We start from the raw sequence: 72,089 nt of genomic DNA on the forward strand, positions 1-72,089 counted from the left end.
TGCTGATTGCAACTCCCTCCTTTCTTATTTCTCCACTACCATGTACTATATTTTCTCTCTCCTTTCACTCTGACTCTGCTGTAGGGTTGCTGAGTGGTGCAGCAGACAGATCCCTGGTCCTGGGGCCAAGAAGCCCTGGGCCCCCATACGACCCCTTAGGCCCAGAATCCACCTGGCCCTATGGTCCTGGGCAGGCCATCCAATCCCAGCCCCTTGCAAGAAGTAAGAAAGAAAATGTGTTATATCTGGCCACTCTCCCCCCATGGTCCATCCTCTCCTCTTTTATTCACATCCCCACCCCTTCCCTCTGCTTCCCCCTCCTTCTTACTCCAGATGTCTATACCCCATTGAGTATATATGCTGTTTCCTCTTCTAGCCATCTCTGATGAGAGCAAAGTTTCCCTCATTCCCCCTTGCCTCCCCACTTCCATATCATTGCAATAGCTCATTGTAATAAAAAAAATCTTATATGAAATATCTTGGCCTATTCCCCCTCTCCTTTTTCTTTCTCCCATTATATTTCCCTTTTTTTCTATTGACTCCATTTTTACACCATATTTTATCTTCGAATTCAGCTTTCTCCTGTGCTTCAACTATAAAAGCTCCCTCTACCTGTTCTGTTAACTGAGGAGGTTCATATGAGTATTATCAGTGTCATTTTTCTATGCAGGAACACATGCAGTTCATCCTCATTAAGTCCCTCATATTTCCCCGCACTCCTCCAATCTCTATGCTTCACCCAAGTCCTGTATCTGAAGATCAAACCTTCTGTTCAGCTCTGGCCATTCCAAAAGGAACATTTGAAATTCCCCTGGTTCATTGAAAGTGTGTCTTTTTCCCTGGAAGAGGACATTCAGTCTTGCTGGGTAGTTCATTCTTGGCTGCATTCTAAGCTCTTTTGCCTTCCGGTATATTATATTCCAAGCCCTATGAGCTTCCAATGTAGTTGCTGCTAAGTCCTGTGTGATCCTGACTGCAGCTCCATGATATTTGAACTGTGTCCTTCTGGCTGCTTGTAATATTTTCTCTTTGACTTGGGAGTTCTGGAACTTGGCTATAATATTCCTAGGGGTTGTTTTTTTGGGATTTCTTTCTCGGGGGGATCGGTGGATTCTCTCCATTTCTATTTTGCCCTCTGCTTCTAGTATATCAGGGCAATTTTCCTGTAGTAATTCTTTGAAAATGATGCCAAGGCTCTTTTCCTGATCATGACTTTCAGGTATTCCAATAATTTTCAAATTATCTTTCCTAAGTCTGTTTTCCATATCAGTTGTTTTTTCAATGAGATATTTCACATTTTCTTCTAATTTTTCATTTTTTTGGTTTTGAAGTATTGATTCCTGATTTCTGGGAAATTCATCAGTCTCCCTGAATTCTATTCTTTGTCTGAAGGATTTGTTCTCCTCAGAGAGTTTTCTTATTTCTTTTTCCATCTGGCCAATTTTGCTTTTTAAAGCATTCTTCTCCTCAATAACTTTTTGAACTGTCTTATCCATTTGACCTAAGTAGGTTTTTAACATGCTGTTTTCTTCAGCTTTTTTTTGGATTTCCTTGACTAAGCTGCTGACTTCATTTTCATGTTTTTCCTGCATCTCTCTCCTTTCTTTTCCTAGTTTTTCTTCTAACTCCCACATTTGATTTTCATAGTTTTTTTTGAGCTATGTCATAGCCTGAGCCCAATTTCTGTTTTTCTTGGAGTCTTTAGATGCAGGAGCTTGTGCTTCCTCATCTTCAGACTGACTATTTTGATCCTTCTTGGGCTCATATGCAAAATATTTCTCAATGGTCTTCCTCTTGTTTCTTGGCTTGCTCATTTTCCCAGCCCCGGCCTGGTTTTGGGGTGCTTCCTGAGCTTTTGGGACACTCCCACAAGGGTCTCAGTGTGTGAGGCTCTTTCCTCCCTCCTGGCCTGTGAATGACCATAAGCGCCTCCCTCTGCCATGGGGCTGAGGTGGGGAGGCCCTGTTGTTCTATGGGGGCCTAGACTGCGATCAGGATCTGAATGTGGTCAGAACCCCAGAGTCCTGTTCCAGGGGCAGAGGACAGAGCTCTGCAGTCTCTCTTCACTCCCCTCCCTTAGCTCAATGGGCTCATGCCCTGGGGGCTCCTGCTTACCAGCTCCCCCTGCTTGTGTTTCTGGATCAGGGCTGTGCTGGCCAAGCTGCTGGCTGTGTGCCCTGAGGGCTGGGCTCCACGGGCTCACTCTGGCAGAGGTCCCCCGCTGTTCCCCCACTTTGTGCCCAGAGCTCCCCGGGGTGCAGCTCAGGAGACTCCCCCGCTGCTGTGAGCTGTGGCTCCCAGTGCCCTGGGGCTGCCTCCGGGAGGCTGAGGTTCTTTCGCTCTGGCGGGCCACCCCTCTGGCGGGCCACCCCTCCGACCCCAGGGAGCAGAGCCTTTCTGCTCTTTTCCAGGTTACCTTGAGTAGGAGAACTGCCTCACTGGGTCCCTTTATGGCTTCTGTCTCTCAAAAGTTTAGAGTTCTTAGTTTCAGAGTTTTATCAGAGAGCGCCTAAGACTGGATTCCTTCTTGTTGCCATCTTGGCTCCGCCCCTTGATTTGTCAAATTTATAAGAATATCAGTCATTCCTCAATTGATAAATTGTTTTTTAGGGTTTTTTTTTGCAAGGAAAATGGGGTTAAGTGGCTTGCCCAAGGCCACACAGCTAGGTAATTATTAAGTGTCTGAGACCTGATTTGAACCCAGGTACTCCTGACTTCAAGGCTGGTGCTTTATCTACTATGCCACCTAGCCACCCCCCTCAATTGACAAATTGTCAGATGGTATAAACAGGCAATTTTCAGAAGAAGAAATCAAGGTTATCTATATTTATGTAAAATGCTCTAAATAACTATTCATTAGAGAAATGAAATTTAAAGTGGCTTGGAGATACTTCTGAAAATGTATCACATTGACTATTATGATAGAATAGAAAAGTGACAAATGTTGAAAGAGCTGTGGGAAAATTGGGACTCTGATGATGCGCTGTTGGTGAAGTTGTGCACTAATCCAGCTATTCTGGAGAACAATTTGAAACTTTTCTCAAAGAGCTCTAAAATTCTATTCATCCTTTGACCTCTACTAGGTATGTATCCCTAAGAGATTTTAAAAAATGCCTATATGTATACAAATCTTTATAGCAGCTCCTTTTGTGGTGGCAAAGAATTGGAAATTGAGGAAATATCCATCAACTGGGGAATGACTGAACAAATTGTGGGATATGATTGTGATGGAATATTATTGTATTATAAGGAATGATGAGCAGGATGTTTTCAGAAAAAACCTGGAAAAGCTTACATGAACTGATGCTAAGTGAAATGAGCAGAACCATGAGGACATTGTATGCAGTAATAGCAATCTTGTATGATGATCAACAGTGAATAATTTAATTATTTTCAGCAATTCAATGTTTCAATAGAATTTTGCAGGACATATGATGAAAAATGCTATCTACCTCCAGAGAAAGAATTGATGGAGTCTGAATTCAGACTAAAATAGTCTTTTAAAAAGCTTTATTTTTCTTGGATTTATTTAGTTGGTCTTTGTTTTATTTCACAACATAACTAATATGGAAATGTGTTTTGCATATTGCATATTGTAAGCAATCAAATTGCTTGATTGGTTCTTGTCCTTTGTTATTGAAGAAGACCAACATGAGACAAATTACAGTGTGTCCTACTGTGACTGATCAGGCCAATATCATCTCTGAATGCTCTACCACAAGTTGTGCACAAATAGTCCATGTGAACACCTGGAGTGGATACTCTAAATTTATGTTTTCCATGTTTCCTTTGAGTTTCTTTAATTCTACCTTCCTCATAGAATGCAGCATCCTCATTGATGAGAACATGCCAGAGATGGTGGTCCTGTGCCAGTGTCTCCCATGCTGTACAATCAATTCTAATGTTCTTCAGGTAGATCCTCAGGGTATCTCAGTATCTCTTCTTCTGACAAATTGCTTATAGTCTCAGGGAAGGAGTAGGGGAAGGAAGGAGGAATGGAGAGAAATTGGATTTCAAAATTTTAAAGAATGAATATAAAAATTGCTTTTCCATATAACTGGAAAAACAAAATGTTAAAACAAAAGTAGGTACAAAATAGAAAACTAATTATAGATTTAAAGGTGGAAGAATCTTAGAGATTGTCTAGAGATTGTCTACCTTATTTTACAGATAATGAACCTAAGACTTGGAAAAAATAAGTTACACTGGTGGCAAAACTCAGGGATTTTTCTCTAAATATAATACTTTTTCCTTTGTACCAAATAGCCTAAAGGAATTGTTATTCAGCCATCATTTATGAAGTCTCTATTTTGTGCCAGGCCTTCTGCTATTGATTGGAGTTGAAAAGATAAAGTAATTTCTGTTCTTAAGAAATTTACATTCTTTTGGGAGAAACAACAGACATATTGTGAAAAGACCAATGTTACCTAGATAGCATTTTCCTCCCCTGCCCCAGTCTTACTACTGATTGGTCTGAACTTCCCTGACATAACTTCATAGTCTGGGGAGCCACATGTAATCTCTGCATCCTAGACAAACAGGTAGCCAGGTGCATTTTTACATGGAGAAGAGATGGGGATGGTGAGGGTGGGAATGGGACACCAAACCTAAACCAAGAGGGTACTTACTCTTAAAATACATATAAATACAAAATAAATAGTTTGGGAGAGAGGGCACTGCAATTGGGAAGCAGACCTAGAAAAGACTTTATGTAGAAGATGAATCTTTCTTTTTTTTTTTTTTTTTAGGTTTTTGCAAGGCAAATGGGGTTAAGTGGCTTGCCCAAGGCCACACAGCTAGGTAATTATTAAGTGTCTGAGACAGGACTTGAACCCAGGTACTCCTGACTCCAAGGCCGGTGCTTTATCCACTGCGCCACCTAGCCACCCCTAGAAGATGAGTCTTGAAGGAAGTATAGGATTCTAGAGTGCAGAGACAAGGAGGGATTGTTTATTAGGAAGGGGGCCAGTTAGTGCAAAATCAAACCCATAACATCTGATCAGATCATCAAGCAAGATCAAAAAGAGAAGAGAGAAGGTCAGAGTTTGGGGAATCAACTGTAATTAGCTGATATGATCTAGATGAAAGATCAGCAAAGGAGATTAAGAAAGAACATTCAAATAGGCATAAGAACCAGGAGACTTCAATCTCATGAAAACAGGAGAGGAGAAAGTATCTGAGAGGAGAAGGAAGTCAAGAGTGTCAAATAACACAGAGGAGTTAATAAGAATGAAAAATTTTGAAGACAATTAAACTTTTCAGTTGCCTTTATAAATAACTTAAAAACCGTCTTTCAGTTGAATGATGAAGTCAAAAGTTAGATAACATAGATTTTAGAAGCAAGTGAGATGAGAAGAATTGGAGGCACCAAATGCCTTTTTCAAGTTTAGACAGGAAGAAGAGGAGAGAAATGGGATGATAGCCAGAGGGAAGGGGAAGGATCCTGAGAGTTTTTTTTTTTTTAAGGAAGGTAGAGACATGGTCATAGTTATAGGCAGCAGAGAAGGAAAAGACTGAAGATGAGAGAGAGAGAGAGAGGGAGAGAGAGATTAATCTGCTGGAGAAAATAGGAGGAAATTGTGTCAAAGATAGAGAGGTTGGATTTGGCAAGGAGAAAAACTACCTATTTATCCAAAACAAGACTGAAGGAAGGGAAAAAGGAAGGTAACTTGAATAATATGAGATGGTGTGGGAGAGGGAAGGGGAAGCTCTCAGTAAATGGCTTTTTTCCCCTTTGGTTTACCAATTCCTCATATGAAAGAATTGGAGGCAGGTGGGAGGGAGTGCTGTGGAAGGTTTGAGGAGAGATGAGAATGTTTAAAACAGTCTGTGTGGAGAGTAAGATAGTGAACTGAATAGGAAGGAATAAAACATCTGCCTTACATGTTTTCATTAACTCAGTGACGGTACAATTGAGATTAGATACCAAATTTGTAGTGGAATCCTACACTGTAGTATTATAATCCTCTTTCAATAATATCATATCAAATACCATCAGCAATACTAACAGAGAAAGATAACTAATACTAACGATAATGTGAAAAATGTCTGTAAGCTACAGTACTTTGAAAACTACAAAGTGGTATGTAAATCTTTAGTATAATTACCATATCTGAAGTCTCTAAAAGCTTTTATTTAGTGAGAAAATTGAGACAAAAACCTTTTTAGTAAGAGTTAGAAAGAGATTGAGGCTTAGGAACTAGATTAATAACATATGCTAACAGAAACTTTATGAAATAGATTACACTAAATTTCTCAGGAAGGATGAATAGGAATCTCTGCTAAATCTTGACACATATAGGATTGCTCTTGGCATCAATTTATTGACTCAAAGGAAAGTGAGGGGAAGACAGTGAATTTTCCCATAGACTGGCTCATGATGGTACACTCAACTATCAAGCATCATGATGCTGCCCGAGATGCCTATTAGTATTTTCTGCCTCAGGTTTATAAGAATAGCTTTTCAACCAACGAGGTGGCAAATTAATGTGAATAGGGGAGAAAATCTTCTTAGGGAAGAAATCTGTTATTGCTCTTTTTTAAAATCAGTAACTTATGATCACTTGCACATTTCTAAATTAATTTATAAAAATTAAATATTAAATAAAAATTAATTTATAACAAAATCCCAGTGATGAATGTCTAACTAGACAGTTTAGAAAAGCCAAAATAATATCTTAGTGATATAAAGTAAATACAAAAAATCCAATTCACGTGCTTGTCATGGCATCAACTCCGTGATGTCGTGGTCTTCTTTGAGAATGAAAGACCAACATTATTATTTCTGGATGAGTGATTCAGAAGTGAGATGAGACTGCATGTATTCAGAAGTTTAGCTTAAATTTGGCCTCAGACACTAGTTATGTGACCCTAGGCAAATCACTTAACCTCTGTTTGCTTCTGTTGCCTCATCTGTAAAGTGGGGATAATAAGAGCACTTAACTCTCAGGGTTGTTTGAGCAGCCATGTGGTATAGTGGATAGAACACTGGGCTTGAAATCAGGAAGACTCATCTTCTTGAGTTCAAATCCTGCTTCAGAGACTTACTAGCTATATCACTCTGGACAAGTCACTTAATTCAGTTTGTCTTAGTTTCCTCATCTGTAAAATGAACTGGAGAAGGAAAGGCAAGCCACTCTAGTATCTTTGCCCAGAAAACCCCAAATGGAGTCACAAAGAATTTGAAATAACTGAAATTGATTTAACAATAAAAGCCCTGGTTTGTTGTGAGGATCAAATGATCAAATATTTTTAAAGTGCACATTGTCTGCAACATAGTAGGTGCTATTTTAGGAGCTATTTTGTTCATTAAGCAGATAAGTGTCACAGTGGGTAGCATACTGAACTTAGAAGCCTTGAGTTCAAATTTTGCTTCAGGCCACTGTTTAGGTTTTTTTTTTTTTTTTTTTTTTTTTTTTTTGTAAGGCAAACAGGGTTAAGTGGCTTGCTCAAGGACACATAGCTAGGTAATTATTAAGTGTCTGAGACCGGATTTGAACCCAGGTACTCCTGACTCCAGGGCCTGTGCTTTATCCATTATGTCACCTAGCCGCCCCTCAGGCCACAGTTTAAAGGTGTGACCTAGGTGCTTAACATCTCACCTATAAAATAGGGATTACATCACTTACCTCACCAGGTTGTTGTAAGGATCATACATAAGTACTTGCATATCTTTAAGAACTATTAAATGCCAGTGATTATTTGATTGTTGAGCAGAAAAATCAACATTGTAGGTCAGCCATCTCTAGGTGGTTTGGCATTTTTCTTGAGAGTGGTTTGCACATTATCACGGATACCTGATACTTAGTTGTACCTAGTTTCCTTTGGTGCGCTTTGCTGCTCTGCCAGGAGAGTGATTATTGTTAAATCCACATTAATACTTCCAAGGTAGTACTTGCAAACTTTGTATGAAAGGTAACTATCAGTCATTGTCAGAAGAAAAATGCCTAATTTCTAACTTCAGTGGATTTATGATCTTCTGCATCAGGACAGTTTGCAATCCATCCATATCCTCAACCTATGAGACTTTTGTCTATTGTCCTCCTAAAAGTCTTCCTTACAGGACTCTCCTAATGTGCTATGGTAGGTCTTCTAAATTTCTTGGTGTCACATTCAATAACAATGGAGTAAAATGACTATCCATTGAATATCCTTTGCTCTATGACCAAACAATATCCTTTCTCATTCCTATATTTCTCTAATGATCTTCTTTATGTGACTTTTCTTATTTACTTTTCCAATTACATGTAAATATAATTTTCTACATTCATTTTTGTAAAGATTTCTCCCTTCCATTCTTCCCTCCCCCCGCCCTAAGATCCCAAGTAATCTGATATAGGTTATGTGTGTATAATTAATTGTGTTACACATATTTCCATGTTAGAGAAACCACAAGAATGAAAAACAAAATAACAATTTTTAAAAGGGGAAGATAATATGCTTTCATCTGCATTCACATTCCATATTTCTTTCTCTAGATATGGATGGCATTTTCCATTGCAGGTCTAGAATTTTCTTTGGTTGCTGTATTACTGAGAAGAACTAAATCTATTACAGTTGATCATCACACAATTGAGGTATACAATATTCTCCTGGTTCTGCTCACTTCACTCAGAAGCAATTCATGTAAGTCTTTCCAGGTTTTTCTGCTCAGTCTGCTCATCATTTCAATAATATTCCATTATATTCATGTGTCACAACTTGTTCAGTCATTTCCCAATTGATGACATTCCCTCAATTTCCAATTCTTTGTCTATGTGACTTTTCTTGAATAATTCATTCATTGGGAATGTGTTATGGTTTGCTCCCTTGCCCTTTGGGTTTCAACTTTAATTCTTTAGAAATTGGTGTTCTGTGCCTCCCAACCAAATATACTATAATACCAGAAAAACACATGGTAAAGGATCTCAGACTCGATAAGTGTTGGAAATTCTCTCTTCCATTCTCTATCTTTTAACTGTAACTTCTTAAAGAAGCCATCTTCATTAAATGTCCTTACTTCCTTTCCTCTCACTCTCTTCTCAGTCCTCTTCACTCTGACTTCTAACCCCATTGATCAACTCAATAGCTCTCTCCAAAACTGCCATTGATATTCTAAGAGCCAAATCTTATTAGTGGCCTTTCCTCTGTATTTGACACTGAATACTCCTTTCTGGGCTTTCATAACAGTGCCTACTATTAGTTTTCCTCCTATCTGTCTGATCATTCCTCATTCTACTTTATTGGATCTTCACTTATGACATACTCACTAATTGTTGATGTCCCTCAAAATATTATTAACAACTCTTTTTGTGGTGGCAAGAAATTGGAAATTGAAAGAATGTCCATTGGTTGGGAAATGACTGAATAAGTTATAAAAGATATGTGAATATAATTGAATACTATTGTGCTATAAGAAATGATGACCAGATGGATCTCAGGAAAAATCTGGAGAGATTTATATGAATTGATCTTGAGTGAAGTGAATAGAGCCAGGAGAACATTATATACAGTAACAGTAATAACGTGCTATAACCACAGTGACTTAACTCTTCTCAGCAATACAATGATCCAAGACAATTCCAAAAGACTTAGTCTCAAAGAGAAAGAACTTATGAAGTCTGAATGCAGATCAAAGCATGCTAATTTTCATTTTTTGTAGCTTTTTTTCTTTTGTTCTGCTTCTTTCATTCTATGACTAATGTGGAAATATATTTCTATGATTGCACATGCACAATCTATATAAGATTGCTTCCATATTTGGAACTCAAAATCTTATAAAAATGAATGTTAAAAACAATCTTTACATAAAATTGAAAAGAACAAAAAAGATATAAGTTCTTTGAAGACAGGTTTTAGTCTCCTCCAGGTTGGTCTGTATATGCTACATGAAGTGGTCCATTACCACTAAGATGCTACTTCAGAAACAAGAAGTCTATGTTCACCTGTGTAGCAAAGTAGAAAGTGTTAGACTTGGAGTCAAGAAGATCTGAGTTTCAAATCCTGGGCAATTCATTTAATCTATTTTAGTCTCAGTTTCCTTATATTTAAAATAATAATATTATAATAACATTTTAAAATTCTAACATCATTGATAAAACAATTATAATAATGATTAATTATGATCAATCATAATTATATTGTTAATTATATTATAATGAGTATTAATATAATAACAATTCCCTATTTATTACAGAGCCTAGGACATACTACAGTAATTACTCATTAAAAGCATGTTGATTGATTGACTGATCTATGACTTCTGTGACCCTAGGCTCATAGAGATAAATTGACTTTTGCCTCATAACAAGATCAAAGACAGGATTTGACCCTAGGTCTTCTTGACTCTGAGAATAGACATCTACTCTTTCATGCTTCTTCTTAACTAAGGAATAAAGATATACATACATATGTGTGTGTGTGTGTAACAGATAGGACATTGTTCTAAGGAAAAGCCTTGAGTTATTAAAAGCTCTATACAATTTTCTTTTTTTAAGTAATATTTTTCCAATTAAATGTAAAAACAATTTTAACATTTGTTTTTTTAAATTTTGACTTTCAAATTCTCTCTCTTGCTCCCCTTACTATTCCCTGATACAGCAAACAATTTGATATAGTTATACATGCATAAAAATGGAAAACATATTTCCATTTTAATCATGTACAAATTTTCTAAAGATAGTCATGCCTCTGACACATACCTGCTATGTGATTCTGGATAAATGATATAGTCTCTGAGCTTATATAACTTTCTTAGATAATAAGTTGAAGAACATTTGCTGATATCTGTGTTGTTGGAGGGAGTCTCCTTATTGGTAGTTTCCTACAATAATGAAGTTACATATCTGATTGAAAAAAGAAAACACTCCCAAACTTCTGTAGGAAATGATAGTCTGTGTAGATATCAAATCTTTTAACTAGTTCCCATTTTTAGTGTCAATAGTTTGTTTAAATGGTAGTTTTGCCTCAAATGGGTACTCTTACTTAGCATTTTTATTTTTTCTTCCAGTTTGGTAAAGATTTTAGTCTTTGTTCTATCAAACTGATGATGTGACTGAACCAAACAGCTGAATTGGAAATTACTTTCACATTTTATAACCATAATTTCCTATTGATTATACTTGATTTTTCTGTGCAATGTTGTTAGTAACTCATCCTTATTCTAGTACCCTTCCAAATATGTTTTTTTTTTAGTTTTTTTTTTTTTGCAAGGCAATGGGGTTAAGTGGCTTGCCCAAGGCCACACAGCTAAGTAATTATTAAGTGTCTGAGACTGGATTTGAGCTCAGGTACTCCTGACTCCGGGGCTGATGCTCTATCCACTGCGCTACCTAGGCACCCCCAAATATTTTTTTTAGGTTTTTGCAAGGCAAACGGGGTTAAGTGGCTTGCTCAAGACCACACAACTAGGTAATCATTAAGTGTCTGAGACCAGATTTGAACCCAGGCACTCCTGACTCCAGGGCCAGTGCTTTATTCTCTACACCACCTAGCCACTCCCCCCCCCCAAAATATTATTTGAAGAAAGTATTCATGATATATAATCTTGAGACTTTGGTTTAATAGTAATTGCTGATATTTATTTAGCACTTTGTGGTTTTCAGAATACTTTACATGTATTTCCTTTGACTCTTTCAACAGATAAACTGAGATTTGTTTATGTTTCTTGTTCTTACTCCTGAACCATGTAATTCAAAATATATTTCACTTTCCTCCTCTATGTCCATCTCTGCACTGAGACTGACAAAAATTAAAGTATCTTGAGGATCTTATCAAGGTTTTTTTAAAGAATTTCTCTACCACCTTGTCCTCTATAATTAATGTTGGTATAAAAGACTATTCTTTTCATGATGATCTCTCATTAAAAATGAGTTTTATTGATATATTTTGATTTTTTACATCATCAGAATTTCTTCCCGTGTTCCATTTCTTTTCTCCTTCAAGCAAACCATCCTATATTAAAAATAAAATTTTTAAAGGGAAAAAAAGAAAAAGAAAAAAAAGAAAAAATTAGCAAAACTGATTAATATATCAAAAATGTCCAAATATATGTGCAATATACTGCACCTGTGGACATCCCACCTCTGCAAAGGATTTAAGTGCAAAGGAGGTATCTTCTTATTTCTATCCTTTGAGCCAAACTTGTTTTTTGTAAATTTTCAACTTTCACTTTTGATTATTTTATGTTTATTCTTTCTTTTTAATTGGATTACATTAATTCTTTTTTTCATTTCACTGTATCTTTGTTGTCACTGTGGGTGTTCTTTTCCTTCTTTTTATTTCAGTATGCAACAGTTCATATATTCTTCCCTTGTTTCTTTGTTTTAATCACATTTATCGTTTCTTACAGCACATTTACATTCATGTACTAAAATTTGTTTTGCTATTTCTCAACCATTGAACATCTACTTTATTTCCAATTCTTTGAAAATTTAGCCTATTATTATTATTATTTCTTCTTCTCCTTCTGCACCACTCCCTGGATCTTTTTCTTTTGTCACATTAGCATACAGAACATAAGTATCAATAGAGAATCATGGTTTTTTAGACAAATCTACTAAGGTTTTATGTTATAGGGTCTGCAGAGATGTTGCTGCTGTGTGATCCTGGTCAGTTCCCTTCCAGGATTGTAACCATATCAACTATATGGCACTTGTCATCCCCAGGACTTACATCAATCAGTCATAAAGTACACAGGGTCACCAACTTTTAAGCTTCCATTTTTTCCACTGAAATATACATCCCAAAGAGTGGGGATGATTTGTATATATGCTTCTTAGCTGGATCAGAGAGGTGGTAGCTTTTCACTGCTTCCAGGGGCTCTTTTCTAGTAATAATTCCAGTGTCTGGGTCCACTGTTGTCACAATACATCTGGGGCAAGCCAAAATCTTGTTCATTTCTACACTCCTAATTAGAATTTCATCCCAGGTATACTCCTCAAAAGCACTGCAACCAGTCACCACAATATTTGGTCTAAATTGTTCCATTTTAATTTTCTTCTTGTCTAGTATTAAGATCCAACAGGGAAGCTTCTGAGAGCATCATGATGGGACTGCAGTCATGATAAACCAGGTAATTCTGAATAAAGGGTTTGAAAATTTCCTTTGACTTTCTTCTCATCATGTGGGACTCAAACTGAACCAGTCGAAATGTTTTTGTTTTTTAAGAAGTTGGCAATCCACTGAACTACTTCATCTCCACAGTCTCTACCCTGAATGTCAACACCAAATATCCTGCAATTCCAAATAGCATTGGTAGAGGGTAGTTTTTTAGGTACAACGAGTTCTTTCATATCTGGATATTGAAGGTGGTCATTGTCATTGGACCAGTGTAACCCTACAAAACAAAACCCTCTTACTCCATGTTATGGAGACCAGCACCAGATGAGGCTCCTGCCTTGCAGTGACCATCTTTCTTAATCACCAGTCAAAACCTGTCCCTCAGGTGATGACTGCATAGGCCTATCTCTATGTATTCTTCCTCATTCATAATCACTCCCTTGCAGGACTTGATGGGTAGACCTGGACTCTGCCAAGGTGCTCACTCTGCTGCAGTTACCAAGGCCCCTCTGTTCCAGGCAGCAGCCCCCAGAGCCGAGGTGGTGGCCAGGTCCAACATGGCCACCCTGACCAAAATGGCCCTGGACTGCCAATCTCTGTAAGTACTAAACATGAACATATAGTATTATCAAATCCCATGAATGGTATCTCTTAAAACCAAGTGTGGCATGGCAAAGATGCAGTTTCCTGTTGTCTTCTGGTTTCATTAATATAGAGAATGCTAAGACTAATGATTTTGTCACTCTAGTTACTTGGTCACTTGTTGATTACTGGACCTTACATTTAGCGAACAACTATTAAATTAATGTTTATATATTGTCTAAAAACTGTGATTCTTAAAAACCCTTGCCTTTTTTTTTTGTTTCTCTAATACCAACACTACAGAAACAGAAGGGAACCACACTTGACTAGGATCATTTTATATTTTCTTTTATTTCATGGATTGCATGGTTCTACCTTTTCCCTCCTTTGATAAAGTTTTCATTGAATTATTTGAATGGGGCAAATGAGGGAGAGAATTCTGGAGAAACTACCTAAACATTGGTAACTGTCCCTTCCACAAATTCAGCCTTCTGCCTTTCTGACATTATTCATTTTTCTCCTGGATTTTCCTTGTAGATGGAATATTTGATAGGATTAAGATAACTGAAGCAATGAGAGTCTCCTTCATCCCTCCCATTCCTAGTCAAAGATGTCACCATTGTTTGAGGGAGGATTTTCTTGCTACATATGATTCTATAGCAAGAGGGTTTTGTTGTAGGGTTGCACTGGTCCAAAGATGCTGTTGCAGGTTGGAAGTTCTTAGAGGATAATCTTGTCTTAATACAGCTCTCAGCAGGTGTGAGCCTGTGACAAACCTTGCCCCTCAGGCTCTTGTCAGAGACAAGACTTCACCTTTCATTTAAGAATAAATAGAAATGAAAGGAGAAAACCAACTCAGCAACAATTATTGTTTATTTTAGTTTGTTTGTATGATTTATTTAAATTCTTGAAATCACTCACTGACTTAGCTATCTTTTGTCACCCAGGTGTTTTCTTACTTATACACATACCTGAGATTTTTATGCTTACTAGAGAAAAAACAGCATTGTTAAGAAACCTCCCTTTATTACCAGATTTTGAAACAGCAAAATAAAAGCAAAGGGCATAATTAAAAAAAAACAAGCACAGCAATGGTACACGGAAATACAATTAAATCTTCTAAAGCAACCCATTTAAAATAGGTTTTTAATTTCCATTTCTCTTTTCAAAAATTAATTAAAATCTTAATTTTCTATTTGTCCTAAATAGTGGTATCAGTCTCTTCCTCCAGGACTTCCATTCCAGGAGACATGTGATTCATTTGCCCCTTCAACTGGCAGATATAGATTGAACCACATTTACAAATGCAATACTGATGGGGCAGTACAAAAATGCATAGGAAAAGTTCCCTGATCTTAAGAAATTTATGGTTTCATCTAGGACAGGTTGTCCAAAATGTGGTCTGCAGTGCAATTTTATGTGGCTGACCTGTGGGTTTACTAAATGCTTTAGTAAATGAAGTTCTCACTAAAATGGCAAATCAAAATATATTATCTATTCTTTCAATAAAAACTTTTAAAAGTAAAGTTGGACAGCCCAGATCTAGGACATAATACATATAGATCTGAGAAGTTCAATTAAAATATAAAGAGGGTGCCAAATGAGTGGGAGAAACAACAGCAGATATAAGAGTTCAAAGACAAAAGAAATTATTGAGAACTGACCAGGAGAGTTTCCCTGAAGAGGGATTATTTATTTAGAGAGGAACAGGGAGGTCATTCCAATTGAGGAGCTCCCAGTAGGGAATTCGTACATTGAGAAACACTTCACCCTTCACCTTTACAGAGTAAGACCTTGGATTTTTTTTTTTAGATTTTTGCAAGGCAAATGGGGTTAAGTGGCTTGCCCAAGGCCACACAGCTAGGTAATTATTAAGTGTCTGAGATTGCATTTGAACCCAGGTACTCCTGACTCCAAGGCTGGTGCTTTATCCACTAGGACATCTAGCTGTCCCCGAGACCTTGTATTTTCAAATGGATTCATTATCACTAAGATGCTACTTCAGGAATAAAAAAATCGTGTGTTGAGGAAGGTGGCAAAGAGGATAGTGTTTGACTTGAAGTCAGGAAGACCTAAGTTACAAATCCTGCTTCAGACACTTGCTAACTCTGATCCTGGGAAATTCATTTAATGATTTTCCTCACTTTATCTATAAAATGAGCATAATGTCATCATCTGCTTTAAAGACTTGTAAGGATGAGGAATGCTTCACAAATCTAAAAGTACATATACACAGTGTATATACATGCTTATACAAAGTGACACAAAGTATCACTTTGAAGGTCTCAAGAAATTTGGAATTCTCATTAATGCAATAATCAGGGACAATTTGGGGCTGTCTGCAAAGGAGAATACCATCTGTATCCAGAGAAAGAACTGTGGAGTTTGAACAAAGATCAAGGACTATTACCTTTAATTTAGAGGGAAAAAACCTGATATCTTATTGTCTGATCTTGCTATCTCTTATACTTTATGTGTCTTCCTTAAGGATATGATTTCTCTCTCATCACATTCAATTTGGATCAATGTATCCCATGGAAACAATGTAAAGACTGGCAAATTGCCTTCTGTGGGGGGGGGGGAAGTAAGATTAGGGGAAATTATAAAACTCAAAATGAATAAAATCTTTATAATTAAAAGAAATTTGGAATTGGTTATGCAACATGGGAGACACTGGCAGAAGATTGTCCAGCATGGCATGCCTTCATCAGTGCACTATGCTTCATGAGAAGGCAGAATTGAAGTTCCTAGGAAATGTGAGATTCGTAAGTTTAGAGCACCCACACCAGGTGTTCATATAGATTATTTGTGTCCGACCTGTGGTAGAGTATCCCAAGCTCATCAGTTTGATCAGTCACAGTCAGACACACCGTGACTTATCTCTAATATGGTGATGTCATTTTAGTCTTCTCTGATAATGAAGCACACACACACACACACACACACATATAATTTGTGAAAGAGGGAGCTTCCCCCATATGAGGAGATGTCCTCATTGAATTTTGACATGTTGGAAATAAATGTGTTAACTTTCCCAGAGTTTGTCTTGATCAAGAACAAGTTACCAGACGTTTTGTCCTTAAGAAAGAGAAAGACGAAATTAGCTTAACAAGCATACTATTGATATTTCTCCAAGTTGAGAATTGTGCTGACCTGTGTGGCAGGGTTCAGCTAGAGAGTTAGACTGCCTTAGATGGAGGACTACTGGGTTGTCCAATCAAAGAGGAAACGGCCCCCAGGGTAGGATGGGGGGCAGGGGAAGGTGGAGGGCAAAACAAATTATATTGAAGGGCTCTTGATGAGATGAAGAAGGCAAATCTTTCTTCTTTTTCAATTAAGGGAGCAGCACCTTTTTCAAGTGCAAAGTTGACTTGATTAAAGAAGTCTTTCCTTTGTAACTAATCAAGTTTGCCCAAACCCAAACTCTATTCATAAAGACCCAGAAATATAATTATTTAGAAGAGCAAAATTCCCTATTACAACACACAAATATCTATCTCTAAAATTCTATTCTCTCTCTCTCTCTCTCTCTCTCTCTCTCTCTCTCTCTCTCTCTCCCCCTCCGTTTCTGTCTGTCTGTTTCTCTCTCTCTCTGTCTATTTATATACCCTTCAAATTTGGCCTAGTAGAACCTGTTCTTTATTCAATTAATCACTCAGCAAGCATTTAAAAACTGCTTATTATGTGCCAAGTGGGATTCAAAGACAGATGGTACCCTCAAAGAGTTTTGCATTCAATGGGTTCATGAACAGTCAGACAGGACTGAAACAACTGAACAACAGTGAAACACATTTATCAAAATATTTTTTAAAAAAGTTCATTGATCTCAGGTACCAAAAGTTTGGGGCAGCTAAGTGCTGCGGTGTATAGAGTACTGGACCGGAGTCGGAAAGAGCTAAGTTCAGATTTGACATCTGAAACTAGATGTGTGAAAATCACTTAACTCTGTTTACCACAATTTACTCATTGATAAAATGATTTGGAGAAAATTCCCAACAACAAAATTTCAAGTTGGATACATCTGAAACACCTAAACAATGGCAACAAATATATCCCTATATAACAAATACCATATGCAACAACAAAGGAGGCAGGTTAGTGACTTATTAAAAATTATCTTATCTTGACCACTTATTATGCATGTACCCTTTCAAGATGGTGCAGTTGGATTGATTTCAGGCCATACAGCTAAAGCATTCATATAAAGCTAAATATAGATGTCCTTTTTCTCCACTAATAAGAGAATATGTGAATCTCAATAATAAATAGTATAGATTGTATTCTCTGAATTTGGGCTTTATCTTTGTGTTTTTTTTCTTCTCCTAAACATTATTTCTTTTTTTTTTTAGTGATAATGATGATGATGATGATGATAGCTAACATTTGACTACATGCTTTTCAAATATCCTATTTGATTCTCTCAACAACTCTAGAAGGTAGGTGCTATTATTATACTCATTTTATAGCTGAGGAAACTGAGATAAGTGACTTGCCCAGGGTCACTCAGCTAGTGAGTGTTTGAGGTCAGATTTGAACAAGGTCTTCCTTTCTCCAGGCCTATCACCCTTTCTCTTACATCATCTAGTAGCCTCAATTTCAATTACTTTAGGAAACTTTCTCTTCAAATCTGTTATACATTTATCAATCACTAAGTGACACTATTTCGTACATATTTCATTTAGATTTTATAGAGACAATAAAAATTTGAGAATTAAATTTGAGTTTTGAAAATTTTATATAATTACTCATAGCTATTTCAAATTTTTTAAACAAGTTGAAGTCTTTTTTTTGGAAGCCAGATTATATTTTATTTACTAAAGGAAATGCTGTTGAGCAACATAACAGGAATATTCCTCTTCCTGATTTCAAATCTGACCTCAGACACTTACTAGCTATGTGAGCCTAGACAAATCACTTTAATCTGTTTGCCTTAGTTTTCTCCTGGAAAATGATTTGTAGAAGGAAATGACAAACCTCTCTAGTATCTTTGTTAAGAAAATTTCAAATGTAATCATGAATAACTGGACATGCCTGAACAATAACAAAATTTTCACAAAATGTTGTTTAATTTTGACTTTATACACTGTATTCAAAAGTAGCAAAAAATTGTGATAGAACAATTCATCAGTCTTGATCGACTGATAGTGATAGAAGCAGTTCACATACTTATGATCAGATATGTGTAAATTAGAATTTTATTTCATTTATCTAGTATACTAGTATACTAGTATACTAGTATACTAGTATACTATACAATCTAGTATACTAGATTGAATTTGTGTGTCATTTATTGTTAGTTGGAGCGAATACACTTAGTTTCAGTTTTGTGGATTTTGATTTGAACCCTATTGTCAACAAAGAAGTGAATATATTAATGATAGAATTTTATTCATAAATATTCAATTACTTTGATCATTGATTTGGGTCTCTCTGAGAATTTCTTACATATTTCTTTTGAGAAAATTTTAGCATAGATTATTATTTTAAAGATTTTACAGAAAGCAAGTATTGGTGAAAAGATGCTTAAGTTTACTTGGTTGTTTTTCCCCATTATTTCATACTTTTTTTCCCATTTCATTTGCACATTTTTCCTTCTTTCAGCTATATAGGGTATTGATCCATGAATGCATTCAATGTTCCTAGACATGTCAAGTATAACCTCTCTTTCAAATTTTACATTCTTTTTTGTTGTATCCTAAATCATACTGGATACTGAAGTTTGCTGAGTTTGACTGTATTGTGCCTATTTGGTGGTGGTGGTGGGAGTTCCACTTCCATCACTGATAGGGTTAGATTACTAGAGTTACACTTTGAACATCACATCTTGGGTAAATATCCTGTCTCCTTCTAGCAGGAGATAGTCCTTTTCTTTGGGATCAAGCTGCTCTGAGGATCTATACCTCTTAACCAGAGACTATGAACCCCCCACAAATAGGCTCTTCTTTGTCAGTCAGGAAATGATCATCTCAAAGCAAGGGCATTTATTGAACAATAGTAAAAAACATTTCTCCTATAAACTTGGGGGGGGTGTTAAATCTCCCACAATTATGCATTAATGGGAAGAATGATCTTCTTAGTAGAGAGTTGTACATGTTAGAAACAAAAATGGCCTGGGAAACTTATCCCCAAAGCAATGCACAACCTTTCCCTTCTTGAGGTATTCTTATGTAGCTGGTGTAGTTTTCATCTAATAAGGGGGATATTGATCAGGAAACTTCTGGTCAATTGATTTTTCCCTAACCCAGTTGATGACATTAAAGAAAGTTGGGAATAGGAACAGAGGCAGAAAGGAAGAATGTCTTAAAGGAAGTCCAAGAACTTCCTAGCTATGGTGCACTCAACCAAACTCCCTGTACCTGTTTCCCTCCATAATTAATCCCCAGCACCCAGAACTGGTTCTTTTCTCACCTGCCAGAGCTCATATTTCTCAGAGCCAGTTCAAGACTTGACGACCCTGTGGGGAGTCTGTTTTGCTTTATAAATGGCACCTGGTGGTAGGGCCCTCTCTTGGCCAGCCAGTAGATAGATGATTTCCAATTCATCAGTCTTCTCTGAAGACTTTCTTTATAACTCTTTAAAGAGGAACAGAGGATAGACTTCCTTTAAGACTCATCTATCTTTTTTTAGAAAGATTTTATTTATTTTTGAGTTTTACAATTTTTCCCCCATTCTTGCTTCCCTCCCCCACCCCCACAGAAAGCATTCTATTAGTCTTTACATTGGTTTCATGTTGTGCATTGATCTCAGTTGAATGTGATGACAGAGAAATCATATCCTTAAGGAAGAAAAATAAAGTATGAGATAGTAAAATTACATAATAATATAATGGTTTTTTCCTAATTTTTGTCTTTGGTCTTTGTTCAAAGTCCATAATTCTTTCTCTGGATACAGCTGGTATTCTCCATTGCACATAGCCCAAAATTGTCTCTGGGATGAGCAAGTCCATCAAGGTTGATCATCACCCCCATGTTGCTGTTAGGGTTACAATGTTTTTCTGGTTCTGCTCATCTCACTCAGCATCAGTTCATGCAAATCCTTCCATGCTTCCCTGAATTCCCATCCCTCCTGGTTTCTAATAGAACAATAGTGTTCCATGACATACATATGTCACAATTTGTTAAGCCATTCTCCAATTGAAGGGACATTCTCTTAATTTCCATTTTTTTGCCACCACAAACAGGGCTGCTATTAATATTTTTGTACAAGTGAAGTTTTTACCCTTTTTCATAATCTCTTCAGGGTATAGACCCAGTAGTGGTTTTGCTGGGTCAAAGGGTACACACATTTTTGTTGCCCTTTGGGCATAACCCCAGATTGCTCTTCAGAAAGGTTGAATGAGTTCACAGTTCCACCAACAATGTATTAGTGTCCCAGACTTCCCGCATTCCTTCCAACACTGATCATTGTCCTTTCTGGTCATATTGGCCAGTCTGAGAGGTGTGAGGTGGTATCTCAGAGAAGCTTTAATTTGCATTTCTCTAATAAGTAATGATTTGGAGTAATTTTTCATATGACTATGGATTGCTTTGATTTTCTCAGCTGTAAATTGCCTTTGCATATCCTTTGATATTTGTCAATTGGGGAATGGCTTGTTTTTTTGAAAATTTGACTAAGTTCTCTGTATATTTTAGAAATGAGTCCTTTGTCAGAAATACTAATTGCAAAAATTTTTCCAAATTTACTACATGTCTTTTGATCTTGGTTATAGTGGTCTTGTCTGTGCAGAAGCTTTTTAATTTAATGTAACCAAAATTATCTAGTTTGTTTTTAATGATGTTCTCTATCTCTTCCCTGGTCATAAACTGTTTCCCTTTCCATAGATCTGACAGGTAAACTACTCCTTGATCTTCTAGTTTGCTTAGAATATTGTTTTTTATGTCTAAATCCTGTATCCATTTGGATCTTATCTTGGTATAGGGTGTGAGGTGTTGAAGATTCATCTATCTTTTTGTATTTTTATCTGCCCTTACTTTCTTTTCTTTTCTTTTTAATAGCCCTTAGGACATAGTTTCAAATTGCTCAATAGAATGGTTGAATTAATTCACAACTCCACCAACAGTTCATTAATATCTCATTTTCCCTATATCTCCTCCATTTGTCATTTTCCTTTTCTGTCCTATTAACTAGTCTATTTGATATAAGATAGTACCTCAGAATTGTTTTTATTTCTCCAATCAATAGTGAGTTAGCACCATTTTTAATAAGGCTATAGATAATATTGGTAACCTCATCTGAAAACTGTTCATATTCTTTGATCATTCATCAATTTTCCTTCCTTTTTAAATTTTTTTCAACTGGGTTGGGGGAAAATCAATTGATTAGGGGTTTCCTGATAAACTCCCTCCTCCCCTCAAACCACTTACTGCCTCCGTGATTGTGACCAAGAAACTTTATCTTTTTGATTCTTTCTCTGTAAAATATGATAGTAGATCCTGCCAGATCTAGTCCTATCCTAGGTCACAGCCTCAGTTGGCTTCAGTTTTCTTATTTATAAAGTGAGGGGTTGAACTAAGCATCCTCTAAGCTTTCATTTGGCTCTGTAATTCTATGTTAGTACCTTGCTCATAGTTGTTATTGTTGTTATGTTATGATCCATTCTTCATGACTCCATTTTGGAGTCTTCTTGGTAAAGATATTGAGCGATTTGACATTTTCTTCTTCAACTCATTTTACAGTGGAGGAAACTGAGGCACATAGTGTTAAGTGGCTAGCCCAGGGTCTAGTCCACAGTTAGTAAGTGTCTGAAGCTAGATTTGAACTCAGGAAGTTGAGTCTTCCAGACTCCAGACACAGTGCTACATAGCTGTCCTTTGCACATAGTAGCTATTCAGTAAGTACTTGCTGAATGAATTTGAAAATTCTATTCAATCAACCAGAAATAATATGCCAGGTGAAACATTCATCATGACTTTTGTTTGTGCCTGTATTGTGATGTGGATATAAAGTTTCTGTGATGCCAGGAGAGACTATTGCTCTTTCTGGGCCTCTGTGAAAGTATGGTGTAACACTCTCTCTCTCTAGGGCTGTAACTCCTTTTCCTGAAATCTGGTTTTACAGAGATTTGTATTTTAGTTGCAGTGTTGCATGATATGTTGGGGGTTATACATTATGGTGGGAGTAGAGGAAGAATCATGAAGACTGATTAGATATTTTCCAAATGAAACTGCTCATTATGTATATTCCTCACTCTCTGAGAGTACTTTTAACTTAATCAAGAAAGGATAGTATTATAGAGTAAGGGTTTCCTGCCTGTTTTGATAAATTGCTATAATAGCAGATTTGGTTTCCTTGAAGGGGAGTTTTAAATTCTGTCAATCTACAAGGGGAAAAAAATACATCTACTTGCATTGACAAAATATGTTCAATAATATTAAGTATAGACATGTGTGTATGTGTACACATTTACATATGTAAATGTCTGGTTCTTTTTTAATCATAGTTTTCCCAGCACTGTGGCAGATAGAAACAACTAAGAACAACTGAGTAGTCAAATGTGATTTTCTTATTAATGAAATCATAGGTCTGGACCCCAATTTCCTCTCCTATGAAAATATTATTTGCATTATAGCAGAGCTGCTAATTGAGGGGAAGGTTTTTAAGATCAAATATAGAAAATTTTATTAAAACTAGATGCCATCAAAATCTTTTTTTTTTTCCTTCTCAAGTCTCCTATGTGTTTCTCCGCATAGTCCCCCTCAGTTGAGGGCCTCACCTCATCCTTTATTGGGAAAATAGAGGCCATTTTTATGAGCTACTCTTCTTTCTTCATCTTTTATCTTTTACATTATCCTCTACATGCTTTTTCTTTACTCCAATCTTTAATGAAGAGGTGGTCCTTTTCTCACCAAGACCAAATTCTTTCTCTACATGTCCTCTATCACATGCCCTTCTTTTTCCTCCTATAGACTGCCTCTGTCATCCTTCCTGCTCTACCTCCCCATGCCATCTTTAATCCCTCCTCTACCGACTCCTTCCCTGATGCTCAAAAACAGATCTTACTTTACTCTCTGAAATCTCTTGTTTTAAATATTTCCTTATTTGTCCCCACTATTTTTTGAATTCTGTCATTCTTGGATTCTCTTTTCAAAGTCCTGGGAAAAATTAGTCAATACTAGCACTTCCACTTTTTTCTCATTCATTTACTTTTCAAAGTTTTGCAGTCTAGTTTCCAGCCTCACCATTCAACTGAAACTCCTCTTTCTAAATGGACTTCTTAGTAGTAAAATCATTTCTCAAACTCTCTGCAGCCTTTGGACTTGTTGACTTCCCTTTCATTTAGCTCGGTTTGTTGACATTGCTCTCTTTTACTTCCTTGCCTGCATCTCTGAACACTCTCATTTTCCTTTGCTATTATATCATCCTTCATCTTGAGGATGATGACAATGATAATTTGAGAAAGTAAATGTACTTTAAAATTCTGTATTGGACTCTTCTTTATATTCTTTCTCTCTTAGTGACTTCATCAGTTCCCATGAGTTTAATCATCATCTCTGCAAGTGATCTCATTCTAACATAGGTTATTTCCATAGCTTCTTAATTAGTCTCATTGACTCAAATATCCTCCCTCTCCAATCCTAAAACAATATACCCAAAGCACAGGTCTGATCCTGTCATTCTTCCACTCCAGAAGTCTTGGTCGCTTCTTATTATCTTTAGGATAACATATAAATTCATTTATTTGTCATTTCAAACACTTCAGAGAATGACTTCAACCGATCTTTCTACGTTTATTATATATTTATTACTTCTTTTCCTGTCTAGGCTCAGCAAAGATGGATTTGATCTTCTTCATGTATCTTCTATCTCTCATCTTGATGTCTTTCCACACACTGTCTTTATCTCTACATCTCAGAATCTCTGACTTTTTAAAAAAGTTCAAACCAAGGGACAGCTAGGTGGCACAGTGGATACAGGGGACCTGAGTTCAAATTGGATCTCACACACTTAGTAATTGTCTAGCTGTGGGACCTTGGGCAAGTCACCTAACTCCATTGCCTTCTAAAAACAAACAAACAAAAAACAAATTCAAACCAAGTGGCACTTCCTATGTAAGGTTTTTCTTGATCTCCTTCCTATTCCACAAAAAGTATCCTGTGTCTTTCTACCAAAGTAACATTTATTTGGAATTTCTCCATAGATATATGCTTCCCCTTTTAGAATGTAAGTGCTTTGAGGGCAAGAACTAATTTGATTTCTTAAAAATCCCTAATGTCTAGCACATGGTTCTTATTAAATGCTTATTTATTTATAAATTAATTGAGATTTTAATAGATAGGTCATTAGTCTCTTGATTGGAAAATTGGAATGTTTGCTTGGTATAGTCTAACAGACTTTTTTGTGAAAGTAATGGGAATGAAGTGACTCAAATTCCATTTCTTGTACAGTTAATATATCATCAAATGATCCTACATGGGGCAGATTTCTATTCCCTAGTTTTCTCATCTTTAAAATGGGAATAAAAACAGATATCTACGTTTCTAGTGATGATATCTAGGAAATATTGTGTGATTAAGTTCAGTCATCTAAATCCAAAAGAAGTGGAATGAGGTAATTTATATTCTTATGTTTCATTCTCTTTTCTCTAGTCTTGAGAGTGGTTATAGCTTAGTTCTTAAGAGTTAGGGATGGGGGTTCTGCCCTTGTTTTGCCGCAAGCTATGGTTATCACTAAACCTCCCTAAGGGAAACCGTGGATTCTGTGAACACCATAGGAATCTGTAGCAGGCACTTCTCATAGAAGGAGCAGATATGGTTTCTAGTCCTAAGCTCTCTTTGAGCTTGGGGTAGTTCAGTTTGACTGGTGTCAAATGAATGAAATAAATCATTTGAAATAAAGTTTGAAAGGATTTTAAAACTGGAAGGGACCTTGGACCTCATCTAATTGGAGCAAGATGAGATTCCATTTTTGTTTGTTTGGGTCTAATGAGCCTTGGTGTAGAGACTTCTTTCCTTGATAAGATTGGGTAACTCTCTAAGGATTTTTTAACATTAGAGGGTGGGGGTGGGGTGGGGAGGGGTCACTGAGCACTTCAGTAACTTGCTGATGGTTTTATAGTTAGTAAGAAGAGGAAGAAGTGCTTGAAGCCAGGACTTCTCCCCTTCAAGGACATCCTGCTAACTAATAGTGCCTTCCTGGAATGTGACAAATACTCAGAGATCAGAGAGAATGGAAACCCTCCCTAAAGAATGATTGAATTGAGATATGGTAATTTTTACTTTATTTTCCTTCAGAATTTGATAAAAATAATGATTTGTCTCAAAAGCATTTTTAGTAATAAAAATCCAAATGGCAGCAGTTAATTAAGAATGTTAATTGCTTTGAACTACATTGTGGAAATAAATAGGTTTTCATTTGTTTTGCTTTTAAGTTTCCCTAAAGCTTATTAATTATTCATTCTTTCTTTTGGTTGCCATTTATATGTATTATTTCAAATATCATTTTAGTGGATCATTCACTTTTTGGGGAAGGAGAAAATCTTCCTCCTCTTTCTGGATTCTTTAAGTTTATGATGTTTATCCTTCATTCTTTTTTTTTTTGGGGGGGATAAATATGCAGAACAAAGCCTACTAGATTTTATTTCTCTTGCTCCTGACAATTTAGTTCTGAAAATTAGTAATTGGCTGTAGTGAACTGTACTCTGAGAAGTTATTTAAACCAACTTTGGGACATTACAGAATACATCTTGCTGCATTAGAAAGATTAAAGTTTTATTACAAATATTTATAGAAACAATCACCAACTCCCCAGAAATATTATCCTCAGTAGAAATGTAAATGTTTATCCTTTATTCTTGAAGAAGATCATGACATTAGGGAAGTGAAGCTATGACAAGCATGTGAATAGGAATTGAGTGAGGGGTGCTGTGCTAAGTCACCAGCCTCACTTTCTCCTCCAGAGCCATCTGGGTCCAGTGGCCAGATAGGAATCAAGATGACTGAAGATGGCCCTGGATGTGAGGCAATCCGGGTTAAATGACTTGCCTAAGATCACATAGCTAGTAAGTGTCTGAGGATGGATTTGAACTCCTGCCCTCCTGACTCCAAGGCCAGTGCTCTATCTACTGCACAGGAAACATACTTTCCTGATTCTCCAGGTGGTAATGTCTAGCCATCCCTAGGGGCTAATGCATAGTATTCTGTTGTATACCTCTACTGTATTTATCATGTCCCAAATATAATACTTGTCTATGTATTGCTAAATCCTTCTATGAGACAATAAGGACCAAGAATACAGGGCTTTAACTAAATTTAACATAGCTCCTATATCTTTACACAGTAATGGCTTAAGAGATGTTTAAGTTCAATTATATTATCCTCTATGGCTGGAGGTCAGGAAATTGTACTTTGAAGCTTCATTTCTTCCCATGTGGTCTAGTAGTTCAACATATATTTCTTCCTTTATCCCAACTAGCATGCATTTTTGACCTAATTCTAGAAGAAATTATCAAGAAGGTAAAATTTGCCATCAGTGATACTATTTACTTATTTGGATGCCTCCAACAGAGGCAGTTAACTGGTACAGAGAATAGAATGATAGATCTAGAGTTCAGGTCAGGTAGGCCTGAATTCAAATCCAACCCACTAGATGTGTGACCCTGAAAAATTCACTTAACCTTTGTCTGCCTCACTTTCCACAATTGTATAATGAGGATAAAAATAGAGCTTACCTTACAGGACTGTTGTGAGAATCAAATGAAATAGTATTTGCAAAATGCTTATAGCACAGTGCCTGTAGCTTTCCCCAAACACATGGAGTTTTCAGTCCTTTAGGTTCCATCTTGGTCTTCTATTACATCTTTGTATTTGGTTCTTCTTTCACCTTCCATGATTAATAAAAATATACCTAGACTTACCTGCTTGAAGCCATAGAGAATAGAATGCCTCTGACCACTATTTATAGCCCCTATGTAGAATGTTAGCAGGTGAAGAGTTGATGGCTGTCTGCCACATCTGAGCAGAAGATGTCAAGACAGGACAAGGAAACATAAAGGTAGAGAAGACATATGCTGAAAAAAAGGAAATCATTGATTCATTTATACAACTTCCCAGGAAAGAAAGATAATACATATGTTAATTGAGACCTCCTAGGCAATGAATGAGTCATCAATGATGGGAAGGGACAAGGTGGAAGTGGGCTTTAAAAAGTTGGATTAATACTGAGAAGGGATCTCTCTCTACTGTATTTTTCTCTGGGTTTGGTTGAGTTGAAAAGTTCCTCTCAGATTAGAGGAATGAAAGGAGTGACTGGGAAGGAGTAGCCATGGCCAAAGAGAAGAGGGGAGTGAATTGGCAATCCTGCTCGTCAGCCCAGTAGATGTGTGTGTGTCTCTGTGTGTGTGTGTGTGTGTGTGTGTGTGTGTGTGTGTGTGTGTTTGTGTGTGTGTGTGCTTATACTTAGTTGTCAAGTCTGTAAGACACACTTTTGTACATTTATAAATACACAGAATTATAGAATTTTAGAGATGGAAAGCATTTAGTCCAATCATTTTATTTAATTATGCTATATATTTTTTGTTAGGGCATCTGTGTGTTTTTGCTTAAAATTAGAATTAGAGAGGAAGAATTTTCTGTAAGCACTCTGAATTAATTTAGTTCAAGCTGTTTTCTCTTTGCACTCCCAAGTTACTTAAAGTGCTTGAATGTTTTACTACCACCTTTTCACAGAGTCCCACTGGCACACTCCATAGCCATCACCCCAGGAAAGGTTTCAAGCTATTTGAGGCAATTCTGAAAATTCAGCAAATCAGAAAATGATAGCTGATTTCATAGTTTTCACAAGTACATTTTATATAGAGAGATGGAAAGCTACTTGAACAGCTCATTAATGCTGATTTGAGGATTCTGTTAAGTGACCAGGCTAATGGAAAGACATATCAGATGGGTTGTCTTACAAAAATTAATGTGGATTTCAGTGGGTTTTCTGAAGATACCTTTGTATACTACTGAAGGGAAGCATGGGGTTCACAAGTGGGAAGAGATATTTCAGTTTGGGATGCTCCTTTCTCAACTACTGACTTCTCTGTTTTCCTTTACGTTCTATCAAAATCCTATTTTTTAATAGGAAGTCTTTCTCAAACCCTCTTAATCCTAGTGCCTTTATCCTATTATTTATTATTTGTATTGCTTATAGCTTGCTTTATATATATTCATTTGCCTGTTGTCTCCCCCATTAAATTTGAACGCTTCTTGTAAATTGTAAGCTCCTTGAGGGCAAGGATTGTCTTTTGCCTCTTGTATCTTCAGAGTTTAGCACAATCATAATTAATTAATTTTTAATTACAATATTAATTAATGACAAATTAATTATTTGTATATGCAATTTTTATAGACAATTAATACAAATTAATTAATTTTAATTGCAATAAACATTAATTAATGTTTATTGATTGATCATCAAGTAGTTGTGTTGCCTATCACTTGGGGATCTTAAAGAATAGATGACCATTCATGAAGAATGTGATAAAGGGGATTCAAATTCCGATAGTATTCCCAAATTGGAAATTAAGGGCATGCCCATTTCTTGGGGAAATAGTTGAACAAATATGAATGTGATTACTGCACCATAAGAAAGGGTGAAATGGACAGTGTCAGAAAAAAACTGGGAAGACTTTTATGGATTAATGCAGAGTGAAGAGAGCAGAACAGGAACACATTTATACAATGATAGTGGCATTACAAAGAAAAATAATTTTAAAAGATTTTGGAATTCTGATCAATGCAAAGATAAACTACAATGCCAGAGAAGTGAAAGTGAAATTTGCTACCATTTTCTACCAGGGACATATTAGGATCAAAGTACAGAATGAGACACCTACTTTTCTATGTGACCAGTGTAAGAATTTGTTGCACCATACACATTTATTTTGATTTTTTAAAAAATTATACAATTGGAAGAGAGGGGAAGTAGGAGGGTCAAATAAGTATGTGGAAATAAGCAAATAAAATGCTGTCTAATGCCAAAAAAAAAATTGGTCTATATGTCCACCAAAATTCTTTACTTGAGAGTTGGGATTGTTAGGGACAAATAGGTGGTGCAGCCAATAGAGTACCAGCCCTGGAGTCAGTAGGACCTTGGGCAAATCATTTGAGAGAGTTGAGATTGTTTCATTCTTTTTTTTTCTCAGGGCCTAGCAGTGTTTGCCACATGCTAGGTGTGCTTAATCAATGTTGGTGGATTAAAAAAAAAATGGAAGCATGATCAGCTTAGCTATATTTTTTCAGGGAGGGAGAATAAATTGGTGTTTCATTCCTCAACTGTCTGTATACCTGACTCTGGATTTTACCACTTCAACTCAGCTTACCTTTTTATCCAAATAACTCTCCTCAGCCCCTAGGGTTTTCTCACCATGGAACATCCCACTGATGCAGAGAACCATGGGCATGAAGAATATTGAAATCAACTGGAAACAAATTTTGTAAATCTTTTCTTTACATTGTTAAAAAATCCTCACTCTTCCTTTATCACTGTTAAAACACTCAGTCTTTACCAACCTTGGCCACATTCTCCTCGGTAAGGGGCAGCTAAGGTTGCGAAGGTGCTTACTTCTGAGAGGTCACTCACACTGGAATCCAAGACCCTTCAACCCCTCCCCCAAAGGCAAACTCTCCTATGTGGGAACTGGGCAACTCCCAAATCACCACCTCTTCCCACGGACCCTGAGGGAGAATTTAAGGAGAACTCGGGCTCTCTCTTTTTTCCTAACAGCAATCCACATGGCTTTTCTCTTCTTACCTTCTCTTTTAGTTTCTTTTGTGTTGTAACTTCTTTTAATAAATCTCTATTTTCTTTTTACACCGGCATTCCTGGGTCAAAGAGTGATTCTTCACAGGCGGAAAACTGAACACCAGACAGCACCACCACCATACTGGTTCCCTCCTCCCACTACAGAGTTCCTTAGGTTGAGAAACTCCATTGTGAGGACTGATTGTTTCCCCTCCAGATGTGCTTCTGACCTTCCAGTATTGTTACCATAGATAATACCTATCTCCCCACCCCCCTTCTTTCACTCCAACAACTCTGATTCATATGTTTTATTTCTCCATTAAAAAAGTAAACTTTGTGAGGTTAGGAACTGCCTTTCCTCTTTATATTTCTAACACTTAATACAGTATCCAGGACCTAGAAAACACTTAATAAATAGGTTGCCTGTCTGTTCCATGGAGGCTGCTATAGCTATTCTAAAGGGAGGAGGGGGATCATTGAACTAAACAATTAAAACATATCATGGTGCCTGAAAATAATTGAGTTGGTCTTGGTGATCTTTGGTTCTCATCTGCTTCTAGGATCTTACATATTTTTGTGGCACTGTTCCCACTCTTGATTTATGTTTCAGGTTTTGGTTTTGGGCTTGTCTTGGCACAATTAGGGAAACAGTTGTCCAGAACTTCTTTTAAATTTTATCTGCTTCCTGACAAACTGTTTTCTATCATCAGACTTCCTCCAATATTGATATTTATTCTTTGCTATTGATTCAGTCTGGGTTCCATTCTGAAATCCTGCATCCACTGAAAGCTTTTTCTCTCTACTCCAGATGCATGCATCTAATGCTTCAGTGCTTTGGGTTAGGAAATTGTTTTGTCTGGGGATGCTGAAAGCTTTTCTATTTGCAGATTGAAACTAGGTTGCCAAGGAAAGAAGGGAGAGACATAGTGGTTCAGTGCATGAGGTGTTGAGATTGGAGTCCAGACATGGGGGTTTTAATCCTAGTGGGTTTTTTTCTTTTTGGACTGGCTTTGTAGTAGAGAGCTCATCGTTTGTTGGGGCAAAAGGTCTGGGTTAAAAACTTACCTCTGATGCTATTACTAAAATGACCTTAAACTTTACTATTTTCAGCTTCCTCATCTTAAAAGAGGAGATGGTCCTGGGAAGGCTTAGGTATTCCTTTCAAGATACAGATCTATGATCCTTTAAACATTTACTCCCTTACTTATCTGCAAAATTATTTATCTCCCCTCAATTTCTTTCATGAAAGTTTTTGTGAATTGTGCCTTAGTGTAAGAGGCAGCAGTGACCTAATAGATAGAATTCTAGGTTCAAAGTAGGCATGACCCGGGGTTCTACTGTTATCAGATGTTACTAGCTGAGCAGCCTTTCAACTTGAATTTGCTCCTTTGTTCAAAAGGTGTAGGGACAGTGAGGTGGCGTAGTAGACAGGGTGCTGGGTTCATAGTCAGGGAGACTTATCTTCTGAGTCCAAAGAGGACTTCAGATATTTGCTGTGTGACCCTGAGCAATTCATTTAATCCTGTTTGCCTCTGCCTCAAATGGCATCATGAAGAGTTGGACATGACTGAAAAATAACAACAAAAATGGGGATAATGATGTCTGTCATATTTAAGTTACCCAGTTGTTATCAGTACCTGAGACACTTGCCCTTGGAAAAATGACCATACTCTGGTCACTTTGGAGGACACAAAAACTCTGTGTATAGGGCCCAGATCGAGGGCAGTAGGTGGTGCAGTAGTTAGAGCACTGGCCTTGGAGTCAAGGCGGACAAGAGTTTGAATTTGACCTCAGACACAACACTAACTAGCTGTATGACCTTGGGCAAGTCACTTAACCCTGACTGCCCAGTATGCGGGGTCATTTCCAGTCACCCTGATTCACATCTGGCCACTGGATCCAGATGGTTCTGGAGGAGAAAGTGAGGCTAGTCACTTAGTATAGCACCCCTCACTCAAATCCAATTCAACTGCTTGTCATGACATCACCTCCCTGACGTATGGGTCTTCTTCGAAAATGAAGGACAAACACTATAGGGCCCAGACCTATCTGCATTTGAATGACCACTGTTATATGGGGATCAAATACACTAAGCTGAGTAGAGCATTTTATAAACCTTGTATCACAAATTCCTGCAGTCGTGTAGCTGTGTTCAATTTTCTGCTGTGAAGAATCACTCTTTGACCCTGAAAAGCAGGTGTAAAAAGAAAATAGAGATTTATTAAAAGAAGTTACAACACAAAAGAAAGTTATAGGAAAGTTAAGTAGAGATTAAGGAAAAACCACATGTATTGCTAATTAATCTTGGCAGGCCAGCTGCCAGCCTTAGCAGAAGGCTGGAAAGGAAGAGGGGCCTAGTCCCTCCCAAAATCTCCCCCTCAAGGTCCACAGAAAGAGGTGGTGACCTGGGAGTGACCCACATTGGAGAGTTTGCCTTTTGGGAGGGTCGAAGGATCTCAGATTCCAGTTATGGGTGGTCTCAGATGTTTCCAGCACCTGTGCAACCTAGCTGCCCCTTACCAAAAGAGACCATGACTTAGGTTAAAGAAGGTCAGGACAGAATATTTTAACACAGGGATAATGGAAGAAGGGAGATTTTTTTTAAACAGTGTAAACAAAAGATTTACAAAATTTGTTTCCAATTGATTTCAATATTTCCCATGCCCATGGTTCTCTGCATCAGTAGGAGATCAGGAAGTTACATGGAATTTTACCTATCTTCCTGGAATTTTATAGTTGAATAGATTTAAAAAGTGAGGAGGACTTCAAATTGAATCAAGACTTTAGCTTTTATTTATGTATTTTTTAGTATTTTATTTTTCCTTAATAAAAATAATTTGTAACATTCATTTTTAAAAGTTTGAGTTCCAAACTCCTTTCCTTCCCTCCTGATCCTCCCCCTCACTGAGAAGGCAAACAATTTAATGTATGCTATACAGATATAGTCGTGCAAAATATTTCTATAATAATCTATCATCTATCTATCTATCTATCTTTTGAAATTCTTACTATTCTAAGTTTGGAATCAGGAAGATTCATCTTCCTAAGTCCCACATTTCAGTATCTCTACCAAGGACACCCCAAAGAGAATCATGTAGAGTCAGACACAGAAAGAGACTGAACACATTCATTTAAGCAACAACCATTATCTCAGATATAAACCAAAGTAGATTGTTGGGTATTTGAGAAATGCACTGCATTGAGCAGGGATGTATATGAGATGCTTAGTCGATTTGAGTTTTGAAAATATGAATCCACTGGTGTCTCTTTCAGGTCATATTTGGTTAAAGTCCTATCTCTGACACATTTAGGCTTGTGTAACAAGTCTGCTCCAATTTTACCTTCTGCAAGAAGCCCCTAATGTTGTCTTTCCTCTGTGGATTAATTTCAGTGCATGTTGCATATGGACAGATCTTGTCTCTGCATGCTTGTTGCTTGCATGTTGTTTCCTCAAATAGGCCATGAGCTTCTTTGACAGCAGGAACTGTCTTTTGCTTTTCTTTAGACCCCAGTCTTAACCAAGTGCTTGGTATACAATAGGCACTTAATCAGTGCTCACTGATTGATTTCTGAACAAATCACTCCAATTCTCACAAATCCTGGCAACTCTAAGATAATAAATTACAAAGGAATTGCTGATCTGCATAAGTAGAGGAAATTTCTAAATCAGGGATGTCCCTCTACAGTCCCAGAGTGAAATAAGAGGTTAAAGCACCCTCACAAAATCTACTGTCTATTTCCTTTTGGAGCAAGTTGGGGAATTGTCATAAGTTCAGACTTATGTGGGTTAACTGTTACTTTCAGGGTCAGTGGCTAAAAAAAGATTGAAAATTCAGAAAATTTAGCTTCTTTCTGTTAGTACATTCATTTTTTCTTTTTTTCTTTTTGCTTTAAAATGTGGATTTGCAGTTCTCTCTTCATATCATTTGGTCTCTTCACAAAGAGAAATGGACCATCTTAATAGAGGATTTGTTACTCTTTCTTAGAGGTCTCCAAGCAAAGGTTGGATAACCATTTGTTGGTTATGTTATAATTGGAATTACTTTTGGAAATAAGTTGAGCACAATGTTTACCAAAATCCCTTCTCCCACTGCAGTTCTGTGATTCAGTTGCGCATTTACAGATAATGGCATTAAGTGAGTCACACATTGTCATTGGTTGCTTTCCCTGGAAAATTAGCATTAACAAGGTCTGTCTTATAAATAAAAGCCTGGTGTAAAAACTTGTCCCAGAGTTACATGAAAATAAAGTATGGAGCAGTAAAATGCTAGGGAGAACCCAAGCTATTTTTTTTCCTTTATATTATTGTATAGAACTCTAATGAGTTGGAGTAATTGGCTCTTTGGAAACCACAGAATTGAGGGAGACAAACTCCTATCATAAACTATTTGATAACCAGGGGCTGAAATCACTTTACTTATTCTTTAATATTCAATGGACTACTACCCAGGTTGTCTCTCTCTTGTGTCTCTTGTCTCTCTTGTCTTTGCAATACATGCAAAGTGTGACTTCTTTTCTACTCACATTTTAAAAAAAATATCTTTAATATAACTTCATGTATGTAAGTCACAGTTGATAATATGCTGGAATCTTCAGCTGAGTTATAATTAGCATGAGACAATCATAACTTTGCCTCAGGATTTGAACAATGACATAGTCTCTGGGAAACATTTCCTATCCTTCCTTACTTAACCCCTTGGTAGAGGTGATCCTTTTCTGGGATCCATTTCCTTCCTTTCTCTGCCCTGCCTCTTTCCCAAGAGATCATCCTCATGCCTAAATTAGATGCTTCTCTCTTGCAACTTAGAAAACGTTTGCATCTTTAGGTAGACTTCTTTCCCCTATTGACTGGTCCCAGATAACTTCATAAGAGAGAGACTGGTGACTTAGCACAGCACCTCCTCATTTAAATCCAGTTCATTTATATGTCAAGTCACCTCCCTGATAATCTTTTTTGAGAATGAAGGAAAAACATAATCCATGTGAAACTATCCCTGCCTTTCCAACTTAACCACCACTTATTCCAGGTACAAAAATTGCTATTTAGGAGTCCAACTTACAGAGAGGGGCAGGAAGATCACAGGGCTCTCCTAATTCCTAACTGTACCCCTGTCTATGTTGCTTATCTAAGTGTAAAGCATAGGTAAGAATTGGCATACAAGGAAAGTAGGAGGAGGGAGAAGTTTTCTCTAAAGGGCTCCCACACTCCTCCATTTCCATTGTTCAATTCAGTCCTCCCACACAACTTGTTATATAGTTGGAGCTTCTGGGAGACAAATTAGTTAAATCTAATTCAAGCTAGGTGAGTTTACATTGGAGTCTGGAACAGAAAGTCCTTTCATATGAAAATTCTTACATAAAAATTCCACTCAGTAAAGCAAAATTAAAATATTTGCAGCTCCTTAGTGAAACAGGGTAAATTTATTCCATAGGGTCATAAAGTTGTGAGCTATATAATGGAGGAAATTGTTGATTCACAAGTTCAGCTAATCTGACCATATCAGCACAGAACAATTATTTTAACTATTCATTATGATTGGTTCCCATTGTAAGCCCACACATTTCATTTTATATATTTAAAAATATTATTCTGAGAAGGAATTCATTGGCTTTACTAGATTGTCAAAGAGATCCATAACAAAAAGCTGACTGAAATTTTCCAGGTTATATGGCGTGAAGAAGTTAAATCCCAAGAATTCAAGGATGCCTCCATAGTCCACTTCTATAAAGATAAAGGGAACAGGTTGTCCTGTGACAATCACAGGGGTATTTCTCTTTTAGTCATTGCTGGTAAGATTCTTGCCAGGGTCCTTATCAATAGTCTGATCCTTCACCTGGAAGATGGTTACCTTCCTGAAAGCCAGTGTGACTTCAGAAAGGGTCAGGGAATAATCAATATAGTTAGTGTTTGCTGCCTAACAACTCCAGGAAAAATGCCAGGAACAAAACAGAGATCTGTATACAACATTTGTAGATCTGACCAAGGCTTTTGATACCATCATTCATGAGGGTTTATGGAAAATTATGTCAAAATTTGGTTGCCCAGAGAAGTTCATCAGTATTGTACATCAGTTTCATGATGACTTGCATGTCTGGGTTCTGGATAGTAGATGATGCTCTCAAGATTTCCCACTCACTAATGGAATGAAACAAGGATGTGTCCTTGCTCCTGTACTTTTTAGCATGATGTTATTAAACGCCTCCACTGAGGATGAACATGGCCTCAAGATCAACTACTGCACTGATGGCAAAGTTTTCAACTTGGAAAGGCTACCAACCAAGACCAAAGTGGAGGGAGTGTTGGTGCGCAATCTTCCATTTGCAGATGACTGTGCCCTCATTGCAGCTTCTGAAGCTGAGATGCAACAAAGCATGAATCACTTCTCTGCTGTTTGTGATAATTTTGGTCTAACAATTAACACCAAGAAAACACAGGCTCCATCAGCCAGCATCACATCATCCATATGTGGAACCATCCATCACAGTAAATGAAGAAGTTCTGAGTACTGTGAACAAGTTCACTTACCTTGGCAGTGTCCTTTCCAGAGAGGTTCACATTGACAATGAGGATGACACTCACATTGCCAGAGCTAGCTCAGTATTTGGGTGGTTCTGAAAGAAAGTGTGGAGAGAAGAGGTATTAGACTGACTACCAAACTGAAGGACTACAAAGCTGTTGTGCTGACTTCTTTGTTATGTGCCCATGAAACCTGGACAGTCTACCAGCGCCATATCAGAGAACTGCATCACTTCTACTTAAGTTGTCTTAGGAAGATTCTGAAAATCACCTCGCAGTAGAAGACACCAGACACTAAGGTCCTTTCTCGAGCTAAATGTCTAGCATTCCAAGATTACTATAAACAGTGCAACTATGATGGGTTGGACATGATAGAATGCCAGAAGTACACTTGTCATAAAGACTGTTTTATGGAGAACTCACACAGGGAAAGTGCTCACAAGGGGGTCAGAAGAAATGATATTGAGACACCCTGAAGTCTCATTGTGTAGCATGGGAGACATTGGCACAGGACTGCCCAGTATGGTGTGCCCTCATCAGTGAGGGTGCTGCACTCTATGAGGAAGGCAGAATTGAAGCAGTTCAAAGGAAATGTGATACACATAAGTTTAGAGTAAACACCCCAGGTGTTCACATGGACTATTTGTGCCCAACCTGTGGTAGAGCATTCTGAGCTCATATTGGTCTGATCAGCCACAATCAGACACACTAATTTGTCTCAGACATAGTGATGTCATTTTGGCCTTCTTTGATAATGAAAGACAAGAACCAATAAACACACATTTACATATGTATGTGTATACACATACATACACAAACATACAATGAGAGGGAAAGAAGAAAAAAAGAGTGCAAAAGATAGATACTTGTATAGTATCCTATATATATATATATATATATATATATAATGTATATATGGTACTCTTTCTTCTTTTTTAATACACATAGTGTATTTACATCTATATTATAAAGTACAGTTTAAATATACATGCACAGAAAGAAGAAAAATATGAGAAAACAGAGAATGTGAGAGAATATGTGTGTACACAAACATATGCACAAAATGTATGAGAAGTAGTATAGTACATATATTATATTTGTATACTCTATGATCTTCATATAACTACAAATTATAGATATAAAAATTATATATATTTACATATATGCATATATAACATATACAGTACATAAAGAAGAAGGAAGGGAAGGAGGAAGAGGAAGGCAGAATTGATCCTGTTTGAAGGAAACCTAAGATAAGTAAGTTTAAAGTAACCATTTCAGATGTTTACATGGGCTATTTTTGCCAGATCTATGTGTGGTAGAGCATTCTGATCTCATATTGGTCTGATCAACCACAGTTAGACACACTGTAATTCATCTCCAATATGGTGACGTCATTTTGATCTTCAAATACAATGGGCAAAAACCATCACCTTAACTCTCTATGTTCAATGCCAGCATGTCTTGATATAATGTAGGACCACAGTAGAGTTGAATTTTCTTTCTTCTTTATAAAATCACAGAAGACTGCTCTCTGTAAGGTTAGAGAGTGGATGGAAAATTTAAAATCTTACATTATTTTTCATTCCTTTGTATTGAGTGATACATGACCCTGTTGATATCCAGCTTCCATTTCTCAGGACTTACCATACTGATGCTTGACAGTGTGCATACTCAATTGACTTAGTTTACTCAAGATCAGAACTCTTGAGTTCAAGTCTTAGCCTCTGCTTGCTGGGGTTACAACCAGGCTGGTTATTCTTCAGTCTTCTCTGAAGGCATTACTATCTTACTGCCTTTTTTTTTAGTCACAATTTTTATTCCAGAAGATGGCCAGCTTCATTTATTTTGCATAGGTTGTTGATAGAAATCTATTGTAATGTGTAGGTAGGTACTGTATATACCTCCAATACCCTTTTCTGGTCTACTCTAATTCTTTAGAGATTGGGATGTTCAAAGGTACACAACTATATAGCATCACTTGGAGACTATGTAAATTTTTTTGTAGTCTGTATATTTATATTTGGGCAAGAGCATACACACATATGTGTGTATTCAAGGATGGAACTTGAGGTAATTCAAAGTACTACTTAATTTTGTGAATGCATTTCAAACTATTTTTTTTTCTACTATTAAATTCTGAGCCCAAATCAATGTCCATCTACTGCACTTGTTCAGGAAAGACATATTACTATGCTAATTCAATCAGCTATCCAATTGCATGCTACAGTTTGGGCAATAGATTTTTCCTATTCATTTTGTTTTTCATGTACACGTTGTTAGACAAAATTCTTCTAAGTAATCATGCATGCCATTGAAGAGGTCTTGTGATATTCTGGGACTTGAGGAAATGAGTACAATTTTATTTCTAAACAGGAATAGCTAGAAAACCTCATTATCTCTAGGGAATTTCTCTTCTGTTTGTATCCTCCTATTCTATGCCTTGCTTAACATTATTAATCAGAGAGTCATGGAACAATGACATTTCAAGAGTTGCATTTTTAAATATTCAGATAGCTGATAGTCACTCATGTGAATTTGTTCAGTAAAATGGATCTGGGACTGGGGCATTACTATGCTAATCATAGTGGTTTGTGCATTTTCTGTTGTGCAGCATTGCTGAGTAAGTGCTGAGCTGGTTGATTTTGGGGTTAGAGATTTTCGAAGCTTTGACTTGCTGTCAAAGACTATGTTGATTTATGGATGTACTCAATGAAAAATTAGCTCTGAGCTCCCACCCACTGGCCTTCTTGAACATACTGTAGTTCAGTAAGTCCTACTTGTGATTTTAGCATAATTAAGTTGACTTTCCACAGAAAAAAAGAAATATGCTTGGATACAGAGTACAGTTGTTTTTGTTTCAATCAAAAAATCAAAAGGCAAATAAGCGATTCATGATGTATAATATTAAATGATAAACAAGTAGTTGCATATCTTCTGTTGTCTTACACCCTAGGATCTAAGACATAGGCTAGGACTTCACTCATATGTTCTAGGAAATGTTCAATTTGAATTCTGCCTTGTGTGACAAAAGAGTATAAAAAATGTTTATTTTTTAAAAACATTATGAACTTAAACACCAGCACAAATGAAAATCTCAATATACAAAGAAAAAACAGAAAAATATAATTGTGAATTTGTCATGTAGAGATTAAATAATAGTTTTCATAGTAAGTTTGATTCTTACATCTAGAAGGAAATCAATTATCAGTTGGAGATGCAGAAATTTCAGACTTAGGATTTCAGTTTGGCCTGGGACATGGAACTCATTTGGGGTGAACTGGAAATAGGTGCAGTCCTAAGTACTTTAAAGCTTATATCTATATCTGTATGTATGTATGTATATATGTATGTATCATCTATCTATCTATCTATCTATATGTATGTATATATATATATCTTATATCTCATTTGATCCTCACAAGACCCCTTTGACTACCTCCTTGATTAGCATGTAACCTTGATTAGCATGTAACAGAGTTGGGCAAATGGGCTCAGTATGATATCCTTGATATATGCCTTGATATCCTTCTCTGACTTTGACCTGAATTCAGAATCCTCCTTCACAGTTGCATCACATCATTTTCTGTGATCATCTCCTCTCTTAGTATCTACTCACTGTCCCTGTGGCATGGTGCAGCAGAGAAGGTGGAGCAACTATATGATGAGACAAGTATATAATTATAAAATGGTCTAGTGTGATTTTAATATTTGTGCAAAAGACTCCTTGTTAGAAGGGAGTATCTAAGGCTATGCTTTGCTATTTTTTCAAATACTTTTTTATAATCAGGCAACAATTGCAGCAAGTACAGTATTTTCTTTGAAACTTTCAATCAATTAAATGATAATGAAGTTGCTTTGTAGAATCATTTGCACAAATCTGTTACTTTCTCAAAATTTTAATTATAATGTTTGTATAGATGATTATCATAAAGATCTTATTCAGATGAGAAAGCAAGTGAATTTTTGATCAGTATTTTTTGATGCCCTCTTTCACTTTTTTGATATTGTTAATTTTTTTTATTCTTTTGGATTAGTTTCTCTCTCCAAGATGTCTGCTAAAATCCTGCCTCAATGCTTTAAAGATTGTTGCCTTGGAATTGATTTCCTCAGATTGTACTTGATTTAGTTAAGTCACTTTTCCTAATTTCATTTTCTTTATTGGTGTTTATATTTCTTCACTTAGTACAACAGATTGAAGGGCTAGAGTTCAAGTAAGGTAGTCTCATTGTCACCAAGAAGAGCTCATCATAGGAGTAAAAATCTTTTCTGTTTCCCAACCTGTTTGTTTACCCAAGGTATGTGCTGCTTGTGGACTGTGCCTTCCACTTTCCTTTGTTTGTCTCTGCTCAGAGCTTTCTCAACATTTGAAAGGAAAAAAAAAGATCAATAGTCTATTTTGAGTGAATTGCCTTACTAATCTTTTATCAGCTATAATCATTAGGATAAGAAATAACTGTGATTTAGAGTAAAGCATAGCCCTGGGTTAAAAAACAAACAAGCAAAAAAACAATGTGTAATCAAACTATGATGCAGTCTCAGGGAAATTCCTGTGTTAGTTAATCTTAGAAGTGTAACTAAATCATAACGTGTGTATCTTAAGTATGTGGTCACAATAATCATACATTTGTATTACTCTTCATATTAAAAGGATAAAATAAGTAAGTCCTGTAAAAGGGCTGATAAAGACACCAAAAGGCTAATTGAGACATCATTCAAAGAACAAAGTTAGAATGTCACAAAATTCATACAATATGACCTGCAAAATGCCGTCTTGTATGAATCAGTTTCTAGAGGTGTTTGCTGTTTCATACATTAATCAAGAGACATATAAATAGATGTGAATTTTGTTGGGATCTCATGTACTGGGTGGACTGTAGTCTCCATCTTTGCTTCTCTTAATAGAAGTTAATTTCTTTGCCCAGAGAAGCTTCCCATTTCTTTTTTTACAGATTCTGGCAATGGAGAACTGGATGGACTTAGAGCTACTTTTCTTTGGCTTTCTTTATCATCATTCCTTCTCATGTATTTTTAGAGCTTTATGGGAATGTTCGTGGGAACTCTGAGCTCCATTGAGTCTGACCTAGTTTATACACCAAGTTTTTAACAAGTTTGTTTTCACTTCAGCATTGAGATTAATGGAGTGAAATTGATTATGTTTTTCCACAATCATTTTCCATAATGTTTTGCAAATTGTATTCTAAAGCAGAGTCTTTTCATTTGGTAAAGAGCTTAAATGTTTGCTGGCTAATGCAAATTTCTGGATTCTTTTGGCCCTCTTATGGACAACTATATGGCATTTATGAAACTTTTCTAGAAATGTAAAATCAAAGTTGTTATCCTTTTTTTAAATCCATTTCCGTTTTTTTGGTGTCACTAGACTATTTAAATAGATCAGTTTAAAGTATTTGAAATTGCATGCAATTATCTTTTCTTACCTTTTCTTTTCATTTGATTTTGATTTCAACATTTGTATTTGCTTCAACTTCTTTCATATGATTGATTCTAAAATGACTTGAACTGCAATGGCCCCTGGTCTGCTTCCTGTTAAAGGAGCCAGTTTAATTTTTTTTTTGGTGGATATTTAACCCTTACCATATCTAGTATCTTCCAACTCTTTTCATGAAGAACTTTTTAATGATTATTGATATAAGCTTTCTTTATAGACTCTAAGATATTGTCTTTTGTTTCTTAAATGTGAAACTTTTCCCCCCAATATACTTTTCATTATCCTTTCCTCTATCCACATTTGCATTGGAACATCAAAGTGTAAATTCTCTTGACTTGGAGATCTGGTCAAATTCTTCATAGAATTTCTTTCCTTTTTATCACGTAAAATAGATTTTAATACATGAACTAGAATTATTTTGATGATGACCTTTTTGTTTAGATTAATCATGAAAATCTCAATATACAAAGAAAAAAATAGAAAAGAAAATAATTGTGAATTTGTTATGCAGAGATTAAATAATAGTTTCCATACTAAGTTTGATTCTTATTATCTTATTATTCTATCTTTATTCATCATGAATACAATACAGTTGATTATGACTATAGTAAAGTGCTTAGGCTGCTATGAATCCATGTTTTTTATTGTTTTGGAGCCTATGATGAAGCCAACACCACCAAATTATTAGATCCATAGATTAATTAGATTTTTGTATCAAAGGAGAGTTTATGAGTCATTCTTTCACTTAGCTGCAAATTGTCTTTTGTCTTCAAGTTTTGTTTGTTGAGAGAATGCCAGTTTCGATGTGATTTAGATATCCATTTGGTCATTGAACAAAGATTTAAAATGTCAATTAAGTTAAATATTTTTAGATTATTAAAAGAAAAGCCACTGTGATTATTAACCCTCTCTTCCTTTTCTTCCCCTCCACCATAAATGAGAAGGTAGAAGAAGGTTAAACACAAGTATTGTCCATTTTGAATTTTCTTTAGTTCGTGGACAGTCACCATCTCCTGGCTAACCTGTTGGTGATGATTCAGCCTTTAACTCACATGAAAATATCTTTTGGTAACATGCTGGAGCCTATGTACATTTTCTATGTGTCTTTTTATTGTGCTTCAAATGATCTATGATTTTGGTTATTCTAAGCTAATTATGGTCTATAATTTTCATCATATAGCATTATTATTATTGTTAAAGATCTGAATAGTGAAATCTATTTGTGATCTCATTAATATGAGAACACTTCCAAATCATGAAATATTTGAAGATCATTGATTTTTTATAAAGATGGACTTTACAGTAACCTAGTGCTTGATAAACCGAAAGATCTCAGCTATGTGACAAAAAATTGTCAAGAAAACTGGAAAGTAGTCTGGCAGAAACTAGGCAAAGATCAGCAACTCACAATACATAACAAAATAAGTTCAGACTGTATGCATGATTTGGACATAAAAGATGATATCATAGGTAAATCAGGGGAACATAGGGAAACTACCTGTCAGATCTATGGATAAGGGAAGATTTTATGAACAAGCAAGAGTTAGAGAAGACATGGGAATCAAAATTAATTACTGGGTTATACTAAATTTAAAAAGTTTACAGAAACAAAATCAAGGTAGTCAAAATTAGAAGAAAAATCAAGTAAATGGGAAAAATTTTATAGCAAATTTTTCTGATCAAGGTTTCATTTCTCAAATACATAGGAACCTGAGTCAGATTTATAAAAATAAGTGACATTCCTCAGTTTTCACAAGATGTGACTCATTTTATAATTCTTTGGACATAGTTCCAAATTGTTCTGCAGAATGATAAAACCAGATCATACCTCCACTGCAATGCATCTATGTTCCTATTTTTTCTACATTCCCTCTATTTGTCATTTTCATTTTCTATAATGTTAACCAATCTGATAGGTATGAGATAGCATCTCCAAATTGTTTTGATTTTTCATTTCTCTAATGATCAGTATTTAGAACATTTTTCATATCACTTTGATAGATTTGATTTCTTCCAAAAACTCCTCCTTCCTTCCTTCCTTCCTTCCTTCCTTCCTTCCTTCCTTCCTTCCTTCCTTCCTTCCTTCCTTCCTTCCTTTCTTCCTTCCTTTTTCTTTTTCTTCCTCCAACATTACTAATGTGGAAATGTTTTGCATGATTTCATATGTATAATAGGTATTATGTTTCTTAAGGTTTCTCAGAAATTGGGGGAGAGGGAGAGAATTTGTAACCAAAAATAAAAATTAAAAATTAAAAAAGATGAACTTTTTGCAGCATAAACATACTTGAATCATTGAAAGTATTATTCAGTTTTTGGAAAAAAATGATCCAATCTTCACTATCCTTTTTCTTTAGTTCTGGATACCACTTATTGTCCATCTCCAACATCAGTCTAAGAGAATCTAATTCAATGAGTCGTCTTCCAGTTTCATCTGAAAATGTATTTGGGATGATCCTGTTCAATTGGGGTTTCATGCCATATTTCTGTCGTATTATTTTTCTCTCAACTGCTTGTTAGTATTTTATGAGAAATTATTGCATATAATCATCTACCATCCTCCATAAAATTGATCTCAACAATATCATTGGGCAAGAAGTATGACTGGAAAAGTAGGAAAAGTCAGTCATGGGATAACCAAAGAATGAATGGAACAATCTATTGGAATCTACACAAAATAAGAGATATAGAGGAAGGCTTTCAGCAAAAAGGGTGTGAAAAGTGATCTTGTTTTGGTGTGTCCTCTGAGGTTCCTTTGCTGAGATTCTATAATTCTGAATTCTTCTATTCCTTTAACTTTAGCTCTCATTGCTTCTCTTTTTTCAAGATTTATCAAATTTTCTCTCACTAGGACCAATCTTTGATTTCAAATCTCCTTCACAATTTACTTTTATTATTTATGTTGCTTATATTCTAGTCATGGTGGCCTATTTCTGATCTCTTTACATGAGATTGCCTCTTACAACTTCGTGCCTTTGATGTGTCCCCATTGCCTCCATCTGCCCCTTTGAGATTCCCTAGCCTCCTTCAAGTACCAGTTTCAGTATTACTTCCTTCAAAGGCTTTTTTCTGATCCTTCAGCTGCTTGAATCTTCCCCTCACAAATTACTTTGCATATTTTTTTGCATTTACAAACTGTGCTTATGTAGTTTCCCTTAAATAGAATGTAAATTCCTTAAACAGGTCAGGGTATAGTGGCTAGAGTACTGAATTCAGCTAAGAAGACCTGAGTCAAATCCAGCCTCAGATAGTGTCTAATTATGTGACCCTTCAATTTACTTATCCTTTCTCAATCTCAGTTGCAAAATGGAGATAGCTGTGGTGAGGATTAAATGAGATAACTTGTGTAAAGTGCTATATAAATGTTGTTTTATCATTAGAAGCAATGGCAGCTTTACTTTTTTATCATTTGTTCTTACTACTATTTCCAAATCATGCTACTTACATTCCTACCATCATTTCCTTCTCTGTTTGAATCTTGGACTCTGTTCCTGGGATGCAGGCTCTGATCTCTCACCTTATCTTGCCCAGTCCCAGACCTCTGCTTTACCTCCCAGCCACCATTTCTAAACCATTCTGATGTAGATTTTCTCTATCCCCTACACCAGCTCCTCTTTAGTTGTCATCTTTCCACTGAAGAATGTAATTGAATATAAACTCTCTGAGGTCAGGGACTGTTTTGCTAGTTTTTAGATCCTCAGTGCATAGTTCCTGGAACATAGGAAGCATTTAATAAATGCTCTGTTTCTGTCTCTGTCCCTCTTTGTCTCTCTGTCTCTTTCCCTCTCCCCCTTCCTTTCTCCTGTCTCTCCTCTCTTTTCTCTGTCTCTCTGTCTGTCTCTCTGTCTCTCTGTTTCTGTCTCTCTCTGTCTCTGTCTCTTCTTTCTTTTATCTTCTCTCCCTATTTTTCTCTATTTCTTTTTACTCTATATCTCCCTCCTTTTTATCTACCCACCTACCTCTCTATCTCTATTTCTGCCATATCATATCATATCTCACACCACATCTCTCTACCAATCTAATCTATCCACCTATATCTGTTGATCTATTGGTCTGTCTTTCAATCCCTCTGCATTCCTGTCTCTATTTGCTTGACTTGTGATTTGCTAACAGATAGAGCATAGTACCTTGTACAGAGTAGACCCTTAATTAATATTTATTACAAGAATGCATGACATGGTGTAAGTTTAAACACATTGAGTAATAATTATAAAATAATTTAGGTTGAACATTGCTTCCGGGGGGGATTCTGTTCATATTTTCCCTGAAAATACAAACTCTACATCTATTGTCCAGTATGGCTCTGACTCAGAATAATGATTTATAGCTCTAGTCTTCTTCAGGAAGGAGTTAATTATCTAAGACTCCGGGGATGTTTTCGTTTTTGCTTTCCACTTAGGTGCAGGTAATTCAATTTAAGAAACAGTCATCAAACACCTACTGCCTGCAAGGTATTGCACTGGATGCCAGAGATATGAAGATGAAAAATAGCATAGTCCCTGCCCTCAAGGTGCTTAGAATAGAATAGATTGGATTTATTCTAGTCTTGTTTACCAATCTTCTCTTCATAAGGAATATTTTGGAGGTCACTGAGAAATATTAAGAGGTCAGTAGGAAAAGCTTTACTGACCAAAAGAATCTTCACTTTTATTTGAGAGACAAAAGCATTTCCAGGTGTGAATAATAACAGTAATGTATAAGGAGAGAGTGAGTACCAAAGAACTCAACTAAAATGCTGCAGGTAAAATCCAATGTTTGGGAATGCTCCCACTGTGAATGGAAAACTCAAATGTATAGTGTAGGCAGGGGATGGATAGATCTGCCTAGAATGGGCATTCTGGTGAAATTACTTGGACTTTTTACATACTCACACCAAGATACCCTAACAATTCATGCATACACATCAGTGTATGATAGAATTGATTTTTCTTCTGTAGGTGGAACATAGACTAACAATGCTGTAATTCTGTATGTCCCTATTCTATAGTGACAGCCTGTCATCTTCTCTAATTTACCAGAGATTATGAGTAGACAATGTACGGAGGAGGAATATAGTTGCCTGGTTACCATCTTTTTAAACTTTCATAAACTGTAATTGCTTTCGTGCCAGGGAAACATTGATCAGTTTAATTTCTTTTGGTTCAGATGCATCACATTTACATTTAACTTCTCTAAGCACTTTATAATAAATAAAATACTGGCTCACTTCAGATAGCAAATAATTTGGTATTCAAGTTGTGTTAAGGTAAGTCACCTTTATTATGATCATTATGCATGTTAGAACAAATTGTTACTTTCAAATGGTTATCCTGACCTTGTCATTTTTCACGCCTTTTTTTCCTGGAGCTTTTCAGAGTTAAGGATGGGGGAGTAAAAACGACTAATTTCATCTACAATGATTGCAAATGCTAACAGCTCCATTTTCTGACCCATGTGTCAGAAGCTTGGCTACTGCTGTCACCCAGCAGTAGCTTTCCCTGTGGATTTATATTAGACTAGAGAGATTTTTGCTTTAATTTTAATTCAACAAGCACCTACTATGGACCAGGAATTGGATCAGCTTCTTTTTTTTTTTTTTAACCAGACCTGTGATTTTATTGGCATTATGGAGCTCTTTTGTGGAACAGCCTCTACTAGGGCAGATGAGTCCTTGTTTTGCAAATCATATGTTAGAAAGTTGTCTGAAACACTGAAAGATTAAATGACTGGCCCAGGGTTATACAGCCAATATGATTCAGAGGCAAAACTTGAATTCAGGTCTTTTGACATCAAAGTGAATTCTCTATTCATTTTGCCCTTTGATTTTGTGGTACAAATACAAAAATGAAGACAGACCTTACCTTCCAAGAGCTCACATTCTGCAGTGTATTATTTATAATATATGCAGATAAGTAGATATGAATTTTTATATGTAAGTTTTTTGAAGCGGATAGAGTGTTGGAAAACTAATCTTCATTAGTTCAAGTCTGGCCTCAGATACTTCCTAGCTATGTAACCTAGGCAGGCTATTTAATCCTATTTGTCTCGGTTTCCTCATCTATAAAATGAGCTGGAGAAGGAAATGGAAAACCACTCTAGTATCTCTCCTAAGAAAACCCCAACTGGGTTCATAAAGAATTAGAAATGACTGAAAAAAGGCTGAATAACAAAAATATATAAATTTATATAAATTAAGAGTAATTTTTTTTTGGTAAGGGGAGAGAGTGGTGTTACCTGAGAGAGATCAGGAGAGGTCTCATAGATGGTGGTATGTGGGCTGAGCTTTAAGGAAAGCTAAGTATCCCAAAGGATAGAAATGAGTAGTTAGATTATTCTAGGCATGGGGCAGAGAAGAGGATTGGAATGCTGAATTCAGGGAATAATGGATACAATACACCAATCACAATGAAGCAGAGAGTATGGAAGGGTAAGTAATAAAATGTAAGTCTGAACAAATAGTTGGGAATGAGATTGCAAAGAACTTTAAATGGTTTGTAAAATGTAAAAAAAAATATAAAAACGTTGAATTTATATTTTTTCTTGGAGGCCATAAGGAGCCACTAAAACTTCTTGTCCTAAAGAACTTGATCTATTCTATGCTTTAGGAATATTCATTTGGAAGTTGTTTAGAGATAGTTGGTGTGGAAAATATGCAAGTAGTACAATTAAGAAGCTAATGTATGAACTTATCATTTAAATTCATTATTATTATATAATTCTAAGTATATATTATAATAATTATTAATTAAGGAAAAACAAATGCAAGAGATGTGGAGGTTGCACCAAAAAGATCCAACAACTTATCAGATAAGATTAAGGGAGAAGAGAGAGCAGAGGATGACTCTAAAGTATTAGATCTAGCTGACTGACATGGTGATGGAGTCCTTGAAAGAAATAAGGAAATGAGGAAGAGAAGTGGATTTTGAGGAGAAGAACAGATGATGAATTCCATTTTGCAACAAATTCTTCTTGGTAATTTTGAAATGCCAATGGATGGAGATGAGCTCAGTAGAGGAAGGGAAGTGGTGGATCTAGATTTGGGAGTTATCTGCATAGAGATTATTCTGATGAAATCATTAAGAGTAAATGAAGAGAAAATAGGAAGATCTAGGATAGAAGCCTGGGTTACATCTATGCATAAGGGGTGGAACACAAATGATGCTTCAGCCAAGGATACTGAGATTCATTCAAGGATATTGAGGGAAAGTATAGAAATAGTATTAAAATCAAGACTATGCTATAGCTACAATATAACAAGATGAAATCTTGACATTCAATATTGCAAAAGGGAGGGAAAAGTTTACAATGAAGAATAACATCCTGCAGAATTAAGAATACTCTTCCAGAGAATCAATACAATAGAAAACTTCCAAACATTCCAATGAAAAGAATGTAGCTGGGCAGAATCTTTGAATTACAAAGCTATTAGTTGAGAAACTTAGAAAAGTAAATGCATTTGTGCAATAGGAAGGGTGTAAATGATGATGAAGTGCTCACATTCCAACAGGAAAAGAGATGTGTCTATTCAGAATTCTAAGGTCTTCAAAAGTCATAGAGATAGCAGAAAAAAACATCAAGGTTTGGAAAGGGTAGTTTTATTCTGCATTGATAGTTTTAAGATAGGAAAGAGAAAAGTGGGGGAAAAAGAATATGTTAGAGAAGAAATAAAGGGGACTATCTTAATATTTTTATCCTTGGAATACCTAAGAAGAAGAACATGTAAACATGGAGGAAGTGTTGGAAGATATGGGGATCTCATGAACCTCACTCTTTTCTGAACATGGCAAAAGAAGTATAAAACCATACACACATAGACAAAAAGTTTGATGTAGAAATTAAAAGAATTTTGATTCAGCTGCAAAATAGGCAAGAATTAGAAAAATAGAGAAGGGGACTCAAAGGATAAAGGTACAAACAAAGTTTTGAATGGTGAATCATAAAAGGGGAGTTTGAAAGAAAAGGGTCTATACTGGATAAAGAGAAGCAGAGGACTGGTGTGAGACCATTTCAGTTATGGATCACTTATGTTGACTTATTGGAGAAGAAGGCAATACGAAAAATGTTTTTATTAATATTTAGAGATATGAAGAAAAAATAAAATGAACTATCACAGACATGAGTTGTAAAGATAATGAATTCATTAAAAAAAGGTAGAATGAATCAGAAAGCAGAATTCAATTATATGTTGATGACAATAAACACTGATGAATCATAAAAATTTGCCCAGAGTTAAAATGAGGGAATAAAATAGAATTTATTTTTGCCTCAAATGAATAAAAAGAAGTAGAGGTGATAGTAATGATGTCAGACAATGCAAGAGTAAAAAACATGATTAAAAGCTATTATAAACATGGAAGCTACATTATATTTAACGGAGTCATAGATAATGAAATGATATGACTATTCTCTTGTTTTTTTTTTTTCTTCCAGTTCACAAAGCACCCAGGAGAAACTTTCACCTTGAGGGGCCCACTGTCCAGATTGGGCACTACTTATCTGGACTACCATTTCGGAAAAGGGCCTAGTCATGCTTCTCTTCACTCCTTTTTTTTCTTTTTTAGGTTTTTGCAAGGAAAATGGGGTTAAATGGCTTGCCCAAGGCCACCCAACTAGGTAATTATTAAGTGTCTGAGATGGGATTTGAACCCAGGTACTCCTGACTTCAGGGCCAGTGCTTTATCCACTTCTCCACCTAGCTGCCCCTCTTCTCCTCACTTCTAACTCAGTTCTCCGGACTTCTATATTTGGATTCAGACCTCCAATTTGTTAGATTTAAATTGCATTCAATGTTTCATAGAAATCGATGAAGCACACAATCAATCATGTAATTAATTAGAGAATTATGATGATAGAGAGTAATCACTTCTACAAACTTTAGAAATAACTAACATATAATTCTTTAAGATTTGCAAAATATTGTACATGTATTATCTTATTTGATCCTCTCATCAACCCTTTGAGGTAGGTACTACTATGATTCCCATTTTACAGGTAAGGAAATTGAGACTGAAAGAGGTTGAACAACTTTCCCAGGGTCTCCCAGTTAGTAACTGTATGAGGCTAGATATAAATTCATATCTTCCTTATTCCAAGTTCAACATTCTTACCTATTTGGTAAGAAACTTTGCTATTTAAAACTAAGGGAATATGACCCTAAAAGAGTCATTACCTCCTCTTCCACTACAAGTGGAGCCCTCCTCCATCATTTTTACAGCAGTCACTGTACCCAAGGCCTTGGTCCAGCTCCTAACCTCTAACCCCAATAATAGGTGCAGATCCTGGTCGATCTCCATTATCAATCCCTGTTATTAAAGCTTCTGCCATTGTTTTCAGGATGAATGTCCAGCTTGCCTTAGCTTTTATTTACCCACTCCACTCAGAGGGGCTTAAGGTCCCATCTTGTTTAAGGCACAGGGCTCAGAGATTATATCTGATTTTATTATTAGTTCTCTTGTGTGTTATATCAAGAGATGTGCTTGTTCTGAAAACTGAACCTTGATAAAAATAGCATTTCTATGCAAAAATCCATTCTGAATTCCAGAGAATTAACTGATAAACTTCTGGATGCAGTGGATTTGCAAGCTGGCTACCTAATGCCCATTTAGATCTTAGAGATCATATAATACATTTCTTTTTTTTTACAGATAAGGGAAGTCAAACCACTTGACCAAGGTCATAGTAAGGTAACAGTAGTTGAAGCCAGAAATCAGTTCTGTTTCTCTTTTCCCCAGAATATATTTTCAATCTTTTTAGTCATGTCCAACTCCTGTGATTCCATTTTGGGGTTTCTTGGTAAAGAAGCTCAAGTATCATTTCCTTCTCCAGCTCTTTTTCGAGATAAGGAAACTGAAGCAAATAGGGTTAAGTGACTTGCCCAAGGGTCACACAACTGGTAAGTATTGGAGGACAGATCAGGAAGATGGATCTTCCTGACTCAAGGACTGGAACTCGATACACTGCTCCACCTGACAGCTCTAAGACTCCCTAAAAGAAGCCAGTCAGGCCACAGTGTTTTTTTTTTTTCCCATTCTCCTCAATGTCTAGGACATTTGGGGATATATAGTGGATGTTGAATAAATTCCTGTTGAATTGGATTTATAATTTTTAAAACTTCCTTTTTTTCTTTTTTACCCTACTAACTTTCCTTTGAGCTTGTCCTTTATCTATTATGTTTGAAAGGATCAAAGAATCAGCTAATCATTCATACTGGGCTTTAGAGAAGTGGATATTGTGAATGAGGTTCTGGAATCATCCCAGGTATCTCAGAGGGCCCCACTTGGTACTAGGACTGAAAAATCTCAGAGTTCTAATACAAGATCTATTAAATTGCTAGGTTTAAAGAAAAATCTCTTGGTTGTTTCATGTAAGTTTTTTGGTACAAAATAAAAAACTTAATATTTGCCTTTTCTCTTCAGTGATATGTGTGAGACAAGAATAGAAATTCTACCATGTCAACCTTCATGAAGATATATATTCAAATGTGTTGAATATTACTTCTGCCTTGTATTATAAAACCTGCTGAATTTGGATTGGTCCATGCCTCACAGACTTTGGTCACAGTCAATAGGAGAGCTCTGATCTTGACTGGGGTAGAGATAGAACTGTTAGGATTATCTCATGATAAAGATCATTTTGGTTGCTGCTTTAGTAGTTGATTACCCCAAGAGTTTTAAGTAGATTATTAGTTTTTAAGTACTTGATAATTACATGTCTTTATTCACAATAAGATTTTAAAAATAAGTTTTTATTAATATATTTTACATTATCATAGTTTCCCAATGTTTCTCTTCTTTCCTCTCCCATAAAGTCATTCCAAATGACAAATACTCTAGTATTTTTTAAAGACCAAAAAAAAGAACATGACTGATCAATACATTAATAAGTTTGCAATTGTATGCAATGTACAACTCTTGTGGGCCTTCCAGCTCTTCAAAGGGGAGGGGATAAAAATGTCTTCTCCTATCTCTCCTTTTGAGACATGTATGTTCTTTGTAATTTACAATATAATTTTCATTAATTAAATGTTCCTAATTTAACATAGACATCTTTCTTTCCAAGTGATATACATTTTAATGATTTTATTATTCAAGAAAATTGATTTGAAATTCATAGTTTGGTACAGGGTCATTTGGAAATACTCATATTTATAAACACAAAATCCATGTCTTTGGATTGGACTTTCACACTGTGGTTTTGAAGGAGAACCTCTTGATTTTGGATTCAGAGAAAGGATGATGAAAGTCCTGTGGACAAAAGTTCCATTGGAGAAGCTTACTGAGGAGAAATGAGATAATGATGAAGCAAACTGCTTACCTTCTGACAGAAAGATAAACTTAGGGTTCAGAAAGAGACATACATTGTTTAGACATGACCAATAAAGGAATCTGTTTTGCTTGACTTTTTTTGAACTGTAATATTTCAATGACCTTCATTTTCTTTTTTCTTCCATGGGCAGAATGGTGGAAGGGAGAAAAATTGATTTTGCTAATTAAAAAAAGTTAAAGTTTTTTGAAAAAGAAAAAATCCAAAGAATGGAAGTAGTCTTAGGAAAAAAATTTGGGCAACACAAACATGAATGATCCTTATAGGGAGTTGTCTAAGGAGACTAATGTATATATAAATTGGCTCATGAGTACCCTGTTTAATGTATATATACAGGGGACTCATGAGCCAATTTAGATTTTAATAAGGACAGAAAAGATAAGAAAAAAGTAAGATCAAATAACTGAGAAAGACGAATGAATGTCCCCAGTGTCACAAGTACTGAAACTTAAAATAGAGACTGACGAATTCTAAGGACAGCAAAAAGGCCATTTTTCCCCACCTACATTGGAAGGCAAGAGGAAGTTCAAAGAACAAAGATAAGATTGATGCTTGGTTGATAATGGCTGATACTGAAAAGAAAGAACTACTCAACTCTTGCTTCTGTTTTCCCTGACAAAGTGGTTGATCCTCTGATGGAAGTACACAACTAAAATGGTTGGCAGTCAATTGAAATCTAAGTTAAGTGAGGCAATGGTAAAAATATATCTGCCTACTTTCAATGAGTTTCAACCAGCAAGACAAGATGAGTGACATACTTGGATACTGAAAACACTTGTTGATGTGTTTGGATCATGGTTTTTTCTGAAAAAGAGTAGAGAATGGAAGAACTGTACCAGGAATGAAAAACATGCACAAACCTCTACTTTGAAAAAATAAATATTTGTTTAATTGAATTAGAAAAGGAGAAGTTGGTTGATTCATCAAACCACAATCCAATTGCCTTGACTGTGATATCTGGAAAAACCTAGAATTTATGATTAAGTTTGGGAAGTAGTCCCAGTGGGGTCAGTAGGAGCTGGTATAGGTTAATCAAGAACAAGGCATTCCAGACTAACCTTTAATGCTATTTTGATAGGCATTCTAGACTGGGATGCTTCAGATTTAGTATATACATATTTTAGCAAATAATTTGACAAATTCCCAATAAAAAAATGGAGAAATTTGAGCTGGATTTGTAGCTAACTCAATAAATTGCAAAACCCAAAGGTAAGTAAATAGTAAGTGGATCACTGTCAATCTAAAGAGAGCTCTTTAATGGAGTTTATCATTCAGACTTGGCCCTGTTCTTTCAAGTTTTTAAAGACACAATGCATATAAAATTTTCTGGCAATAAAAAGCTTGGAGAGAGAGTTAAAATATTAGATGACAAAATCAGGATCCAAAAGTATTTTGACAAATACACCAAAAGTATTTTGACAAATGCACCAAATCTAATGGAGAACATTGAATAGAAGCAAAAGGAAAGTACTATGCTTTGATTCCACAGGTAGAGTATGGGGGGGGGAGGTATGGTTAGAAAACAGTTTTAGGTGGAAAAGACCTAAATCTCTTAGTGGATCATGAATTGAATGTAAGTGGAAGATGTGATAAAGCAATCAAACAAGCTAATATCAGCATTAGTTACATAATCAAAGTATACTGTCCAAAATGAGAAATGTGATAGTTCTGTGTCATGTTCACACCATATCTAGAGTATTTGATTCATTTGTAAGTACCACAGTTTGGGAAGCTGGTGTATGTAAAAAGGAGGCTGATCAGGATGATGAAGAGGCTAAAGACCATGCCAAATGAATATGTGTCAAAGAAACTGGAGATTTATAATCTGAAGAAGAGACATAAGATCTGTCTGCAAGCATTTGAAGGGTTATCATGTGAAAGATAGATTAGATTTAATCTTTTTACCCCAGAGAACAATTTTAGTATCATGTAGAATTTATGAATGATTCTAGTTTGATATAAAGAAATTAATCAAAACCATTAGAACTGTCCAAAAATATGCCCTCTGCTGCATGTGGAAGTTAGGTTTTTTTTTCTTTTTGGTTTTTCAAGGCAATGGGTTAAGTGACTTTCCCAAGGTCACACAGCTAGGTAATTATTAAGTGTCTGAGACCAGATTTGAACTAAGACCCTCCTGACTCTGGGACCAGTGCACTCTCTACTGTGCCACCTAGTTCCCCTTGTAGTTAGTTTCTTTTCAAAAATACATTATTTATTTGTTTTCCATCTTTACAGATTGAAAAGGCAAGCAATAAGATATTAATTAATTATAATAAGACATTTGCATTGAAATCATGCAAAGCATAATTCCACATTAACCATGTTGCAAAAAAAGCAGGAAAAACAAAGTAAAAAAATTATGCTTCACTTTATACTTAAGAATTCATTAGTTTTCCTTCTAGAGTTGGGTGATGTTTTTTATCATAAGTCTTTTGGAGTTGTCTTGGATCACTGTCTTGATTGAAGTAGCTAAGTCTTTCACAAATGCTAATTCTTTATAATATTGCTATCATTGAGTACAATGATGAGGTTGCCCTCATTGACTGCATCAATTTATATAGGTCTTCCTAGGTTTTTCCTGGAACCATCTTGCTCATATTTTTTATAGCACAATAATAGTATTCTATCACATCACAATGAACTTCCACCCAATTTCTATTTTTTTGCTACCACAAAAGAGTTGCTAAAATATAAATATTGGTCCTTTTTTCTTTTCTTTGATTTCTCCCTGCTTTTGCACATCTCCTCTGTGATTTTTCATTTTTCTTTTGTATCATCTTAGTCAACTTGATAAGTGTTAGCTGGTACCTCAAAGTTGTTTTTATTTAAGGCGGTTTCTCATTCATCTATCTATCTATCTATCTATCTATCTATCTATCTATCTATCTATCTATTCAAGGGAAGGTTGCATCATTGCCTATTGAGAGTATCATAGATGAAATTGTTGCTTTAAATATAGGCTGAACTAGATAACTTTCCAAGTACCTCTGGCCTTAGAGATTCTACTATTTGAAATTAACTCAACCAATTTAATGCTTCCTACATGCATGATAATGTAGAGGGTACAAGTGGGAGGATATAAAGATAAATAAGACAAGTTACAACTCTTCTTATCCTTTTCAAGGATGGCTACATGGGAATAGTTTCCTTGAAGGAGTTAGAGTACAGCCCTGATCAGTGTGAGGGTGTTGTGATGGCCCTAGGTCAGGCATGAAAATTCTGAGAGATGGCAGAGTTCTAAGAAGGAATAGTTATTGTACATCCTTCATTTTGAAAAGAACCAGTGATATCACTAGTGATATCTTGAGTTGTGTGAGTGAATTGAATTTATGTGAGGCAGTCACACAAAGTTATCAGTCTCATTTTTCTCTTTTAGAGTCATCAAAATCCAGGTGCAAGGCAAAAATCAAGATAACTAGTGAGGACCTGGATTGCAAAGGATAGCTGGTGTCTTTGATATCTAACAAAATCCAATCACTCTACAGCACCTACTTCATCTGGGATACTGGTACTAGAAAGGGAGAAAGGAAAAGGACCACAGTCCAGATTGACCTATTTCACAGTTTTACTTGTGGTTCCCCCCACCCCAACTCCATACCATAAAAAGGCTGAGAGAATTTTTCAGCAGACTCAAAAAAGATGCTAGTTATAAGACTTGAGATTCCCTTTTCATTTAATCCTTGTTAATCACTAGTTTTTGGAAATAGAAAGTATTGAATTGGTGACTTGATCTTGCCAGTGGTATAATTAGAGGATAATTTTGTTATACTTTTGCCTAGTTCTGCATTTGCTTCAGTTCATTAAAAGTGAAAATGATTCAGCCAAAGTTTTGGGAAAAGACATGTTTTCCAATGTTTCAGTGATTCGACTAAAAAAAAAACACCTCATCTACAAAGACAATAACTTTTTATATGAATTCTCACTGGTGTATTACCTTCCATGACTGATACCCAGGGCAGGGCAGGGATGGAACCTTTCATGGGCCAGAGTCTAGAATCTTCTTTGATTCTGGCTGAAGTCTCCCAGGAATGAAAGAAAGAAAGAAGGAAAGAAAGAAAGAAAGAAAGAAAGAAAGAAAGAAAGAAAGAAAGAAAGAAAGAAAGAAAGAGGGGCAGCTAGGTGGTGCAGTGGACAGAGCACTGGCCTTGGAGTTAGGAGTACCTGAGTTCAAGTCCAGCCTCAGACACTTAATAATTACCTAGCTATGTGGCCTTGGGAAAGCCACTTAACCCCATTGCCTTGCAAAAAAAAAAAACTAAAAAAGAAAGAAAGAAAGAAAGAAACAAACAAACAAACAAAGAAGCATTTATTAAGAAGAATTAGGAAGGTTGTGCCTGGAATGGATTCCCTTCCCTCCAAAGGAGTATTTAAATACATTAGTACTAAAAACATTGAAATCATTTGCCAGATATGTGAGAGCTAGATGGGAAAGAGGATCAGAGGAAGATACCAATGTCTAGGTCAGAAATAAGAACTGATACCAGGATCAAAATATAGGTTAAAAAGCAAAAGAGGAGATGGGGTTCAACAGTCAGGAGGAATAGTAGTAAGTGTATGAATTCAATGAAGAGTTCACCACAGAATTTGTAGCTTCTCGTAGGTGCAGATGAGATTAGGCTCTGCCTTTTAATCTGCCCAAATTGGTTCCAGTTGGACAGCTCCTATCTTTTCTGCCAGTTTTGGTCATCTCTTTGGTTGCAAATAGTTGAGCAATGTTAATAGTTTGACAAAGCAAAGGTTTGCTGAGCTTGCTTGTAAAATCCTTGACAATGGTATTGGAATATATTGTGTGAATTCTAGTTCAATGATCTTTTATGCATTTAGTTAAATTTACAATTAACTTTTGTATACATTTTTGCTTACTTATCTGTGTATGTATTTTTCTGTTTTCCCTAATGAAATAAAAGCTCTTTGAAGACAGACTATGTTATTTGTCTCTATATCCCTAGAATCTAGAACAGTGCCCAGCATAAAAGTTGCCAATAAATGATTGTTGAATGAATGATCAATTGCATTCTACTCACAAATGCAACCTACCAAATTAAAGAAATTAATGTAAATCTTATGAAACAGCACTACCTAGAGGCTACAGTGTGAGCCTTGGAGTTAGTAAGAACTAGGGCTAAGTATTGCTTTTAATACATTTGATGTAGAATTCTGAGCAAGCCATTTAACCCCTCAGACAATTAGATCCATTGTATAAGCTACTGGTGAACAGTGAAATGGGTCCAGAATTAGATATATTTGGCATATGTGCAATGTTTATAATGACCTTATGCTGCTTTTTGGAACAGAGGAACACCCCCCCCCCTGCCTCCAAGGCCATACACACTTATGATATCAATATTCTTTCAAATATATTATATAACTAGAAATCATGGAACACTACAATTTCTGAAGAATCAAAGTTACAGGCTACCCAAAGGTAATGGTGGGTATAAACAAGATGAACTCTGTTTTCAATAAAAGTGTATGGGGGTGGCTAGGTGGCACAGTGGATAGAGCACTGGCCCTGGAGTCAGAAGTACCTGAGTTCAAATCCGTCCTCAGACACTTAATAATTACCTAGCTGTGTGGCCTTGGGCAAGCCACTTAACCCCATTTGCCTGGCCAAAAAAACCTAAAAAAAAAGCAAAAGAAAAAAGTGCATGGTAACATTCCTTGGTCAGAAAGCAACAGATGGGTAGTTTATGTTTTCCATTTTTATTGATGTAATATTAAGATAAAGATATGAAAGAAAATTCAAATGGAATTCTACATCCCTGGACTCTTCATTAAGGATTTTCCAGAGGACATGGAAAAGAGTCACAGAACATTAGAAGATGAGGCACTTATGAATGAGGTCACAGAATTAGAAAATGTGGGAGGCTGTCATTTCAGCTGAAAGTTTGTGAGAATGAAAATCAAGACTGCTATACTGTTTGGAAGACTGAGAGAAAAACCAGAACAGGCTGAAAGGAGGACCAAAAATAAGAGCTCACAGAAAACCTGATTTTGCTGAGATCATGGTCATTCTGCTCAAATCACAATTGTACCAAGATCATGAAACAGAGTCAGTGACCTTGAAAGTCCTTCCAGTCTACTCCCATCAACTGATGCTGTGCCTGGACTCTTTGCCCCAAGGTTAACAAACTCCCACCAATTATCACTCTATTAGTTGCAGGATATGGAACCCCTGATAGCCCAAGAGTAAACCAAGCACCTCCCTAGCACCTACTTCCCATTCCCCATCTATCTCATCCTATGTCCAGTGAAACTCAGTATCTGCCCAACCCTTCTCTACTCTACCTTCTGGAACTCCCAAATCATAATTAGCAAGCTCCCTTTTATTTTAGACCTTTTCTTATAATAATACTTCCATCTTCTTGCACTCACAGAAACCTGAATCTCCCAGGGTGACACAGCAAGCCTTGATAGCTTTTCCATTTGAATTTTCTTTCATATCTTGTTCTTTTTCCTTTGAATCACTGCTACAAAAGAGAAGTAATAATATTTGCTCACGATTGCTACTTTTAGACTTTTCCTCTACCACCATCACTCAGCAAGCAGTCTTTCTTTGATATTCACTATATCCAGATTTATAACCAAATCCATAACCTTGTGGTTGTTTACTCATCAGCACATGGGACATTCTCCTTTTTCAATAAATGAAATGCTTGGCTCATAATTGTTCTCTCTACCCTTGTTTTTTCCCTTTTACCAGAGGGCCTCATTAGACATGATGATATTCCTTCATAACTCAGTTTCTCTGCTTACTCAACTTCTATAAATGCCCCTTCATTCCATACCAGCACTACCTAGAGATGATCACTCCACTACCCACAAGTGTTTTACTCCCAAGATTATAAACTTAGAAATTCCTTTATTTGAATATAATCTTGTATCAATTCACCTCTCCCCAGCTTTCATATTACTCAGCCTATTCTATACTTTTTTTTTGCAAGGCAATGGGATTAAGTGACTTGCCCATGGTCACACAGTTAGGTAATTAATAAGTGTCTGAGTTCAGATTTGAACTCAGGTACTCCTGACTCCAGGACCGGTACTCTATCCACTGTGCCACCTAACTGCCCATTATTCTACACCTTCATCATGATCTCTGATTCCTCAATTCTTCCCTTAATATCATCTGAATATTTAGTTTATCATTCCTGCTTTGTCTCTATTTTCTTCCTAAACTTGACCTCTTAATGTATTGATCTCCAATTGCATACTCCAATCAGTTAAATTTTTTGAGCACGAAGTCTCAATATATGTATGTAATTTTTTTCCTAAAAAATGAGGGATGTGCAAATTCAAAGAATTCACCCCTATTGATCACATGGTCCTCTTTGAATATGAAGGACAACAACCAACTATATATGTATGTATGTGTATTTACCTTTAAACATGAACATGATATACATGATTACTGTGTTATTCAGCATATTTTAAAACAAAAGTTAAAATGAAAAAGATGGATATTTTGAAGCAGTCTTCAATGATACAAAAATCCTCTTTTAAAATATCATTTACAATGACTTCCTTATTAATATTATTTATAGGAATGATTGAATGCACATCTGGCCTAGTTTCAGGCCCACTTCAATTCCATGTCATGTTCTTTCTTCCCTTTTCCAACTTTTCCAATTCTAGCTCTAAACAGAGTAATCAAATATTGCATCAATACCATTCCTTACAAAGACATATTAGTCAATTGCTCAATAATTCTGATCAGCCTTCTTTTTGACTTCTTCTCTGGTCACCATATGTCTATGTTCATTGTCTTCCCTTATGAGAAAATAAGATCCTTGAGAACAGGGATTATTTTCCTTGCTTGTATTTGTACCCCAAGTCCTTAGCATATTTTTCATTCACTTTCTTGAATATTTTGTGCCCTTGTCCTATTGTTGTTTATGCCTTGCCAAGCCTCAACTCTGGTCTGTTCCCATGAACAGGCATGCAAAGAACCTAAGCCAGGTATGCTAACATGTTGCTGTTCAGTAGTGTCCAACTCTTTGTCACTCCGCTTTGGGGTTTTGGGGGCAAAAACACTGACTTGGTTTGTAATTACCTTCTCCAGCTCATTTTTACACAAGCAGAAACAGACAAATGCTGATTAAGTGACTTGCCCAAGGTCACACATCAAGTAAATTTCTGAGATAGAGTTGGACTCAGGGTCTCCTGATTCTGGGGCTGGCATTCTATTCACTTAGCTGCCCTCATGCCAACATATCCTGACCCTTCTGGTTCATGTTCCTTGTTTGCATCTTCCCCCATTATTTATCTTCTCTGCTTCTATATTTCTGAATAGAGCTAGTAGAAGCCATGCAACTATGCTGACTGGCTTTACAAAATTTGTTATCTTACTTGGGCCCTTGGTGTAACAAATCAACCCATTTACTTCTCCCTAATTTATTATCTTTCACTATAGCAGCTATTCCAAATTTTTTTTCCTTAGGTCTCCAGTCCCAGCTCTTCTCCTTATATTCTTAGTTAAGGGTTTTGCCTTATACTCTAAAACAGAGGTAGCTAGGTGACTCAGTGAATAGACTCCTGGGTCTAGGGTCAGGAAAACCTAAGTTCAAATCTGACTTCAGATAATTACTAGCTTACCTGTACTTTAGTCTGTTGGAGAAGGAAATGATAAATCACTCCAATATCTTTGCCAAGACAGCCCCATGGAAAGTATTGGCATGTTACAGTCCATGGGATCACAAAGAGTTGGACTTGACTAAATAACAACAAAGGAAAAAATAAAAGTCATTCACAAAGGTTCCCTCTTCTCCCCTTCTTATTTCACAATCCCTTGAAGGCATGTTCTGCTATCTTCTCTTTAGCCCCTAATTCTGATGAAGTTCAAATTTCATTTGTACTACTTACTATATGTGACCATAGACAAATAACTTAACCTCTCTACACCTCAGTCTCCTTATCTATAAAATAGAAATAATAATATATGTAGTACCTATTGAATAATATCATTTATATAAGGTGCTTTACTTATACAAAGGTTTTACAATGATTAAAGGTATCTTTCAAGAGAGTATCAAAATGAATCAGGCCAACTTTCACAAGCAATATTCATGGGTGACCACATTTTTACAGACACAGAATTGACTGAAAGGTACAGAGAATTCTAGGTCCCACATGCTATCTTTTGATTGTACACTACAAAAACTTTCATTTTTGTGAAGCAAAACAGCACTTTTTAAAAAAGGTTTTTAAATGCATAAGCCTAAATCACACATGATTCCTTGGAAGATGAAACAATAGACATAGCTTTGTTTCATGACTCTCTGCTTATTATCAAGTGAGACAAAAAGATAGAGAGATATATGCTTTTCCAATGAGTTTGCCTTATGTGGTAGGGGATTTCCAGCACAGAATCCAAGTCAAAGAGAGATTCCCTAAAGATGATGAGATCTTCCAGAGATTCCTGTTTATGCATTACATTGTACTGATTACATCAAAACCTAGAATACTGGGGAGCCTCCTAAATGAGATTGGTAATCACTCAAAGTAGGTTGGTTTAACTATGTATAAAGGAAACCAAAAAGAATTGGTGAAAATTGCTTATTGCTCAGACTACGATATAATTAAATGCATAACCTATGGAACTCATCCAACATTCTAAATCTGAGACAGATGAGGTAAATGGACAATGAGCTGGGTTCAGAATTAAACAGGAAGAGGAAAGTAGACTGCCTTTGAGAATCTGCACAATGATTTAATGATCACAAGCTCATCCTTGAAACAAAAGACTAGCTTCTTAAACAACAATGCCTTTCTAATGCCATTATATGGCTTCAAGTGGTAGTATACTCTGTTCTCTAAAAATTTTAAGATGATGATAACCCAAAGGGCAATTTTGAGACACATAGTAGTCATGAACAGTTTACAATACATTATAAATAAGTTGTTATGTAGAAGGCATGCTGCAAAGGATATTGTCAGAGAATTATGATTGGGAAAAATGGGTCAATGGATTTTTTTGATTTATCAGAAGCAAACTATTCTGTGGAATGGAAAACAGGTAATATAAAAATATTACTTGCATTTGCAAACACTGCAGATAAAAACTGATTGAAATGAATACTTCTAAGAATAGTTATAAAGTCAAAATGAATCATCAAGTACTTGGGTTTTTTTCATAAGTATATGCTTTTTGCACCTGTTTCAAAGACTTTTCTTCTTGACACAAATCACACATCATGAAACATGTTAGTCTCAAATGCATGAAATGATAATATAATGGAAATAGAACATGCTCAGTTTCTGAGTGCAGATAATTTCCTATTCTTGGGGTTGACAGATACAACTATAATGAGGGAGGAAATGATAGTGGGACTGGGCATTATCATCATTAGATGATTACCAGGGTAGCAAAAGGAAAAAATATAGGGAAAATGAAGGAAGTAAAAATGATATTTAACTTTTTTGTTTATTTTGTTTAACCCAACCAAATTTATTGCAGTATCTTACATATTGTCTCAATTAAGATTTAACAAAAGGGTAAACTGAGGAATTTCCCAAGCAAAACAACATTTATTAGCAGGAACATGCTGCCTGTCATTAAATGGGTCAACAGATTGTCTCCATTTATGCCTAAAACCCCAAGCAAAAGAGCAGTTCCTTTTATATAGGTTTTGGTGGGTACAGGATAAACAGAATAGGATAGATGACATCATAGAACTGAAGACTATATGATGGTTATAGAGTTAAGGCACAGGGCCCAATATGACTAGTTGGAAGCTTGGTACTGAGGGTTTAAATGACCCCCTTTCTTTTCTCATGAGACCAGGAAGTGCTCATAATCTGAATGCAATTGTGAGATAGTGACCTGGATGTTTGGGTAGTAAATCAGATATCTTGATTATCAGATAATTGAAGAATATCTTGGTGGTGAAAGGATATCAGACCCAACTCACTTTTGTATACACATATCACCAAAGTCAACTAAATTTCTTGAGACAAAATAGGACTGTGATTAGCAGGAGAGATGAATTTTTAAACTTCACCCATTACAGGCTAGGTGATGAAGAGCCATGACTTAAGCAGCTTTAGGACAAAATCAATATTTTTAATGCTATTTTATTTTATTTTTTCAATTATATGCAAAGATAGTTTTCACCATTCATCTTTTTGTAAACTTTTCAGTTCCACATTATTCTATATCCCTCCTTTCCTTCTCCCCTCCCCATACCAGTAAGTAATCTGATATAGACTATATGTGAATAATCATGTTTAACATATTTCCATATTAGTTACGTTGTCAAAGAAGTGTAATTAAAGAAGAAAAAATGAGAAAAAGAAACAAAACAAGTTTTAAAAAGTGAAATAGTTTGTTTTGGCCTGCATACAGACTCCATAGATTTTTTTCTGATTGTGGATGGCATTTTCCAACCCAAGTCTTTTAGGATTGTCCTTGATCATTGAATTGCTGAGAGGAGCGAGTCCATCACAAGTGATCTTTGCCGAATGTTGCTGTTACTGTGTACAATGTTCTGATTCTGCTCACTTCACTCAGCATGTTCATGTAAGTCTTTCCAGGTTTTTCTGAAGTCCTTCTGCTTATGAAAAATCAATTTATTATAAATAAATAATAAAATATAATAATATATAATAAATAAATGATAGAATCTAAAATAAATGATACAGGATCAATTTCAATACATAGCTTGTTTTGAGGTCTTAATATAGTATTTCTGTGAGGTAGTTGGAGCACATAGTTTCAGAATCATCCAATCATTGCTTTAGTCATATTATGACTATAAAACATTCAGTTCAATTCAAGTCAATAAAAAAACCTACTATCTAATACTACCATCCTCTAATGCACAGGTACCACTGGGCACAGAAGAGAAGAACCTATGGGGAATCCTTTCTCAATACCCCACTCTACCTAATTCTGCATATATATCATATGCCTCCAGAGTGTTGGGTATACTAATTCACATGAATCCCTTTCCTTATTATAACCTGCCTTCTGTCCACATCCCACAGGCATCTCCCCTTCCTGACTGATATGGGACTGGGTCCTTCAGGCCCTTGGTTTCTCTAGACAGGACTTTGAAAAGTAGGAAGTGACCAGCTAGAAACATTCTGCTAAGATGAAAGATTGCCATGATTAACCATATATTCTGCTGTAGTGCCTTACTGACTCCTGGGTACTGATAATTGCTCAGTCCTTCCTATCCATCCTGGGAACCACTGAACTTTTACATCTTCTTTGTAATTGCACCTTTACAGATGAAATTGTGCCCATTGCAACAAACCCCCAAACAGTGCAGAGCCTTCTAGGTTTCCACAAAGGGGTAAAAAACAAGTGGATGATGAATGTCTAATGTCCAGATTATGATATATGTAACCCACTGTCCATTACAAGAATTAGACACTGCAAATGAACAATAAGAAAGACCTAGGAATGAACTGTATGAAGATGGTAGAATGGCTTGTGGTTGGGAAATAATATGGTTCTTTCAATGACCCAATACATCCACCTAAAACATGCTTTTTAAAATAACCCTAATTTTCTCATGATGAAAATCATGGCATACCACAATCTCCAAAAAATAAAAAATTGTAGGTCACTCAAAGGGCAAGTTAAAATGCAAGGTGGAGACATATAGAGTGCTTCATGTTACTGCTGATGAATTTGAGATTTAATCAATTGAAAAAAATGTAATCAATGAGATTTATGACTGGAAGAGGAAGGGAACAGTCATATAACAAAAGCAAGGATAGTATGTAGACAGTCTGAATGCTATATTGGAACCTTTTAATATCAAGAGATCTAAATGAAAGCCACCCGGCATGCCTCTGGATGCATCAGAAGAAAAAACAGGCAAGAGTTTCACAGAATACAAAGTCAAGGAAATGTCACAATCTGATGCATTGGAGGGAATGATCACATTGATGAGGACTCAATTCTGCTGAGTATTAAAGTACTTACTTCATGGTGTTCCAAACAATAAAGTTTTTATGGGCAGTTAGGTGGTGGATAGAATACCCATCCTGGGGTCAGGAGGACCTGAATATCAAATCTGGCCTCAGACACTTGACACTTATAAGCTGTGACCTTGGACAAGTCACTTAACCTTGATTGCCTCGCATCCAGGACCACTCCTGATTCATATCTGATCCTAGATCCAGATGGCTCTGGAGCAGAAGGTGAGACTGGTGACAGAGCACAGCACTCCCTCACTCCAATCCAATTCACATGTATGTCATGGCATCATCTCTCTGATGTCATGGTCTTCTTTGAGAACAAAGGATCAACAACATGAAGATAGTGTTTTACGTAGTTTAAAATATTATATAAACATGAATTATTATTGTTAAAAACATTTGATACTCCCTCATAACTGTGATAGGACTATTTTGCATTTTGATTATAATTTTGATATTAACCCATATATAGTTATATCTATATTTATATACTTAATAATTTTGATGGTCAACACATCTTGATCTATCTCCAAGTAATTTCTCCTGCTTAGAGAAAAGCAGAGGATAGCATTGTGGAACTTGTATGAAAAACCTGGGTAGTTCCTGTCTCATCACAGGTTGATATCATTCCAACTAGCACACCTAGCATTGAAAGCAAAGATTATATCCTTAAAGAAAGAGGAAACATAGCCAATTAGACTTGATGGTAGAAAACAGGGAAAACCTAAGGTAGTTCTAGAAGCGCTGGAAGTTCAGTCACCTCTTTATTCCAATCTCTTTATTTACTGAGGATCAGAGAGGACAAATGATTTCCCAGGTCCTACAGGTTGTAAGTGACAGATCTGGGATCTGAACCTATGTCCTCTGACTCCAGAGACAGCATTCTTTAGGAAGATTCTTTAGGCAGTGAAGTGGATAGAGTGGTGGGTCTGGAGTCAGGAAAATTGGGGTTCAAATCTAGTCTCCCACTTACTTGCTGTGAGAGTCTGGGCAAGTCACTTGAACCTCTATTTGCCTCAGTTCCTTCAACTGAAAAATGAGGATAGTAACATTTACCTTAGAGGGTTGTTGTGAAGATCAAATGAGATATTCGTAGAGTACTTAGCACAATGCCTGTGTATGTAACAGGTTATATATAAATTCTTATTTTCTTCCTCCTTTCCACTATTTCACAGTGTCTCTCTCTCTACACCTCTCTCCATGAAGGCTTGCTGGGAACAGTGAAGGGGATATCATGCTTTAATTCTTTAACAAGATCCCATTTGATTATCAGATGAAATTATTCAATCCTCATATGTATATGAATTATGAGCCATTCTATGTGGTTTCTGGGGATATTGTTAGAGACAAGAGCTTTTGATGCCTTGGGAGAAGAGAGTTGATGAGAATTCTTTTTTGTTTTCCAAAGTCCATCAGAAGTCCTACAGGCTGAAGGTTTTCCCAGTTCAGGGAGGATCACAGTGATCTCTTTTTAGAGTTTCTAGTGTGTTTTTCTCCTGTCAGCTAGGTGAATCATTGATAGACCATTGAGTCTTGAATCAACACGACATATCATGTTGAGTTCAAATCTGGTTTTAGACACTTACTAGCTGTGTGACCCTGAGCAAGTCATGTTGGTCACAATGTTCTTGTCTGTAAAATGAGTTGAAAAAGAAAATGGCAAAACCATTCAAATATCTTTGCCAAGAAAACCCCAAAGGAATCACAAAGAACACCTGAAACAAATGAACAAAAAAAGAATCTCCTCTCCAGTATTAATCTACAATTGTTTTGAAGTTTTATCTTACCTCTCCAATAAAATGGCTCAAATCTTAAAGGACAAGGACTGCATTGTATCCATGTAGTCCTGAGCACTGAACAGTTTCAGGAGGTTTTTCCCTTTGGGATTTCTGGGAACTGATCAATAAATGAATGAAATACAACAAATTTAATATTGATTCAGTGCTGGCAGAACTGCTGGGAAACAGGCACTTTGATATATTGCTACTGGAAATGGAACAAACCTTTTAGGAGGGCTATGATAATGTACATTAAAAGTCACAAAGCTGGTAATATCTTTGATCCATTGATTATATTGCTAGGTTTTTCCAAAAATTAATTAAAAGAAGAAAGCACTGGCTATACAGCAGCTTTCAGAGAGAGTTGTTTCTACTACCTACATTTGGATACAATTTGAATTTCTTATGTTAGGGGTTTGGCTAATTACATACTAGTAGACTAATAGTATATGTCAGATATGCAAAAGGAATAAATATAAAGCTTATAAGAGTACGTGGAGGGGTGGCTAGGTGGCATAGTGGATAAAGCACCGGCCTTGGAGTCAGGAGTACCTGGGTTCAAATGCAATCTCAGACACTTAATAATTACCTAGCTGTGTGGCCTTGGGCCAGCCACTTAACTCCATTTGCCTTGCAAGAACCTAGGAAAAAACCCCAGGTATAAGAGTACATGGAGAGACCCATATGAAGATATATGAAGAGAGAGCAACATAACTAGAATTGCACACACATTGACTATAATTATGTATCCTTTTCCTTTTCCATCACTACTTTCCCCAACATGATTTCAATATATCATAGGTTGACATAAGAAATTAAATGGTAATTTTTTTGGAGTTTTTCAGAAATTGCAGATAACATATGAAGGTCTCAGAAGATACAGAAAAAAGATTAGAAAGTAAAGTAAATGTATAGAATTGCATGTTTTGTCTTTTAATTTGATAAAGATATTCAAATTTAATAATAAGGAATAGCAAACATCCTTTAATAGAAAAAATTCAGACTTCTTCTCTGGTATGAAGGGAGGGCCAAATTTTTTAGGTGGATTTTCCAGATTACAGGGGCACCATGCTCCAAACCTCTCTGATGTGGAAGGCATATCTCTCTCTCTCTCTCTCTCTCTCTCTCTCTCTCTCTCTCTCTCTCTCTCTCTCTATCTCTATCTCTATCTATCTCTATATATTTATCTAAATCTAATTCTATATCTAATCTATCTCTGTCTCTGTCTCTGTCTCTGTCTCTATCTCTATCTCTATCTCTATCTCTATCTCTATCTCTATCTCATCTATAAAACAAAGCTCAAGGAGGAAAATATCTAAACAGACATGAAAAGGGATATAGAAGAGAAAAACTGTTCATTTGCTAATTTATTTCCTTTTACCTTGCTAGATGATAAGAATTCATATAAAATTTTATTTCTTATTTTGTATATTTATATATATATACATGTATATATTAATATAACTGATATGTTCTAGATACAGTTAGGTGGCAGAGTAGATAGAGTATTGGACTTGGTACCAGAGAGACTTGAGTTCAAATATGGTCTCAGATACTTCCTAGCTATGTGACCTTGGTGAGTCTTGGATGACTTGGGTGAGTCATTTATCCTCAGTGTGCTTTAGTTTACCTTACTGTAACATGAGGATAATAACAGCAGTTCCCTCATGGTGGGGTTTATAAGGATAAAAAAGAGATATTTGTGAAGCACTTTGCAACCCGCAATGTCACATAATTGATTTTTATTGTTATTGTTGTTATATGATTGGGCAAATCATTTGAAGTGTCTTGTGCATCTCTAAAAGTTTCAGAGAAATTGTCAATCTGAATTGGTAAAGGGAGCTTCCTCATATAAGATTTACTTATGTCAATGAAATTACCGGTTCAGTCTCTATCTCTTTCCAAATTCCTTTTTTATATGTCTAGGTGAATCTGGTCTTCATGTACTATGGTGCTCTTGATAAATATTTACCAAAATTAATAATGCAAAAATATATATTTTTACCAAAAAAATTGTGATGGAAATAATTGTAGCTTATGTGCTAACTAACATACAGGCAGGCAGAGTGCTGGGTTTGAAGTTAGGAAGACATATATTCATGGGCTCAAATCTGACAGATATTATTAGCTATGTGACTCTGGCTGAGTCACTTAACTGGGTTTGTCTTGGTTTCCCCATCTGAAATAGGAGTTGGAGAAGGAAATGGAAGCCCATTATAGAATTTTTGCCAAGAAAATTCCAACTAGGGTCTTGAAGAGTCGGACACAATTGAAAAATGACTGAACCATAGCAAAATGTACAAATGTGCGGTAGATGACGAAAATGAATAAAAATTTTTATGAAGAACTTGTCAGGATCCTTCAAATTAAGTCAACATATGCTGTTATGTTAATATATTAGAAACTACAGATTAGGAATTAGTAATTAAATTCTGATCATTGTAGTAACTAAGCATGACTTTAAAAGACTTGAGCAATGCATTCTGTCTTTTGGAGGCAGACATATTCAGTGCATTGATTTGATTGACTACATTTAGTTGTTACAAAGAAAGTTTTATTTAAAGAAGAGTCACTAAGTAACAAAGATGATTAAAAAAGAGAGTAGTAGCAAACTGTTTTCTTTTGCAAGACAATGGGGTTAAGTGGCTTGATCAGATTTGAACCCAGGTACTCCTGACTCCAGGGCCGGTGCTTTATCCACTGAGCCACCTAGCCACCCCAAGCAAACTATTTTTAAGAGATTAAAAAATAAGTTAAAAATGTCAACGTCTTGAAGACTAAAGATAAAGATAAAATAAATAGTATCTCTTTCATTCTCTTTTACTCTCTCTCTCTCTCTCTCTCTCTCTCTCTCTCACACACACACACACACACACAATACAGAAGCTGATCGTATTTTAATTAGCAGGAAACTACATACTCCCAGTTAATCCTGAATCAGTTATCTGTGCAGTTATCTGTTTGTTAGTTTATCAATGAAAATTTGTAACAAGTTAGAAGGAATAGGAATTTGAGAAAGATATATTATGAAATTGAAACAATTCCATCCTAACTTTCTTGAAGTAATTGATGGGAAAAATGTGTTATAGATGGAAGATAGGAAATTGATACCCACCATAATAATTTCATTCTTAGATTTAATTGATGCCAAAGAGGAGACTAAAATTCCCAGTGTTTTAGTTAGTAAACACTTGACACACTCATCAAACAGAGACATATGGCAGTCAAGGGCAATTCTGGTTTAGAATATAAATTGATTTGTAAAATCTTACAGAGAAATATGATGAAAGATTATGAACATATTGCCTCATAAAACAGAGAAAAGCTGTAGAGGGAAAAAACACATTTAAGAGTCCCAACTAAGTCAATAATAAAGACAACAGATAGAAGAAAAATGGAAAAAATCAGCCAAGGCTATTATAAACTCTTGCATCAACAAGAATAGTGACACTATCATATTTATATTCTGACATCGCAGGTCTGTCTGTCTCTGTCTATCTGTCTCTATCTTCTATCTATCTATCTATCTATCTATCTATCTATCTATCTATCTATCTATCTATCTACTCTCATTTGATCCTTACAACAACTCTTGAAATTATGTCCTGTTATTATCCTCCATTTATAGATGGACAAACAGTTGAATTCAATTCAATGAACACATACAGTGTGCCCAACACATAATTTAAGTGATTTGTTCATATAAATATATTTCCTCATTGATATAGACAGGGATCTCTGGATATATGAAGTATGACTTCTCAAGAAATGAGAC

At 36.0% G+C, this 72,089-nt stretch overlaps 1 pseudogene; it reads right to left on the bottom strand.

The window, feature by feature from the left end:
- Positions 1-12,652: 12,652 nt before the first annotated feature.
- LOC141499004 (mitochondrial amidoxime reducing component 2-like) lies at positions 12,653-30,483 on the bottom strand (annotated as a pseudogene).
- Positions 30,484-72,089: the final 41,606 nt, after the last annotated feature.

The sequence above is a fragment of the Macrotis lagotis genome, chromosome X, assembly GCF_037893015.1.
Source record: "Macrotis lagotis isolate mMagLag1 chromosome X, bilby.v1.9.chrom.fasta, whole genome shotgun sequence".
Classification (NCBI taxonomy): domain Eukaryota; kingdom Metazoa; phylum Chordata; class Mammalia; order Peramelemorphia; family Peramelidae; genus Macrotis; species Macrotis lagotis.